Here is a 68033-nt window from a genome sequence, read left to right on the forward strand (position 1 = left end):
CTCTCTCATGAGACTAATTCTGCTAGACCCCAAACAACTCTGAGTGACACTAACTTAAATGTTGATAGGACATAACACATTTTTGGCGCAATGCAGGGAGCTATGGAAGACAGGAAGGAGAGCCCTTGAGTAGAATAAAGGGCATTTCCTTTAAAAATAAAATTAAGGGGTTTGGAGCCAGGGGTTCAGTGGTACAGCTCTTGCCTAGCAAACTCAAGATCCTGGGTTCAATCCCCAGTGCCACAAAAAAATCAGCCAATCAATCAATCAATCAATTAATTTAATTAAATAAAAGGGTGTCTTTCTTTGCAATCAATGGGTAGAGTTTAAAGAGAAGCCTTGGTTCTGGATCCACAGAGCATGAAGGAGGGAAGTTCCAGAAACACAGAGAGACAGGGCCATGTTCTAACCTCTCACCTGGCTTCCAAACAGTTGTCTGTCCCAGAGGACAAAATGAAGAGGAAAAGCAAAAGCAGGGTAAGAACCAGCTCTTGAAATGAGCACGAGAAAAGAAGGAAAAGAAAGAAGTTCCCAGGAAGCATCTCAGGGTTGGGCTGGTGGGCTGCATTTCTCCGAGCAGAGCGATGAGACAGTAGCTGAAGGGCTCCGTCGTGGGAGGGTGATCATGTCGTACCAAGTGCAAACCTTACCCGGCTGTAGCAGACTAAGCTAGAATAATGTGTCCAGTTACAGACCAGTGACTCCGTTTTACACTTCTCCTTTTGTTTTCAGAATGAACACCTGTCCTGGGCAAAAGAGACACCAGACTATCCCCCAGTCCACCATTGGCTTAAAAAAGTGTGCCACAGCTTAACAGAATCTCATAAGCAGTTTCTATCCATTGCTGTAGGGACCCAGGAAGAAAGGGCCCAAAACAAATTCTTTGCCAAAATGGGGGTGAATGCAGCCATATTATTTTCCAATTTGCTGTTAAAATTCTGTACTAAGCCTTTCAAAAGAGACAAACAAATGTCCTATAGAGCAGGGTGTTTGGCTTCAATTGAGAAAATTATATGACTCACTCCTATAAACTGATTAAAATATTTTCTTTCTTTCATAATTTAGCCACAAGCACTAATTAAAGCATCAAAGAATATGTATTTGGACCTATAAAATCTTTATAATGAGCCAAAGCAAAAGGAGCAACTATTGAGCATTTGGAACTTTAAAAATGCATTTTTTTAAAAAATAGATTGGAGTTGAGCATTTTTATTTAGCAAAGTTAAATTCAAAAAAGGAAAACAAAAACTAAGACATAAACCAAATTGCTTTTAAGAATTATCCTGTGGCAAAATTATTTATTTTACTTGGAAGAACCAACCTAGGCTTTATTTGTGCTGACAGATCCAGATTTATATACGGTAGAGATAGTCCTCTATTTTTAAAAAAATTGGAAAAGCTCATTTTGAGTTGGTGTTCAAATGAAGAATTCATTTTTCTCATAAACACACACACACACACACACATCTTCCCAGTCTGTGAATGAGTTGAATATTGGGGAAAAGGGTGCTCACCTGAGTAGAGGATCCTGGGTCTTATGAACAGGAGTCTGTGGCGGGGGGAAGGAGGTCCCCATTCCCCCTACACACTCTATGCCCTTTCCTGGTTTCCTGAGTGTTGGAAATAGGTTGTTTTATTTTTTCCAATGGCCACATTCCATTATCTATGTGCCAAACATCATGCTGTGTCTAGGAATATAATGAATGAGACTGAAAGGTCTTATTAGCTCCCTCAGAGAGCTAATGTTTCAATGGAAAGGACAGACACTTTAATACACTTTAATACAGAATTACCAGCCAGGTATGGTGGTGCATGCCTGTAATTCCAAAACTCAGGATGCTGAGGCAGGAGGATTGTGAGTTCAAGGCCAGCCTGGACTACATAACAAGACCCTGTTTCAAAACAAACAAGCAATTACAAATGGAAGCTTACGAGATTATGAGCACCTGGCTTGGATCTGTGGTAACAAGCAAGGCTTCCCTGAAGAAGGGACATCTAACCTAAGACCTAAAAGGTGAGTAACAGTAAGTTAACCAGGAGAAGGGTCCAGAGGGTCCAGGGGAAGAAGAGTGGTCTCTGAGCAGGGGATCTGCATGTTCGAAGTCCCAGGACATGAGGTATCAGGACAAGGGGTAAGGAAAGATGGGACAGGTTCCATTTTGGAGAAACATTTAAAGAAAAACATGGTCATTACAGAGAGTTTGGAAAACACAAAAAGGCCCCAAGATAAAAACAAAGTGTCCTGTCATCCTAATTCACAGAGCTAATCACTGAGATGGATTCAATACAGGTCATTTTAGTCTTATGTACACCTCCCAGTGCTCCCCCTCCCGCCAATCTTTCTCTCTCTCTCATTAGGGATTGTGTCCTCCATATAATTGTGTATCCTGTCCCTTTCACTGAACTAAATCAGGAAACATAAAAACAGCAACAGAACCTTTTTATTTCCACATTTTCTCCTTTATTTCTCTCTGCATCTTTCCTCCCTCCTTTGCCAGTATTCCTTTATTTTGGAGTATTTCCATTTTTATCAAAGTTCAATTCAAAACATAAAACAGTTTATGCTTTTCGAGTTCTATTTCCTCCCTACACTTGTTAAAATAGACCAGTAAAAGAAAAGCTTTCCAGATTATGACAGATCCACCTCCAACTATGTAACTGGTTCAATTTAGAGTCTTAGGATAATGGTCTGCCACCATATGTGGGTTATAACTTGAGGTTTTCATAAAAATGTCTTGGATGCATAGAGTATGCCACAGTGCCGAGTAGCTGGCTCGTCTCTAAGGGTTCCATGCCTGACATTTGCTCTGTGCAGTTACTTAGCTTTCTGAAGAAGCAAATGAGACAACGGATAAGGGATGTGATTTCAGGTGTGGGCCCTTCCCAAAGAGGTCCTGAAGCTTTCCTACAAAGTTGGCACAGTGTCTCAGAGAGCAGTTATCTTATTTAAGCCTACACTTGTCTGGGGAGCTGAGGTCAGCCACAAACCGTTGGAAAAAAAGATGCTGTCTGTCATAGAAAGCAGTTTCTTTGCAGATGGGATGAGGGATCAGTTTGAACAACTTGGCTTTTGAATTAAGTGACCTCCTAAGACTAGAGGCCTGGAAAGAATGAACACAGAGCAAACCTCAGGACACATCTGCCCCCTCTCTTCCAATCACTCCCATTTCAAAACAGAAACAAAAAGCAGAAATACTTTAAACTTAGCTTTTCAAGCCGATGTCCTCCCCTCCCAACTGTCTGTTACCGCTTCTGCTTGGATTATTTTCATTTGGGTTGTGTTTTTCTGACCGAGGGCCAGGCCCTTGTCTTTGTGTGTTTGTAAAGTGCCATGTCTGCTCCCTGGTCTTTAGAAATTACAGACAATAACAGGAATGCAAAGAACTGGCAGCTCAAACCTCGCAGCTTTTCTGCACTGAAGCTCTGCCCGACAACCAGAATGGAATATTTTTATAAGGCAATATTGAAACATTCTAATCCCAAGAAACTAAATGAAGTCTCCATTAGCTGTATATAAACCAGCGTGCTGTGTTGGCACGGGGTCTCTGCCACTTGCATGGTTCGCTGGATGCCACGCTAACGAGTCGCTGCTCTGCGGTCAGGACAAAAGGCAGCCTGTCCTCTCCAGGGAGCCAGCCTCACGACAATTTCATGACAGGGATGGGGGGTGGGGGTTAGACTTCACGCCGCCCTCTGTCCTTTCCATGCCAACCTCCTGGGGATCCAGAAGTTTCTTGGCCATGATGGTTTTCATCTTGTGACACGAATCTGGCCGCACTCAACTTGCAGAATTGAGGAGCCATAGAAAAAGAGCTCTGCATTGGAGAGGCACAGAAATGTGAATGTTTGGATTCAGCTGAGAGGCAGCATGAGGCCAGGCCAGCACAGCAAAACCGAAGCAAGGTGGACAAAGCAGAAATGTCTCTTCCTCCCTCCCTCCCTGCCTCCCTTCCTTCCTTCCTTCCTTTTTCTATTCCTTCCTCCCTTCCTTTCCTTCCTGCCTTCCTTCCTCCATTCCTTTTTTCCTTCCTCCTTCCCTCTCCCTCTTTCCCTTCCTCCTCCTCCTCTTTCTCCCCCCTCCCTCCCTTCCTATCTTCCTTCCATCCTACCCTACTTCTTAATTTCTCCTCCTTCCTTCCTTCTTTCCCTGTCTCTCCCTTCCTTCCTTCCTCTCAACTAAATTCTATAGTATATTGTCTCTTTGTTTTGACCATAGGCATGACTTCAAAAAGACAGAGATGACTTTAATGTTGAGAAGGCAATTCCTGTATGAGGTATGGGCTAGACAACAAAGCAGACCTGGAAGACATCTGTGTCAAATGTCCTCTCTCCCAGAAGACAGTGCTGGCACCAAAGCTACTGGAAAAGCAGAGCAGAGCAGCCTAACAAGAGCTTGCATGCTAAGGGTGGGTGAAGGGCTCCAGTGCAAGTTCAATGACACCCCATGGGACGTGCTCCTTCCTCCCATTACCACCACACACCCTTTGAAAGAGGCTGTAACTGTTTTAAGCCTAACTGGCAGTTTCTGGGGAGTTGCTGTCACCAAGGTGTTAGGCCAGGCCCAGCTATGACATCACGAGGCCAGGGAAGTTTCAGGTGGATGCAGAAATGTGTTGAATTTAGTGACATAGGTAGCAGCAGAGGCCATTGTCACAGAACTCCAAAACTAAACCATCTTGCATGGAACACTGATGTCTTTCTCCTTAAAGCAACTCTGGAAAATCATAGGCAGAGATCAGTCCAAATATAAACTTTTAAATTTCATTTTTCAGTTTAGGGATTCATGACCAGTATACTTAACCAAATGCAAACCTCACAAAAAAAAAAGATTTGGAAACTTACAGTTAAGATTTCATCATAGATTTGTTTCCAAATGTACATTGTTGAGGAAAAGCAGTTAAAATATAAGCTTTAAAACAATTGTTACTATTATAAGAGGATTTTTTATGAGAACATTGTTCAATGTAGTCACATTTTACTTCTAAAAATAGACAAATAAAATTATTCACAGATGTTGATTTACAAGAAAAATAGTAAAGTATATAAACTAAAACGTATTTGAGGGAAGGATAGAGCCCTTGTTAGAAACCATTCCACAGAAAGTACCTCCTTCTCCCTGACCTGCCAGGAAATTCCAAGGCCTGGCTGGACTTGTGGTACAGAGATGAGAAAGTACACATGGGCTGCTCACACCTGATGACCAGGGCTGCACACAGTACTGAAAACACGAGTGCCAACAGAATACACTGTGGCAGGAGTGAGCCCTGTGAAGGGCAGATTTTCTGAGGTGGCAGTTCTCAATAGTTGGTCTCTATCAGAGTCACCTGGAATGTTTGTTAAATGCAGACCCCTGCCCCTGTATCCCAATTCAGCATCTCCAGGGTTGGGCTGGGGATGTAGCTCAGTGGTAGAGTGATTGCCGGCATACACCAGGCCCTGGGTTCCAAGCCTAGCACCACAAGTCTATCTAGAGTAGAGCCCAGATAACTTCGTGTTCAACCTACATTTCAGGTCATTCTGCTACAGGTGGAACACAAACTACACTTTGAGAAGCACTCCTCTGAGGGAAACCATCTTCAAAATCCTGCCTGCACTTGCCATTTGGGGTTCATCAGGACCATCAAATTTTTTTGTTGTTTTTCAGTGGTACTGGAGTTTGAACCCAGGGCCACCACTTGAGCCATGCCTCCAGTCCTTTTGCTTTCATTTGTTTTTCAGATAGGGTCTCCCACTTTTGCCCAGGGCAGCCTCAGACTGCGTTTCTCCTACCCGACTAACTAGGATTACAGTCATATGCCACCATGCCCAGCCTACCAGTGGTTTCAACTAATACCCAAGGAATCTCAAATACCTAAGTTTTTGAGAGCCACAAAAGGAATTGCTAGAAATAAGAATCCACATTTTGGGCTGACACTGCAAACTTTTGCTTATAATTAGCTTACATAATTAATCAATGTGCTATATTGAAACTGCATGAAGATTAGACTGCCATTAATAGAAGGTGTGGTCCTAGAAACAATTTTACCTCTGTCCTGTTATATTATTATCAAAATACTCCTGCCCCTCTTGACCCGTGCTAGGCATCTGTGCCTGGGAAATTGAACTCTCTGCTTGGCCACGTGACTTGTTTTGGTCAATGAAATGGGAACAGGAAGTGGGGATGCTGTTGTGAGCCGAACCGTAAGAGCATTCTTTGTCTAAGCCCTTCCTGTGCCCTCTGTCATGAGAACAGCATGTCTCAGACAGAAACTGTTCCTGAGTAGGGAGGATGAATGGTGGCCTGGGAGGGCAGAACTACTGCAGAATCCAAAGCAGCCAGGCGTAAAATAGACCTTGGTTGCTGCGAGTCCCTAAGTCACACAGTTAGCTGATACTGCAGCACAGCATACAAAGCCAGATGGGTGTTACCACTTCTCATTAGTGTTGATGAAATACTATGTGGGCATGGCTCAGGGAAATGTCTTAGTCCTGGTTCTGTCTGGAATTTTCTTTTGTCATCTGAATTCTTTGTGTTCCACACCACAGTGTGCTTCCTTTTAATAGCATATTTCATATTAAATTCACAAAATTGTGAGTCATCTTGTAAATGTTCAAAGTTCAGTGTTGAAATACCAACATGTCATCATATGCATCTCAATAAGCTAATTCTTAATAACAAAAAATGTAGAGCATTCCCTCTACTTGTGACATGCTTCACAGAGAGACCTGCCACCAATGACTGAGCAGCAGGGGCACAATCTTTCTGTGTCACCTTGCAGCTTTCTTGCCCCATTTTCTGTGCCATCCACACTGTGATCTGTCTTATGAGTCTCCATAGAACAATGGGGGGTGTGAAAGGAAATTTATGTGCCTTCACTATGTGGTGGCAAAATAAAAAATAATTCCATGTGAAACCATGCTTTTAGGGATCTAATTTGGGCTCCTGTACAATACTATCAAATATCTCCACGAAAAATGGGGCTTTATTGCTTAACCATGCCATGCCCCGCGCTGTGCTAAGCTAGTGACCACAGGTCACTGTCAGAACATACTGGTGAGTTCAGGCAAGTAGAAGAGAAAGACTGAATTGCTTACTGTAGATTTCCCATGGGGAGAAAAGCCCATCTTAGTTCCAGGGCTGATGGTGTTGAATGGCCCCCTTTCCTGCTAATCACACCTAGCATTTTACCATGTCCACTCCCAGGTTTTCTGTTTTACCTTGGATTGACACTCTGGAGCCAGTTTAATCACAGAAAAAGGAATTGATTCAAAGATAAAGATGTCTACAGCTTGGTATGGGAAAGGCATATGAGAGAGTTAGTAGGAGTCAGTCTTCTCTCCAGAGCTCTGTCTCTCCACTTCGCTTCTGCAATAGTCAGGATATCGAATTCCCTCAATATCCATGTGGTAAGGCTTGGTCCCCAGAAAGTCATTACTGGAAGGTAACAGCACTTTAAGTGGTAGGGCCTAGTGGGAGGTCTTTAGTTCATTGGGGGGTGCCTTTGAAGGAGATTGTGGGACACCAGCCCTTTCTTCTTTCTCTCTGATCATGAGGTGAGTAGTTTTGCTCCACCAGGTGCTTCCTCCATGATATGCTGCCTTGCCACAGGCCCAAAGCAATGGGGCCAACTGATCATGGACTGATCAGTCCATGAGCCAAAACAGCCCTTTTCTCATTCTGAGCTGATTGTCTCTGGCATTTGTTACAGGATGGAAGGCTGACTGATACACCTGAACCATGGTCTCCATGATGGGATGAGGCTGCCCACAACTCTGGAGTTCACGTTAGGTCTCCAGCCTCGAGCACAGGAGGAATCTCTCCATTAGTCTCAATTCCCAATAGCATAAATCCAACACATATTTATTCAACACTCAGAACATTCCAAGCACTCTGGTAAGTGTTTGGGATGCATTAAGGAATAAAGAGGGACTGTGTAGTGTAGGAGACTGGGTCAGAATTATGTGCCAAGAACCCAACCCTTTAGCTCACCTCAAGAGAGCTAAACATTGTCACCAAGAGCCCAATCCTTTAGATTCTCCTTAAGAAGGGTCAATTGTCAGCTAGGAGCTTACACAAAAGGTGACACTCATACAACCAAAAAGAAAAGCCAAAAGGGACTATTCTGCCTAGTTAGTTCACCCACATCGGTGGTCTCACATACTTTTCATTCAAGTTTCACTGCTGCATGATGAACCCAATGTCACTCCTCCTCATTAATTCTCTTTACTCAGAGACAGGTCAGCAGTTCATGCTATTAACATCATTTCACAGAAAACACAAAAATGAAAAACGGGCAATACAGGGGGAGTTAGATGAAGTCAGTGTGGCTTGGGCAGCATTCCTTACAGTTCTTTCAAAACTGATGATTCTCAAAATATAATCAAATGACCACCAGAGTTCACTTCTGGAATGAATTAGTAGTTTTATTGTAGCATTTCTAAAAACTGTCTCATCCAAAGCTATGCTATTCTTATGACACATTCTATTCAGAATTCTATTCTATTCTATTCTATTCTGTTTGGGAAGAGAAGTGGAAATAGCAAGTGTCTTAGTCCATTTTCTTTTGCTGTAACAGAATACCTGAAACTGGGTAATATGTAAAGAGAAGAGTTTGATTTGGGCTCATGGTTCTAGAGGTTGGGAAGTCTATGATCAGTTTGCTACATCTGGTCAGCTCTGGTAAAGGTCCTATGCTGCTTCAACTCATGGCGGAAAAACAGAAGGGCAAGGGGGCTCATGCAAAGGAGAGAAAAGGGGGCAGAACTCCCATGATCTCTAACTCATTCCTGTGAGAAAGACATTAACCCATTCATGAGGACTCCAACCCCATAACTCAAACACCTCCCACTAGGTCCTACCTTCCAATGTAGGTGCATTGAGGAATTATAGTTCCAACATGTGAAATTTGGGGGAGCACATTTAAACCATAACTACGATATTGTTCAAGAGGGCCCTAGACCAATGTTCTAAAACTTACTTCTGCTCCCTCCAAGTGCTCCATAGGCCTCAGATAGAAATTTATAAAGCTAAGATAGGAATGGGATTTTGTAAGTGGAAGTACTTATGTGACTGACTTTGGTATAGTGAAAATAATCAGACACAGAACAAAGCCAGCCCTGAATGGAGCTGTTCCAACCCTGCTAGGGACACAGCACAGCTGAGAAGAAAAGTAGAACCAGGTGTGAGAATAGAAATTAGGTCTTTATCCAACCCTGCCATGGAAGTTGGTAAGAAAACTTATGGAGACTCAGTTCACTGAAATGGGTGGTGCGTTCACCACCTACAGGGCAGTTCCTTTTAAGGAAAGAAGAAACAGTTGCAAGTGGTAAATATTAGTCCAATAAAAAGTAAGGATTTCTGGATTCATGTCTCCAGAGAAAAACAAATCCAGCAACTCCCAGAATGCATGTGAACCCCTAAAGGCAACATCACAAGGTATTAAATGAATGATTTTCAAGAAAAGAACAGGGGAATTCAGGCAAAGAAGATAGTACAAGCAAAGACTTTGAGGCCAGAATGACCAGAGACTGTTTGAGAAGTTCAAGTTATTTCAAGTTTATGTTGTGAGGAGGGACAGTGAGCAAGGAGGTTGTCAGAGAGGGCTGTGCCACTGTGAGGAGGCTGGCTTTGTTCTGTAGCTATTGGGAGCCATTAACTGGCCTGCTCTGGATTTAGGAGCTAATTCTCCCTGGGTTTCTCACTTTTTTGCCTGTCTTGGGAATGAGATACTAATTGCCCTTTTGTTCTGGATTGTTTTTTCTAAGACATTTGTGCAGTAAACACTCTTGGAAGATAGAGTGACTCTCTGGAGCAAAGAACCTGCAGCTTTGCTCACATTCTGTCATAAAAGATTTGGGTTTCCCAAGCTTGGGGTTTCCCAGATGAGGCAGAACTCTGCTACATGTGTGGGATCCACCAGGGCTACTCCACATTGCCTCTGTTGATCTCAGAGATCAAGGGTAACTGACAAGAAGGTAAAATTTGTGCAGCTTGCTATGCTAGGACTTATAGAATCATTTGTTTCTCACTCAGGACTCATATATTCTGTCAGCAGCCATGAAGCTGATAGCATCCAAGCTAACTTGTTAGTTTGCAAATAGGGCAAAATCCTAGATCCTTCATAGTCCTCAGATCCAAGATAGCTATGTGTTGGTCCAATAACTTGGAGGCTGTTGCCATAGTCCAAGTGGGTATTGATAAATTTTATAACCAAGGCTATAAGTATAAGCACAGAAAAGAGACAATAGGGACTAGCGGAATGGCTCAAGTAGTAGAGCACCTGCCTAGCAAGCATGAGGCCTTGAGTTCAAACCCCTAGTACTGAAAAAAAAGAAAAAGTAGTACATTCCAAAAATATTTAGTAAAAAATTAAAGAGTTATCCAATATGAAGAGAAACTAGAGTATCCAGAAATATTTAGAAGGGAAAATTGATAGGACTTGTGGTGGTTTGAATGGGAGACTAGCTGATCACAGGATCTAGCTCAGCTGTTTGTCATTTGTAGGGCTTCTAACTAATATAGTATTAGAGAAATAATCTGGTTTGGGAATGGAGCAAGGAGATCAATTTCAGACCAATTGCCTTTGAGGTGCTTATGAGATCTCCAAGAAGGGATGACCAGAAGATATATGAACTCTGTCTGATGCTCAGAGGCAGAGGTCAGGACTGCAGCCAACACTGGAAGGCTTCAGCATAGATGTGGTATGGTGGCCACCCTCCAAGATGGCCCATCAAGATCTCTATCTCCTGGTACTCATTCCTTGTGTAGACCCTCCCACATTGTATTGAAGTTGGTCTGTATGATCACAGTGGAAGTAATGGTAGATAAACGACAAGTTCAGGTCATGAAGGACATTGTAGTGTATCCTTGGTTTCTCTCATGGATCACTTGCTGTGGGGGAAACTAGCTGCCACATTGAAGGCCCTCAAACAACCTTACAGAGAGCACCATGCAAATGTACCATAGTGGAAGCAGATCCTCCAACCCAGGTCAAATCATCAGGGGACTGGAGCCCTCCGCAAAACCTGAAACACCCCTCATCAAGATGCTGAGCTAAAACCACTCTGTACAGCCCTCCCTGATCCTGAGCACTAGAAATGAATCATGTAACTAATAATCAAGTGACTAAATGCTACTTCATTCTGCTGATATTTGGGGTAATTCGTCATGCTATGATAGATAATGTCGGTGGTAACTGAAATGTGACCGCATTCTCCCTCTTCATTCTCAGCAGATTATTTGTGCCCCACCTTCATAGAAGAAAATGCTACCTCCCACCCCATTCCTCCCCATCTGTATATAAACATATTGACACTCTACACTTATCTTCCCTCAGTCTTAAAAGACTCCTCTGTTTGTCTTTGCAATGAAATGATGACTCTTGAACTTTCCTGTAGTGTCCTAGGGCTGCTATCACAAACACCACAAACTGGGTGGCTTAAGACAACAGAAAGTGATGAAGGTGTCAGTACAGCCATGCTTTCTCCAACAGATCTAGAGAAGACTGTGCCATCCCTTTCTCCTCACTCAGTGTTTGCCAGTGATCCTGCTGTTTTCTGGCTCACAGCTGCCAACTCCAACCTCTAGCTCCATCTACCGTGCCATTCGTCCCTCTGTATCTGACTCTTCTCTTATGAGGATAAAGAGCCACCCTACTCCAGTGTGACCTTATCTTAATTTACATCTTAATCTAATGACATCTGTAATGACTATAATGACCTTTCAAAACAAAAAGGTCACACTGTTAGTTTCCAGGAGTCAGGACTTAACATTTGGGAGAGAGGCGCGATTCGATTCCACCTGTCACACTCTACAGTGGAGAGATGACAATCCCTTTCCCATTCTCATCTCACTGACTTTCCTACAGAGGTACTTGATACTGTTGGCCACAGTCCCTCAGAGTCCTCCCATCCTGGCACATTCAGAGAACCACTCTTTCAATTCTTCTACTGTCTAACTATCCCTCAGTCTGCTCTACTGCCTCCTCTTCTTCTATGACAGGGTGATGTCAATCATCCTGGCTTTAGAATGTACCTAAACACCTCTCCAACCTCCATGCTTGGTCCAGGCAATGACTCTAGAGTCCCAGATCCAGGTATACAATTGCCACCACACAGAGGAACCTCAGAAGCTGCCGGTCCCACACTGACTGAACTCTTAATTTCCCTTCAATATCTACTCCCTTCTCGTAATTCTCTTTCTCCATGAATTTCTCCCCACTCCTGTGTTCTCGAAGTCCAATGTCTAAGCCTTCTTTTATGCCTTCCAAACAGATGAGTCATGTCAGTTCTGCCTCCTAGAAAACTTCCAGATCTGGTCCCACTGCACTTCTACTTGCAGCCTTGGACTGTCAGCATCTCTCACTGGACCAAGACCACACTCCTTTTCCTCACTATCTTTCCTACTGGCACTTTCTGTCCTGTACTCACCTACACACACACCCGCTTCCAGAATCCTCTTCCTGTAATAGAGCTAATCTGGTCTCTCCCTTGCTTGAAATTCCTCTTCAGGAACAAATCCAAATTTTTCACTATACCCACAAAGACCTTCCGCAGATCCTGGCCCTGGCTCTAAGCCTAAACACACCAATGCCTTGGCCCTGCTGTCATTTAGCCCAATCTCCCACCCACATATTTACTTGAGTTCTTTCACATCTCTGGGACCTTTTCCCCCACTCTCCCCACTTCAAGGCCTGGCATGGAAGACATGAAATGCACCTCTCAGACCTCCCACTTAGGGCACATAACCAACCAAAAGCCCCACCTCTTCCTTTTCTCTAAGATCATGTTCCCCAGGGACACAGAGATACTCCCAGCTACTGACAGAGCCTGGCAGGCCTTTTCCTAGGAGACACAGAACTTTCTGACAGCTTGAAGACTCCCTAGCTCCCTTGCTGAATCTTCCTTAGACTGAGCCCAGCCTTTCCTCCCTCTCTTCTTTATTCCAGGGCAAACTTGCAATGTGGTATGATGGTTTCTTCCACCTCTTTGGGCTCCTTTCCAGTCTCCTCTCACAGATGTTTCCCTAGTAACAATGTTTCACTCCATCTGCTTCTCAGAGGGTCCAGACTAGCACACCAGCTTATGTGTCTCAAAGGCTCTCCTTTTAGGAAATTAAAGAAAGAAGAACAAAGGCTCTAGGTGTGGCTCACATGGTAGAGCGCTTGCTTAGCAAGTACAAAGCCCTGAGTTCAAATGCAGGTACCATTAAAAAAAAAGAAAAAGAGTAAGAAGAGCAATTTCAGCCTAAATCAAGGAGAAGAAGAGAAATAAAAATTAGAGCAGTGTCAAAATTCAAAACAGACAACAAAACTGAAGGACAGTTCTGTTTTAAAAAAAAAATCAATAAAATTAACAAACTCCATCAGGCTGACCAAAGACAAAACAGAAGACACAAATTACCAATATTAAAAATAAAAGAGGAATGATCACTATGGATCCCATGGACATCTAAAAGATAACCAAGGAATGCTACAAACAACTCCACAAATTTGATAACTGATGAAAAGGACCGATTCTTAAAATATCCAAACTACCAACAACCACACAGGAGAAACAGGTAATCTGTATAGACCTATACCTATTAAACACACTGAAATCAGTAATTAATAATGTTCCAAAAAGGAGCAGGCCCAGCTGGTTTTCACTAGTGAGTTGTACCCAACAATTAAGGAACAAATGACAGCAGTTTACCGCAATCTCCTTCAGAAGATAGAAGCAGAGGAAATACTTCCTAACGCACCCTTGTGAGACTAACATGATCCTAATGCCAAAACCAAGTAAGGACCTTACAATAAAGGAAAAACTACACACCAGTATCTTTTATGAACATGGACAAAATTCTCAATAAAATATTATCAAACCAGGGCTGGGGATATATATATATATAGCTCAGCAGTAGAATGCTTGTCCAACATATACAAGGACATAGGTTCAATCCTTAGCATTGGAAAAAAAATCCAACAGTGTTTGGAAAGAACTATCCACTCTGGTTGGGTAACATTTATTCCAGGTATTCAAAGCTTATTTGATATACAAAAATCAATCAATATATTCAACCACGTCTACAAGCTAAAGAAAAAAAAATCACATGACCATGTCAACAGCATAAAAAGAATTTGACAAAACAAACACCCACTCATGATAAGAACTCATCAATCTAAGAATAGAGGGAAACTTCTTCAACTTGATAAAGAACATTTACAAAAATCCTACAGCTAACATCAGATATAATGGTAGACACTAAAACCTTTTCTCCTAAGATCAGGATGAAGGCAAAGATGTCCCCTCTCACCACTCATTCTACTAGAAGTTGTAACTAACACAATATGACAAGAAAAATAAAAGACACCTAGATTAGAAAGGAAGAAAAAACTGAATTTGTGTATACTTGACGTGATTGTGTATTTAGAAAAAACTTCTGAAAGTATAAGCTGGTGTCACAGGGTCACAGGGCTCAAGGTTAAAAACCTCATCTTTCATTATTCCTTGTTCATTCTCAGGCAGCCAAGGCTGAGACTCTCCAGTGTATCTGTACACATCTGTCCAGCACTTTCTTAGGCTGCACTGTGAGGTCATGTCTTGATGACTTGCCAGTCACCCCCTCTGGTCTTCCAGGTCCTTGAAATCAGGAACATGCAGACTTAGACCTCTCTCTGTCCAAGGGCATGACACCTACCCTGGCACATCCAAACTCAATGTGTTCATTCAGTATGTGTGCTCAAGAACAGAGAGTGGGTTACTTCTCCAAAAAGCCTTCTAATGACAATCTAATGTCACCTGCTGTTTCCCAACAAAAGCCCTTCTGGCTAAAGAAAATAAGAAGAGTGTATCATATTCTCACTTGGGTCACTTCTCTTTTGAAAAACATTATTTTACTTCAATATTCAGAAATGTTCAAAATCTGTAAAGATGAGACTTGCTAATTTTCTCTACCTAATTATCTTAGGGAATGCAAGAAAATCAGTAGAATTTAGTACCCAAATTTTATATATGGCATAATATTGCATCTAGATTCCAACATTGTCTCAGTCCTTATGTCAAGAAAATGGTGTTTTAGATTCTTTGTGCTGTGTGATAAATTGTTGCTGAACTCCTTTCCAGATGAACAGTCACATTGATCTGCAGGACAGCAACCTGCTGATGAAAATGACAGAAATAGTAACATGTGATGACATGGAGGGCCTCTCAAAAGGAGGCAGAGAGATGCAGCAGTGATGCCTATGAGGACAAATGGGACAACAAGAATGGAAACTGTGCACCAACCCCTGTCCTGGTAGGGGCTCTGAGTAGGCAACCCTGTCTGTTATCTTCACATGAGGATTTACCTTCGAAATTCAAGACCATATTGCTGAAGAGGGAAGAGAATTCCTGCAAAAGTATTGTTCTTTTGAGAGTAAAGCCCTTAATAACAATGTTGTCATTTCCTCTCCATGGTATTTCAGATCAAAAGTAGAATGAGGACTGTGCATGGTGGTTCACACCTATAATCTCAGCTACTTGGGAGGCAGAGACCAAAAGGATCACGATTGGAGGCCAGCCTGGGCAAAAAGTTAGCAAAATTCTATCTCAACAAACAAGTCAGGCATGGTGATGCATGCCTGCTGTCCCAAGTACACAGGAGGCATAGAGAGGAGGCTCACAGTCCAAGGTTGGCCCAGGCAAAAGCATCAGACCCTATTTGAAAAATAAAGTGAAAAAGGGGTTGGAGGTATGGTTCAAGTGGTAAGTGTGAGGCCCTGAATTCAAACTCCAGTACCACATGCACAAAAAAAGTAGAACAAGTTTGTTTTCTTTACTCCTTCTTAACTTAGTTTCACTTTTGTCCTTTTTACTTAGAATCACTTTTTAAAATACTTCTCTGCAATCCTTATTAAGCCTGGAGGGAAATGAGTTTATCACTAGATGAATGGCTAATTTCATAATATAATTGCCTGACACGTTACTGTAAGACATAATACATTGCCCTGTGTCCTCGCTCCCTGCAGCTAACTCAGTGTGTCCCTGTGAAGAAAGCAAGGGTGCCTTACTCTCTCTAGAAACTACATTGTAGCAATGTATTGCATTACCTGGCAGAAAGTTTCACTCACTAGGATGAATCAGTGTTACTCACTTTTGCCTTATCTGCGACAGACTCCTCCATTGGTCAACTAGACCACATTCTAGATTCTTCCCTGAAACAGCAGAAGTCTGTGAATACCCAGAGAATTGAAATTAATTTTCTTAACACTTTTAACAAGGATGATAAACCAACTGAACAAAATCTTCTCCCCACCCAAATATGAACATTCAGCCTCAACAATCCCTCCCATCTAACATGGGTGGTTTCTCAATTTCTCTTGGTTGAATTATTTGTGACCTACTGCTTGTCCTAATAGTCTGCATGGGACTAGAAAGGTATTATTCTAGATCTTGGACAAGATTTGGCCCAATTAAAAAAAAAGATTGTAATAAATGAGTTGGTTTTAAGAGGTTTTTTTGGTGGGGATAGATACTGGATTGAACCTAGGGCTTTGTGCATACTAAGCACACACTCCACCATTGAGCTATACCCCCAGCCCAACAAATGATTTTCTAGACAGCTCACTCTGTCTTAAAACCCAAATCTACTGCCTGAGTGTGTAAAAAGGACCTCACATCAAGAAGTCACAGAGGTTCCTTAGCATCCCATTTAAGCTTTCTGTTAGCATCAATTAGGAGGGATGGCTAATGGGTCTGTACAACACTGATTTATTTAGAGAGTGTCATATGTTTGAGAGCTGCCTTGGCAAGAAACTGTGCTAAACATAGAGATACACACTGCATGCCTACTGGGCTCACATTAAAGGGAAAATACGCAATAGGGGTTTACCTCAGTGGGTGAGGCTTGATGTTTTCCAGATGGTGACACCACAAGTGAGTTCAATAGAAATGTCTTCAGAAGAAGATGCTCAAATATTAAATAAGCAATGAATATACATCAAGCCATGATTTGCTACATTTCTTTACATCTGGGCTGGGAGTGTCTTTTGTCCCTAGCTGCAGATGGGGTGGTCTTCTCTGTCCGTGGGAGGCCCCATTAGATTTCCCATTAGGAAGATTATTCTGGCAGGGTAAGTTCTAGAACCTGAACATTGTCCATAAATAGATTCAGCCCTTCTCTTGGGGAGAGGAAAGGGGAAGGAGAAGAGAACAGCAAAAGAGATTTTTTTTTTAATTCAGGAGTCAAACTGTGTGCATTGCATGTAAAAGACCAGGCATTTCCTTCTGAAGCTTGGGAAAAGTCAGTAAATACAATAGTTGGAAAGCAGTAAGTAGTGTTGATCCCATGAGGATCATGAAATCCCAATAATCCTGACATCGAATGCAAAATATGGATACAAAATGGGTATGTGAGGAGTGGGCCAAGACTGGACTTGATGTTTTGTTTATTCATTCAGAAAATATTTTTTGATCACCTTTAATGCCAGACACTAAATTCTGAGTTACAACAGTGAACAGGACAGAATTTCTGCTTCCACACTTAAAAAGTGATTGTGATTGTCCCAATAAGTTATGGAAAGGCCAAAAAGGACCAACAGCTGTGGGATAGAACAGGAGTGGGTGGATGGGAGAGAGATTGTGGATATCCCAATTAGGATAAATTTGGAGATAAATAATCCATATACGATACTTTAATCTAGATAGAATACTTTGAAAAAAGGAAAATTCTGTGGACAACTTGTACCATAGGATTGCATGTGGGAGACACACACACTCCAACTAGTCTGCCTCTTTCTAATCCCTTCCTTCTCCAAGCTCTTTCCCACGAGGGCCTCGATCAACCCATTTCCTCTGTGGCTCTTTCTCATCCTCAAAGGAGTCTTTTCTGAGAACCCATCTTGGCAGGATCCTCATTCAGCCCTATCATCACAATCTGTTCTCCAGGTCCATCCTAATTATTCTCTTGGGAGTGTTTATCACGACTGTCCCTGCCCAAGATGCAAGGCCATGCAAGTGAGATATTTTCTGTTTAGCTCACTGCTATATCCCCAGAATCTTGCAGTGCCTATTCATAGTAGGCAGTCAACAAATACTTCTCAAATGAGTGAACTTTGAATTCAGGCAATGTGAGAAAGTTCTGCCTATCATGAGAAGAGGACAGTGACTTACTGGATGACTGTCACTGATGGCTTGGCTGTGACCTTATTGAAGGAACTGACCTACAGCTTTCATGTGAAAAAGACTTAACAGGAAATGCTATCTGAAAATATCAACCTGGGAGTTGGGCACTCATAAACCATAACACTTGGAAATGTTTCTTATTTATTTTCTCTATCCTGCCTTTCCCTGAATTTACCTCTATGAACCTCTGAAGTCTTGAGGGTATGCTGAATGGTGGAGAATGGTGGGGAACTATTTTGTAGCCTGTACTTGACATTTGGTATGTAGAGTTGTTAGTCTGGAATTGGTTGGATTGTGAGGGAAACCTACTTAGGAAGCTTAATAAAATAAATAACAAGCAATCACAGGCATCCAGGGCCAGAAAACCACTTCATGTGGCTCTGAACTGGGAAAAAAGAACTGGGGCTCCTCCCTCCTTTCCTCATGCCCTCGGTTTCTCTGTGCTTTGGCTCTGTTCCCCATTTCTCTCCACAAAGCAGCTTCTACTGCTTCCTGTGGTCTACCGGTCACGAAGTCTCATGACTCCGACTTGCACATGGAGTGACTCCAACTCTGACCCCGTATAACCTTTAGTCTACCACCATCCTTCAGCAGGCTGGTTGAGTGTCTCTTTCTCCAAAGGAAAATGCACTCTGAGGGAGAATTAACTCAGCTGGTATAGAAATTGACTCCCCATTGGTCAATCATCTCAGGCTGAATGACTGTCATAGGGAAGGTTACAGAGGGAGAGAGGGAAATGAACCAAACAAAACAAAATGAATGTAACTCTTGCACCAACCCACTTCTAGTCTCCATGATGTGAAAGATAGAAAGTCATAATAACATTGCTATCATTTAATAACAGCTCCTAATATTACCCAGCTCTTAATAAGGCCTATCAAGACTTAGTTAAAAACAGAGTTATGAGGTGATGTGATCACTTATCTAGGAAAAATTTAAACCAGATTCTTCAGCTTAGTCTAGGGGGTATAAATATACCTGGGACAAGGATCACCATTTAAAATTTACTAAAAGTTTACTAAAGTAATATATTCTTTGTCATTTGAGCAGGTCTCATTCTAACTTTCTAGTACTTTAAGATTATTTATCCTAAAATATCTTTAAATTCCTGGAATGACTCAAATGGAAACAGAACAAATAGCACTTCATTTGACTTAAATATTAAATGAACCCAAAGTGATTTTTATGCTTGGGGTTTTTTAGTTAAATACATTGTATTTTATATGCATTTGTTCAATATGCATACAAATTGTGTGGTTTTGTATAGTTAACCAAAATCCTAATGGTTAATTCTAGTGCTGAGGCTTTATGTCTATTTCTTAAAAATTCCATGAAGTCATGCATCAAATTAAATCATAAAGACAACATAGTGTTCAGTCAAGAAGTAAAGCTTAGGCATGTCATATTGTCTTCTTCCTTAACAAGACATTCAGAAGAAAAAATAAAGAAATTATTATTAAGAAGGAAGTTTTGGTGTGAAGAACTAGTTGTTAAAATGGCAGTCTAGTTTGCCTGGCCTAAAGTGAAATATCCAGAGTCTACAGAGAGGTACCCATTTCAGTTTTCGTGTACTTCAATGAGCATTATGGAATACCCTCCACCCCTTTATTTTTGGAAGGCTGGCAAAGATTTATTTAGCAAAGCAGGACAAAGTAGAGAAAAATAGAAAGAGAAGAGTATGTAGGAGGTGGGAGTGAAAAGGCTCAAAATGGTGATCTTTGTCCCAGATATACTTATACCCTCTGTACTAAGCTGGAGAATCTAGTTTAAACTTTTTCCAGATAAGGAATCACATCACCTGGTGGCTCTTAATCATTTTGCTAAATTCTCAAACATAGAGACAATGAATTTAGGGTGGGTTTATTATTACCCAAAACATGGAGACAATGGATATAACCTTTAAGATAATCCTTTCTGGTCAAAGAATTAATCTACCAGGTGTGCCTTCTATCTTTTTGGATCACACCACTCATTCATTGTAACTCACTTAACATCTAAAACAGGGAAGTATAATAGAAGGTACACAAGTACTCTCCCAAAAAGATCAATTTAGCTTTGTTCCTCTACTGATTTTTTTATTCTTACCTCATGATTTTGTCTTAGTTCCTGAATCTGGCATATTTTAAATATTTTTTTCTAGTTTCTCTGTTACCTTATCTGAAATGGGTTTCAGAGGATCAAAAAATCCATCTTCTTATGGTTGCTTCTTGGTGAGATGGTCTCTGCCTACCAAGATACCAAGAAGCCATTTCCCTATATGAACCAAGAGGCAAGATGGGAAATTCAGTTGGTGGGCTGCCAGGATCAGGATCAGAAGATATCAGAAGTATTTTGGTGATTTTTTTTACTAAAAGAGAAATTAGTGAAAATCATCTTCCAAAAGTAAAACTAGTGTTCTCTGTACATGAATAAAGTTAACATTTCTAAGAAGAATCATAAAGCCTTAAGGAAATATAAAAACTATGAAATTAACATATTGAAAACACCTGCTGTCCACAGAAACATCACAATAGATTGATAACCTTTATAATGATGAAAAACCATAATAAGCAGCTCCTAGTAATAGAATATCCCAGAACCTAGCCCTCCAAATCAGCCAGACCTGTCTTCTTTTCCTCCGTCAGCTTTTATCTGGTCAATGATCTCAGATATATATATTTTTTTTTGCGAGATTTTCTACTTGACTGCAGCATTCTTTCCTGGCAACTTTATGAATTTCACTCCAGTGTGCAGGTAGAGAATCAAGTACATGCCTGTTTGCAACGGAGAAACCTCACAGTTCTGAGGCTTCCTGCAGGAGTAACAATAAGGCTTTTACTATCTGATTTGCCAGCCTTCAAAGCCTGCTTGCAATAGCATTTTGATTTTCATATCTAGGGAAGTCATGATGGAATGTTCTGAATAGCAAATGGCAGTGCACTGTCATCGCTAATCACTGTCAGTCACCATCTCACCATCTAGTAATGGACCTGTTAAGCAACTAATGCTCCAGGAAGGAGGAAATAAATGAAACAGAGAACAGCATGGTTTGTGTCACACAGGGTTTAGATACCAGTTTTGCTGCTTGCTGGCCACATTTTTGGATAAGTCACTTAACCTCTAAGTTTCTTACCTGCAAAGTGGGGATAACAATACACACCCTGTGGTCTGTGAAGATTGCTGAAATTATACATATGTGAAAAGCACTGATAAATAGGAGGTGTTCGATAAATGGTAGTTATTACTCCTATAAAAAGGACAAATAACGAAGGTAGGTCCGTCAAGACCCTAAGCCTTTAGGAGAATGCCTTGGGTCAGGCCCCAGGTGGTTGTATGTCTGTGCCAATCCTCTTTTAATACTATCCCACCTCCTCTAAGCACAGCACATGAGCTCCTGCCTCCCATCGTCACTTCATCCTGCAAGCCCCTTCATCCAAACACCTTTCTACCTGCCCCTGCCCCCATCAACTCCTGGGAGCCCAGATTCGTAGAGTTTCCATGATGCAAACTCCCCCACCTTGGCTGACTTTAGCTACCAACATTTAACAACTGGCTAACAAAATTCTTGATTATTTTCCTTAAGTGTGGGCTGTGCCTAATAACTTCCTTCCAAAAAGTACAGTGGGAAAAATAAGTAACACTGCAGAAGAAACCTGACAAACACCACCACTGTCAGGTGGTCAAGGGCAACATGAACAATGATAAGTCACCTTGGTCCATGTACTCTGGACACAGATGATGACAGTGACACTTCACTTTTGGACTTTCTGCCCCAAAACATATAACTCGAGTCTAATCGTGAGAAAAACATAAATCTCCATTGAAGGAAAGTCTGCAAAATACTGGCCAGTACTCTTTAACATCATTTAGGTTATCAAAACCAAGTAAAGGCTTTTGCAACCTAAGGAAAAATAGTAATAAAATGTAATGTTCCATGGATGCAATCCTGGACCAGAAAAAAGGGCATTTTATGTAAAAACTAAGAAAATCTGGCCGAGTGTGGTAGCTCCCAGCTACTCAGGCAAAGATGAGGAGGATCATGGTTCAAGGCCAGCCCTGGCAAAAAGTTAGCAACACATATCTCAACAAAAAAGCTGGACATGGTGGTGCAGCTGTAATCCCAGCTACGTGGAAGGTATAGGTAGGAGTATGGAGGTCAAGTATTGCCTAGCAAGAGCAATGTCCTAAGTTGAAACCCCAGTATCACCAAAAACAAAACAAAATAAAAAATCCTAAGAAAGTCTCAATAAAATATGGACTTTCATTAATAGCAGTGTATCAGATGGGTTTATTAATTGTAACAAATAAGCCACATTAATGTGAAATGGTGACATTAGAGAACACTGAATGCAGAACACGTGAGAACTGTTTGCATTATCTTTGCAATCTTTCTACAAACCTAAAACTGTTCTAAAATGAAGATTAAAATATTCCCAAATATATAACAGTTGGCCAGCACAGGCCAGTGTGGTGGGATCCAGCACTCCCTCTGATCCTCTGCATTCAACTGAGCCTGTCCATCTCATCAGAGGCATAAGCTTTACTCAGCTGTGTGGCCCAGAGCTCCCATAGCTGAGGGCAGAGTGTAGGCCTGAAGTGTGGAATTCCTGCTCTGAACAGAAAGTCACTTGGGAATAACTCATCAAGAGCATCCTCTTCCCATCTGGTTTCTGATCAAGTATTTGTCACTACAGCATAGGAACTTAGAGTGTGCTTCTAGCTACTATGCCTGGTCAGAGACCACCTCTGCTGCTTCCTAGCTGTGTGTTCTGAGAAAATGCGGTAATCTCTCTGAGCCTCAGTTTCTTAGACTGTAAAATGGGAGTGCTGAATGGTGGAATAATGAATGAATCCATGTAAAGTGCTCAGAATAGCACTTGACACATGGTTCAGCCTGGAGAGTGGGGTGAGCTCTTGTTTTTCCCCTACCTGGGCAGCGTGGGCTCATGTTGGCTCCAGCTAGCCCTTGTTAGCCTCTCTTAGAAATCAATTTATAGATTCTGGGCATGCTCTTTTAGTCATCTTTGAACATTCACACGGCCACCTTCTCTTTTATTTTGGTTTAAAATCACCACTAGGCATGAATTGGTGAGAACTGTCACACAAACATGTCTCCGTTTACTTATGAACTCAAATATTTAGATTTGGAAAGGAAGTGCAACTTTTTCTTTGCTGTCTCTCTCTTTAACCACCTTGGAGGAGTGGGTGGAGGGGTGATAAAGAAACCCCACAGAAGACTGGAATCCCAAAGAAAGAGCTTCAGGAACTGAGGCAAGCCAGAAATTCAATATATTTAGGGATCCCTTGTGAAAACACAAAAACAAAAATAAAAATGCCTCCTGCTGCTTAGACAACTCTACTCCACTGATGCCCCCACCGCTCTCTTTAAAAACAAATGGAAAAGGCCAAGTGTTGATGACAATCGCTGCAGGCTCAGGGTATGTCTCTGGTGTAGAAGAGGTGTGCTCGCTCACAAAAGAGGAGCCTGAGCCCTGCCTTGACTGACAAGCCCTTAAAAACAAAAACCACAAGTAAACACTGTGGGGGGCGGTGTGTGCGCTCCACACGCTGGTGGGTGAATCGGAGGTGGGGCTGAACAAAAGTCTGGATTTGATTTGCAGGATTATGAACTGTCTTGAATTTTTTTTGAGGAAAGTTTGGAGGTTATTTGAGAATTAAAATTTTTATTTGAGAGACATTTAAGGATTAAGAGTTGGTTATTTGGGAAACGTCGAGGGTCCGACTTCATCTTTATCTACTTTCATGAGTCTTCTTTGTTCCCGGGAAATTTGAAGTTCTTTATAAGAGAAATTTGCCCAAGATTCAAGAAGTAAGGGCTTAACTGTGAGGGAAAGAAAGACAGGTGAAGAATCTCACATTGCTCTGTGTTTTTACACTCGGTGGCCATACGTTCCTCTCTCAAATGTAAGATTCTACATGTTGTAGAAGTTCTTCTTAAAACATCATACTAATTTCTGGGCCATGTGGGCCAATGGTTTTTTTTTTTTTCCTTAATCTTATTAACTTAATAGAAATGATTGGTGTTCTGTTTTAATCTTAACTTCTTTGATTGCTATACACCTTTTTGTGTGTTTTTCTTTCTTATGAACCATTTGTGTGGTTTTCACATACATATTTTGGAGTTTTAGAGTTTTTTCCTTAGTAATTCATAAGTACTCTTTTTGTGTGTAGAACAGAATATCTCAGACAAACAGAAAAGTTATGTACTTAAAGTTCCTTTGTAACCTTCCTGGACCCCACTTGTTTACCCACTCTGGAATTCCTAAGGTAACTACTTAGTCTCTATAGCTCTTTCCCTCCCACACATTCATACTTTTTTTTTAATTTTTATTTTATTCATATGTGCATATAATGTTCGGGTCATTTCTCCCCCTTTCCCCCTGCCTTATCACTCCACCACCCCCCATCCCCTCCCTCTTCCCCCCTCACTACCCCTCACTACCAGGCACAAACTATTCTGCCCTTATCTCTAATTTTGTTGAAGAGAGAGTATACGCAATAATAGGAAGGACCAAGGGTTTTTGCTGGTTGAGATAAGGATAGCTATACAGGGAGTTGACTCACATTGATTTCCTGTGCGTGGGTGTTACCTTCTAGGTTAATTCTTTTTGATCTAACCTTTTCTCTAGTTCCTGGTCCCCTTCTCCTATTGGCCTCAGTCACTTTAATGTATCTGCGTTAGTTTCTCTGCATTGAGGGCAACAAATGCTATCTGGTTTTTTGGGTGTCTTGCCTATCTTCACACCTCCCTTGTGTGCTCTCACTTTATCATGTGATCAAAGTCCAATCCCCTTGTTGTGTTTACCCTTGATCTAATGTCACATATGAGGAAGAACATATGATTTTTGGTCTTTTGGGCCAGGCTAACCTCACTCAGAATGATGTTCTCCAATTCCATCCATTTACCTGCGAATGATAACATTTCATTCTTCTTCATGGCTGCATAAAATTCCATTGTGTATAGATACCACATTTTCTTAATCCATTCATCAGTGGTGGGGCATCTTGGCTGTTTCCATAACTTGGCTATTGTGAATAGTGCTGCAATAAACATGGGTGTGCAGGTGCCTCTGGAGTAACCTGTGTCACATTCTTTTGAGTATATCCCCAAGAGTGGTATTGCTGGATCAAATGGTAGATCAACGTTTAGATTTTTAAGTAGCCTCCAAATTTTTTTCCAGAGTGGTTGTACTAGTTTACATTCCCACCAGCAGTGTAAGAGGGTTCCTTTTTCCCCGCATCCTCGCCAACACCTGTTGTTGGTGGTGTTGCTAATGATGGCTATTCTAGCAGGGGTGAGGTAGAATCTTAGTGTGGTTTTAATTTGCATTTCCTTTATTGCTAGAAATGGTGAGCATTTTTTCATGTGTTTTTTGGTCATTTGAATTTCTTCTTTTGAGAAAGTTCTGTTTAGTTCACTTGCCCATTTCTTTATTGGTTCATTAGTTTTGGGAGAATTTAGTTTTTTGAGTTCCCTGTATATTCTGGTTATCAGTCCTTTGTCTGATGTGTAGCTGGCAAACATTTTCTCCCACTCTGAGGGTGTTCTCTTCAGTTTAGAGACCATTTCTTTTGTTGAGCAGAAGCTTTTTAGTTTTATGAAGTCCCATTTATCAATGCTATCTCTTAGTTGCTGTGCTCCTGTGGTTCTGTTGAGAAAGTTCTTACCTATACCTACTAACTCCAGAGTATTTCCTACTCTTTCTTGTATCAACTTTAGGGTTTGGGGTCTGATATTAAGATCCTTGATCCATTTTGAGTTAATATTGGTATAGGGTGATATACATGGATCTAGTTTCAGTTTTTTGCTGACTGCTAACCAGTTTTCCCAGCAGTTTTTGTTGAAGAGGCTGCGATTTCTACATCGTATATTTTTAGCTCCTTTGTCAAAGACAAGTTGGTTATAGTTGTGTGGCTTCATATGTGGGTCCTCTATTCTGTTCCACTGGTCTTCATGTCTGTTTTTGTGCCAGCACCATGCTGTTTTTATTGTTATTTCTTTGTAATATAGTTTGAATTCAGGTACCGAGATACCCCAGCATTGTTCTTTTGACTGAGTATTGCCTTGGCTATTCGTGGCCTCTTGTGTTTCCAAATAAATTTAATAGTAGATTTTTCAATCTTGTTAATGAATGTCATTGGGATTTTGATGGGAATTGCATTAAACATGTAGGTTACTTTTAGGAGTATAGACATTTTTACTATGTTGATTCTACCAATCCATGAGCATGGGAGATCGCTCCACTTTCTATAGTCTTCCTCAATCTCTTTCTTCAGAAGCTTATAGTTTTCCTTGTAGAGGTCATTCACATCCTTTGTTAGGTTTACACCTAGGTATTTGATTTTTTTTGAGGCTATTGTAAATGGAATTGTTTTCATATATTCTTTTTCAGTTTGTTCATTATTAGTGTATAGAAATGCTAATGATTTTTATGTTGATTTTATATCCTGCTACCTTGCTATAGGTATTGATGGTGTCTAGGAGCTTTTGAGTAGAGTTTTTTTTGGTCTTGAAGGTATTATACTTTTAATCCTGGGTCTCCACACACATGCACAGGTGCACACACACACACAGGTGGCACACACACACATACACACAACTACAGTTTAGACTCTTAAAACTACCCTTTTAGACTCAGTATTATATATTTGACAAATATAATACCAGTTCATTCACATTAATAACGAAGTTGCATTCCACTGTATGAATGTACCGCAAGGTATGTTTCCACTGCAAGTGAGCTCTTCATGTGATTCTATGTATTAACGTGTTCCCGGTTGGGAGATGAGTGTGCATGCTCACATACAAATGTGTTCCACAAAATATCTTTTTATCTTAATTATTTTTACACAAAACTGTAAACTTTTTAGAAGGCTTAAATCTGTTTATTTGGAATATGTTTACTTTTACAAAGAGCTAAGAAGTATTCATTTCTGCTTTCTTTTTTTTTTTTTCCTGTGAATTTTCTTTCTTTTTAGTGTAATTCTTTGGTTACACTTAACATGGTAGTGTGTAGAGTGGGGACACATACATAAATTCCCCCTACTGCATGATAATCAGTTATCCCACCAGGGGGTATTCAATTATACTACTCTTGGTTATAACTTCATTATCACTCACATATTACATTCTGTTATACAGTAAGATTTATTTCTAGGATTTCTATTCTACTTAATTGATACCTATATTTATTGTTACTTCAATATTTGGATCCAATTTTAATTATTGTTTTTTCAACAATGTATTTCCAAAGCTGAGAGAACTCATAAGCTCTTTTTTTTAAAGATATTATTTACATTCCTGCACATTTATAGTCTTATAAAATTTATTAAAATTTTGCTGGGCACCAGTGGCTCACACCTGTAATCCTAGCTACTCAGGAGGCAGAGATCAGGAGGATTGCGGTTCAAAGCCAACCCGGGCAAATAGTTCGCAAGACCATCTCAAAACTACCCATCACAAAAAAGGGCTGGTAGAGTGGCTCAAGGAGTAGGCTTGGAATTCAAGTCCTAGTACCATAAAAAAAACCATAGTGTTTAAGAGAAAATGCAGCTGGATTTTTAGCTGGATTGTGCTAAAGCAACAAATTTTGGGGAAAATCGATGTTTACTCTTTACTTAAAAGCAGCTTCTAGTTATTTCCTTTGTATTTTTTTCTCCTGGTGATCTGGAACTGGTATCTTGAACTCAGGGCCTCACACTTGCTAGGCAGGTACTCTATCACTTCAGCCACTCTGCCAATTCTCCTTTGTCTTTTCTTGATGCACAATCACCTAGCAAAAATGATATTATTTGTAGTATTTATTTATCCCATTTAAATTTCTGATCTTGTATGCCCAAAAATTTTTAAATGATGTCAACATTATTTAGGTCATTGTTGTTCTGGATTCCCAAGTGAATGTGCTGAATGTGTCTTTATAGAATTTAGGATACTGGATAAGGAAGTATCCTTTTATGTTATCCTTTAATGTTTTTGTCTGAATAGCTATTAAAATTGTCACATTCTCTCTTAATGACTTCTGCTAATATACAATTATAGGAACTGGGGATGTGGCTCAGTGGTAAAGTGTGTGCCCAGCATACACAAGGCTCTTGGGCTTAATCCCAGCACCAAAACCAAAACAAAACAGAAAACCTATACCTATTCATATATATCTATGCCATTATATTTAATCTTTCTCTCTAAGTTATATTATCATTGAATTTTGTGATAAGTGTATCTTATATAATTATTTTTATATTCAATATGTAATGTTCAATTCTGTTTCCCCAGTTGTTACAGTGTTGAGGATAGAACCCAGGGTATCATATATGCTAGGCAAGTACTCTACCACTAAGCTACACCCTCAGGCCTACATTTTTCCTTTTCAAAATGTCTATAGTTTATTTTTATTTACATTTATTGGTTGTAGTATCAGTATTGTGCTTGTGTCATGAAATAGGTATCTCTGCATGAGTGTGGACAGACACCAATCCGTGAAAAGCTGTGGCTCTGTCTGCCAGAGTGACTCACCTTGTTGTAAGTGAATTGGGATAGAACAGACTTGGGCTTCCACCCCACTCCCGGGAGCCAGCCTGTCACAGAGAGCTTCTTTCTGGTTGATAACTCCCAGCCATACATTTCACAGGGGCAACCTCCATGTGGGGAGCATGTGGTAATCCCGTGCTGCCTGTGCCAGAGGGTGTAGATAATTTTACTAGGGTTTAGTTTTGAAAGATCCAGGGTTACCACACATCTAAGCCACATCCTCAAATCCAACATTTATTACCAATAAAACTGTTCTTTTATTTCCATCTGTCTAATTTTCTTGCCTCTCAATTAATTTTGACTTTCAGTGGGGGGAAAGAGTATTATGTTAGGCTCCCTAAAATTCCAGTAGTCTAACATATGTTTAAGAGGAATGCCAGAAAGAAAGAATAAAATGGATGGTAGAAAACTATTCAAAAGATAATGTAACTCTGTGGACATCCTAAAATCATTGGAATGAATACTTTAAATGGGTGAACCTTTTGTATGTGAAATCTATTTCAGTAAAAAAGGTTTTCTTATAAAAAAAAATCAAAAACCTTTCAGAAGTAATGAGCTCACTAATTGTTTCAGGTATTACAATATAAGTACAAATGAAGGCATCTTCAGGTAAATCACAGTGCAAGAGGAAAATGCTTGAGACATGGAAAAGGTCTTAAAAGCCACTAAAGAAGAAATATAGATCATCTATAAAAGAGTGGCAATTATGTCAGCCAACTTCTCCCAGCGTAATAGAAGCTGGAAGACAATGGAACAGTCTCTGCAATATTTTGACAACAAAAATCTCACACCCAGCTAAACTATCAGGTCCAAAATAAGGATGAAATAAAGACCTTCTCAAAGCCTGAGACAATTTACCATTATTACCATTCAGTGAATAAATTCAAAGAAAGTAGAACACTAAGACAAAAGCAAAAAGAGAAGAAAGAAATACATTGAGAGTCAAAGACAGTCATCAAAATCAAAAATAACTTCTTTGAAGAAAACTTATAAAATAGACAAAATTCTTTCAAGGTTGGTCAAAGAGAGAAAATGCACAAATACAGAAATTGAGAATAAAAATGGGGCCAACATAAAAATAAAAGGTTTTTGAGGGTTGAGGATGTTGTTCAAGTGGCACAGCACTTGCCTAGCAGACAAAGAATCCTGAGTTCAATCCCCAGTACTGGAAAAAGAGAGTGAGAAAAATACTTTTGAATTTATAGGACAAATTTTATCAAGTTATAAAAACTACAAGATGGTCATTAATCCCAGAAAAATATAAATTATCCAAACTACAGATGAAATTTTAAAATGTGAAGTTTGTTAATTATTAAAAAATGAAATCATTCATTTAGAAACTTCCAATTATTGAAGGAACTGGTAATCCAAATACTACACAAACTGCTCCAAAGAAAAGAAGGCAAGTCCCATGTTGTTTTATCTTTTGGATCCTGGGTCCTCACTCTCATTGCTTGACTATTTTAGCTCCTGACTTTCTATCATTCTTTCCATTATTACTCCTCTCATAAGCCTCAGTGATTCCAAAACATGTTGGTGACCATCCCTAAACTCTCTGTTCCTTGAGCTCCTCTCCTCGATGATCTTGTCTTCCACTCTCTTGGGCTCCTCTCCCCTAACTGGAACCCTCCACATTCTCCATTTCATGCACCTGCTCACTACCCAGCACCTCCTCTTATCTTCCAGCTCATTCTATCTAGTACTCTCAGTTCAATAAATCCAGAACCCCCCATTCCTTTCATCCTACTATTTCTCCACTGTCCTTCATGCCTAGGGGTCTCCTCTGTTCTCACCACATCCAGTTGAAATTTTTCAAAATCCTTGTTGCTTTTCCCCTAGTCATTCTCTTGGTCAAATCATGATCCTATTTCAGTCTAACTTTCCAACCACTCTGAATCTGCAGAAGAAAAAATCATAATCAGTCTAACTGGCCCAGTTAAATTCAGGACCAGAAAAGTCTCAAGTGAGCCCTGAATGCTACCTGGCAGGCACACTGTATTTCTGCTCCGGTTATGTCCTCCTCTCCTACTTGACTATTTCATAACTTTTCATTTATTCTCAAATTTCCAATACCTCCCCCACATCCTCACTCACTGAAAGCCTCACTTTTCACCAAACTGAGAAAATTGGAGCAATGAGAAGGGATTTTCACAGACTCCTCTCTCCCTCTGTCCTCTTTCTAACCCATAGGGCCACACATTGCCTTACTGGCAGGTATCATAAATGAATGTGTGAATGTACTGCCCATGTTCCCATCAGTGAGCGATCTCTCCATATCAGACCTCTTATTCATCCAAGAGCTGATAAAAGACATCCCTCCAGCAATTTCTCTCTCTCCCTCTCCCCCCTCCTTCCCTCTCTACCATTGGCTTTCCCATTCTACTAGATAATTTCCATTAGCATATAAACATATGATTATTTCTTGCACCTTAAGAGATATTTTCTCTTTTTCATGATTTATTTTTATTTTTAAAATTTTTGATTCACAGCTAACAATGGTACATATTTATAGGTACACTGTTATGTGATGCTTCAACACATATATACAATGCTAAGAACAATGCATACTCATCAGATCAGGTGAGTGGTATAACCGTCACATAAACATTTTTCATTTTTCTGGGATTGGAAATATTCAAAATCCTCTCTATTTGGCTATTTTTAATAGTCTTATTATATTTTTGAATTAGCATACATTAATATGAGGGGGATCACTAACTACTTTTAAATATACAATTAATTGTTATCAACCTTCATTATCCTGCAGTGCTATAAAACATTAGAGGTAATTTCTCCTATCCACCTGCACTCCTGTGCCCGATAACCATTCTCTCTCCGTCCCCCACCTTCCCAACTCCCCAACCCTTCTCAGCTCTGGTAACCACTATTCCACTCTCTATTTCTATGAGATCAACTCTTTAGTTCCATGTGTCAATGAGAACATGTAGTATTTGTCTCTACCTGACTTACTTCATTCATTGGCCATACTTCTCACCAGATTCACCCTATACCTCTGCCAATTTTTTTTTTCAGAGTTCAACTTTGGACTGTCTCTTTTGTTTGTTTGTTTTTTATTATTTTATTATTCAAATGTGCATATAATGCTTGGGTCATTTCTCCCCCCTACCCCCACCCCCTCCCTTACCACCCACTCCACCCCCTCCCTCTCCCCCCACCACCCCCCTAATACCCAGAAGAAACTATTTTGTCCTTATCTCTAATTTTGTTGAAGAGAGAGTATAAGCAATAATAGGAAGGAACAAGGGTTTTTGCTGGTTGAGATAAGGATAGCTATACAGGGAGTTGACTCACATTAATTTCCTGTGCGTGTGTGTTACCTTCTAGGTTAATTCTTTTTGATCTAACCTTTTCTCTAGTTCCTGGTCCCCTTTTCCTATTGGCCTCAGTTGCTTTTAAGGTATCTGCTTTAGTTTCTCTGCATTAAGGGTAACAAATGCTAGCTAGTTTTTTGGGTGTCTTACCTATCCTCACACCTTCCTTGTGTGCTCTCGCTTTTATCATGTGCTCAAAGTCCAATCCCCTTGTTATGTTTGCCCTTGATCTAATGTCCACCTATGAGGAAGAACATATGATTTTTGGTCTTTTGGGCCAGACTAACCTCACTCAGAATGATGTTCTCCAATTCCATCCATTTACCAGTGAGTGATAACATTTCGTTCTTCTTCATGGCTGCATAAAATTCCATTGTGTATAAATACCACATTTTCTTGATCAATTCTTCAGTAGTGGGGCATCTTGGCTGTTTCCATAACTTGGCTATTGTGAATAGTGCTGCAATAAACATGGGTGTGCAGGTGCCTCTGGAGTAACCTGTGTCACAGTTTTTTGGGTATATCCCCAAGAGAGGTATTACTGGATCAAATGGTAGATCAATGTTTATATTTTTAAGTAGCCTCCAAATTTTTTTCCAGAGTGGTTGTACTAGTTTACATTCCCACCAGCAGTGTAAGAGGGTTCCTTTTTCCCCGGCATCCTCGCCAACACCTGTTGTTGGTGGTGTTGCTGATGATGGCTATTCTAACAGGGGTGAGGTGGAATCTTAGTGTGGTTCTAATTTGCATTTCCTTTATTGCTAGAGATGGTGAGCATTTTTTCATGTGTTTTTTGGCCATTTGAATTTCTTCTTTTGAGAAAGTTCTGTTTAGTTCACTTGCCCATTTCTTTATTGGTTCATTAGTTTTGGGAGAATTTAGTTTTTTAAGTTCCCTATATATTCTGGTTATCAGTCCTCTGTCTGATGTGTAGCTGGCAAATATTTTCCCCCACTCTGTAGGTGTTCTCTTCAGTTTAGAGACCATTTCTTTTGATGAACAGAAGCTTTTTAGTTTTATGAAGTCCCATTTATTTATGCTATCTTTTAGTTGCTGTGCTCCTGTGGTTCTGTTGAGAAAGTTCTTACCTATACCTACTAACTCCAGAATATTTCCTACTCTTTCTTGTATCAACTTTAGGGTTTGGGGTCTGATATTAAGATCCTTGATCCATTTTGAGTTAATATTGGTATAGGGTGATATACATGGATCTAGTTTCAGTTTTTTGCTGACTGCTAACCAGTTTTCCCAGCAGTTTTTGTTGAAGAGGCTGCGATTTCTACATCGTATATTTTTAGCTCCTTTGTCAAAGACAAGTTGGTTATAGTTGTGTGGCTTCATATGTGGGTCCTCTATTCTGTTCCACTGGTCTTCATGTCTGTTTTTGTGCCAGCACCATGCTGTTTTTATTGTTATTGCTTTGTAATATAGTTTGAATTCAGGTACCGAGATACCCCAGCATTGTTCTTTTGACTGAGTATTGCCTTGGCTATTCGTGGCCTCTTGTGTTTCCATAAAAATTAAACAGTAGATTTTTCAATCTCTTTAATGAATGTGATTGGAATTTTGATGGGAATTGCATTAAACATGTAGATTACTTTTGGAAGTGTAGACATTTTTACTATGTTGAGTCTACCAATCCATGAGCATGGGAGATCTCTCCACTTTCTAGAGTCTTCCTCAATCTCTTTCTTCAGAAGTTTATAGTTTTCCTTGTAGAGGTCATTCACATCTTTTGTTAGGTTTATACCTAGGTATTTTTTTTTTGAGGTTATTGTAAATGGAATTGTTTTCATATATTCTTTTTCAGTTTGTTCATTATTAGTATATAGAAATGCTAATGATTTTTCTATGTTGATTTTATATCCTGCTACCTTGCTGTAGCTATTGATGGTGTCTAGAAGCTTCTGAGTAGAGTTTTTTGGGTATTCAAGGTATAGGATCATGTCGTCTGCAAATAGGGATATTTTGACAGTTTCTTTACCTGTTTGTATTCCTTTTATTTCTTCTTCTTGCCTAATTGCTCTGGCTAGGAATTCCAGTACTGTGTTGAATAGGAGTGGAGATAGTGGGCATCCTTGTCTGGTTCCTGATTTTAGAGGGAATGGTTTCACTTTTTCTCTGTTAAGTATAATGGTGGCTGTAGGTTTGTCATATATAGCTTTTATAATGTTGAGGTACTTTCCTTCTATTCCTAGTTTTCTTAGAGCTTTTATCATGAAATGGTGTTGGATCTTATCAAAGGCTTTTTCTGCATCTATTGAGATGATCAAGTGGTTTTTGTCTTTGCTTCTGTTAATGTGGTTTATTACGTTTATTGATTTTCACATGTTGAACCACCCCTGCAATCCTGGGATGAAGCCTACTTGGTCGAGGTGAATAATCTTTTTGATGTGTTGTTGAATTCGGTTTGCCATTATTTTGTTGAGGATTTTTGCATCAATGTTCATTAAGGAGATTTGCCTATAGTTCTCCTTTTTGGAGGTGTCTTTGCCTGGTTTTGGGATAAGTATAATACTGGCTTCATAAAATGTGTTAGGCAGTTTTTCTTCCCTTTCTATTTCATGGAACAGTTTAAGGAGGGTTTGTATCAGTTCTTCTTTAAAGGTCTGATAGAATTCAGCAGAGAATCCATCAGGTCCTGGACTTTTCTTTTTGGGGAGACTCTTGATTGCTGCTTCAATTTCATTTTGTGTTATAGATCTATTCAGGTGATTAATTTCCTCTTGGTTCAGTTTTGGATGATCATATGTATCTAGAAATCTGTCCATTTCTTTAAGATTTTCAAATTTATTTGAATATAGGTTCTTGAAGTAGTTTCTGATGATTTCCTGGACTTCCATGGTGTTTGTTGTTATCTCCCCTTTTGCTTTCCTGATTCTACTAATTTGGGTTTTTTCTCCCCTCATTTTAGTCAGGTTTGCCAGGGGTCTATCAATCTTGTTTATTTTTTCAAAGAACCAACTTTTTGTTTCATTAATTCTTTGTATGGTTTTTTTGGTTTCTATTTCATTGATTCCAGCTCTTATTTTTATTATTTCTGTCCTTCTATTTGTTTTGGGATTTTCTTGTTCTTGTTTTTTCTAGGAGTTTGAGATGTATCACTAGGTCATTGATTTGGGATCTTTCAGTCTTTTTAATATATGCACTCATGGCTATAAACTTTCCTCTCAGGATTTCCTTTGCTGTGTCCCATAGGTTCCGGTAGGTTGTGTTTTCATTTTCATTGACTTCCAGGAACTTTTTAATTTCCTCTTTTATTTCATCAATGATCCATTGTTCATTAAGTAACGAGTTAGTTTCCAGCTGTTTGCATATTTTTTGTCTTTACTTTTGTTGTTGAGTTCTACTTTTACGCATTGTGATCAGATAGTATGCATGGTATAATTTCTATTTTCTTATATTTGCTGAGGCTTGCTTTGTGCCCTAGGATATGATCTATTTTGGAGAAGTTTCCATGGGCTGCTGAGAAGAATGTATATTGTTGTAGAAGTTGGATGAAATGTTCTGTAGACATCAAGTAGGTCCATTTGATCTATTGTATATTTTAGATCTTGGATTTCTTTATTGATTTTTTGTTTGGATGACCTATCTATTGATGATAATGGGGTGTTAAAGTCTCCCACAACCACTGTGTTGGCGTTAATATATGCTTTTAGGTCTTTCAGGGTATGTTTGATGAAATTGGGTGCATTGACATTGGGTGCATACAGGTTGATAATTATTATTTCCTTTTGGTCTATTTCCCCTTTTATTAGTATGGTATGTCCTTCTTTATCTCGTTTGATCAATGTAGGTTTGAAGTCTACTTTGTCAAAGATAAGTATTGCTACTCCTGCCTGTTTTCGGGGGCCATTGGCTTGGTAAATCTTCTTCCAGCCTTTCATCCTAAGCCTATGCTTATTTCTGTCGGTGAGATGGGTCTCCTATAAGCAATAAATTGTTGGATCTTCCTTTTTAATCCATTTTGTCAAGCAGTGCCTTTCGATGGGTGAATTAAGTCCATTAACATTAAATGTTAGTACTGATAGGTATGTGATGATTCCTGTCATTAAGTTGTCTTAGTTGTTTGAAGGTTTGATTGTGTGTACCTAAGTTGAGGTTATTCTCTACTGTCTTGCTTTTTCTTTTCCTGTAGTTTTGGTGCTGCCTGTCCTTTCATGGTTAAGTTGGGTTTCACTTTCTGTGTGCAGAATTCCTTGAAGAATCTTTGTAGTGGTGGCTTTGTGGTCACATATTGTTTTAGTTTCTGCTTATCATCGAAGACTTGTATTGCTCCATCTATTTTGAGTGATAGTTTTGCTGGGTAGAATATCCTGAGGTTGAAGTTATTTTCATTCGTTGCCTGGAAGATCTCACCCCACGCTCTTCTGATTTTAATGTTTCTGTTGAGAAATCTGCTGTGATTTTGATGGGTTTACCTTTGTATGTTATTTGTTTTTTCTCTCTTACAGCCTTCAATATTCTTTCCCTAGTTTCTGTACTTGTTGTTTTAATGATGATATGTTGTGGGGTAGTTCTATTTTGATCTGGTCTGTTTGGTGTCCTGGAGGCCTCTTGCATCTGTATGGGAATATCTTTCTCTAGATTTGGGAAATTTTCTGTTATCATTTTGTTGAGTATATTACGCATTCTCTTTGCTTGTACCTCTTCTCCTTCTTCAATGCTCATGATTCTCAAGTTTGGTCTTTTGATGGAGTCGGTGAGTTCTTGCATTTTCTTTTCACAGGTCTTGAGTTGTTTAATTAATAGTTCTTTGGGTTTTCCTTTAATTTCATCTTCAAGTTCTGAGATTCCGTCTTCTGTTTGTTCTATTCTGCTGGATTGGCCTTCAATTTTGTTTTGCAGTTCTGTTTTGTTCTTTTTTCTGAGGTTTTCTGTATCCTAGGTAGTTTCCTCTTTAATGTTGTCTATTTTTGTCCTGAGTTCATTTATCTGTTTATTAATCATGTTCTCTGTTTCACTTTGGTGTTTATACGGTGTTTCTATGGTTTCCTTTATTTCTTCTTTTGCTTTTTCAAATTCTCTATTTTTGTTGTCTTGGAATTTCTTGAGTGTCTCCTGTACATTTTAGTTGACCATATCCAGTATCAACTCTATAAAATTCTCATTGAGTACCTGTAGTATGTCTTCTTTTAAATTATTCTTGTGGGCTTCATTGGGTTCTTTGGCATAGTTTATCTTCATTTTGTTGGAGTCTGGATCTGAGTATCTGTTTTCTTCATTTCCCTCTGGTTCCTGTACTAATTTTTTGCTGTGGGGAAACTGGTTTCCCTGTTTTTTCTGTCTTCTTATCATTGTCCTTGGTGTTGTTATTGTCCCTGTACTGTGTGCAATTAGGTATCTTCTTTCTTATAATAATAGCACTAGTGATATTTAGAATGGAAGGGTGAGAGGGGATGGAAAGCAAAGAAGTTAAAGGAAAAGGGAAAAACAAATAATCAAGTAGAAAGAAAAAAACAAAACAAAGAAACAAACAAAAAAAGTTTCAAAGATATAAATAGGGAGAGACAGTGTACTAATCAGCCGTAAGCTGAAAAGGCATTAGAGAGACAGAGAGAGGATTGAAAATAAAAAATAAAGAGAGTAAAGATAAGAATAAAAATACAAAATAAGTAAATGAAAGAAAATATATATATATAAATAAAATAAAACAAAATTAAAAATAGGAAAAAAAAACCTCCAAGTTCAAATGCAATGAAGTTTCGGTCTTAATAATTTTGGTGTCTGTCTCAGCCTCCAATCCTAGAGATGGTGTCTCAGATGTTGTTCTATGTTGTCTTATCAAAGGGGAAGCATAAAGTAGAGCAAAACTGCACACACACAAAAAAAGCCCACAAAGTGTCCCAAGTTCAAATGCAATACAGTTTCAGTAAGCTTTTCAGGATGCAGGTGTAGTTCAGTTGTTTTCTCATCAAAGGTAGGGAGAGAGAAAGAAAAAGAGTCTGGAGACAGTTCTGTGAATGGCTATCTGCGGCTGTGGCTTGCCTGCCCGCTGCTGTCAGCCTCCTGTTGCTGGAGGCGTTATTTATGCACATCTCAGGGGTGAGCTTAACACTCACCTGGCCCTGCGGGCTTTCTTTTCTCAGAGTTCTCCTGTGTGCGAGCCACTGCTACAAGCTTTCCCCTTTCCAAGCACACTGGGGAAGGTGACACTGCACCCGCTTTCTCTGGCCTGCGTGTTTATTTATAGTTCATGTGGGAAGTGGGTCTTCCCCCCTCTCCTGTGGAGTTTTCCTCCCACTGCCACTTTCACAAGCTTTCCTGCTCCTGATTACTGGGCGGTGCTGCTGCTCCTGCCAGCCAGTGTGTTTGTTTACAGCTCACATGGGAGGTGGTCTTCCCCCCTCTCCTGTGGAGTTTTCCTCCCTCCGCCACTCTCACAAGCTTTCCCACTCCTGGTTGCTGGGCATGCGCCCCTGCTCCCGCTGGAGCCTCTCTGGCCAGGCCCGGCTTACTTACAGTTCCAGGAAGGATTTCCCTCCCCCTCTCTTCAGAGCTCAGGGCACACCCCCCCCCTTCAGAGCTCAGGGCACCCAACCCTCTTTGCCACATGTCTTTATTGTTCTTATTGCTTATTACTCAGTTTCTCTTTTTTCCCCAGGTGAGGGTCGGTCTGTCCAGGGGGCTATGCTGATCTGGCCCAGGGTTGTCTGTGGGAGTACCGCGTACTGCTTAGCTCACTTTGTCTGCGTCTTCCCAAGCCGTCTGGGCCCAGGGGTCTGGCAGCCCAGGGGCCTTCCTGGTTTCTCCGTTTAACGTGAAGTGGAGATTCTCTGAGCCAGCTGGAGGTGTGGAGGGGTCAAAGTTTTACCTCTTCTCAGTGGTTTTGCCTGCAAGGTGTGTCTCCAGTGTCTCTCCAAGAGTTCACTATTGGAGGCACACTTTCTGCTTCCTCCCTCTGGCCACCATCTTGGAATTCCTCCTCTCTGCCAATTTTTATGGCAAAAGTCCTTGAAGAATTGACTACCGTCCTCCCAGTTCCTTCCCTCTGATTCTGTTTGAAACAAAGAATTCCTTAGGTTTTCACCTGCACCACTACTCTCACCCCTCCTCACCAAGTGCTCCAAATGGCTCATTTCAATGGACTTGTACTTGCTCTCCCTTCAACATTTAAACATAAGCAACCACTCCCTCCTTCTTGGCACCCTTTCCTCAGTTGGCATTCAGAACACCTCATCCTTGTGCTTTCCTCCCGCATCACCTCAGTCACTTTAGCAGGTTGGAGACCACCAGCTCTCCACTCTTCATCTGCTTCTTTATTTATTTTCATTCCTCCCTATTCTCAGTTAGTGACAAATGTTTTTACATGCTCCCAATATGCAACAATTGCCAGCTTTCCAATTCCAGCCCATCGCTCCCTGTGCCCTAGACATGGATCCAACTGTCCATAGGTCATCCACTTGGATAGCCAATAGAAACCTGCAATTTAACATGCCCGAAACAGGACTCCCAGCCTTTTCCCACATATTTTACCCCAGGTTTTCCCATTCAGATTATAGCAATAGCATCCTTTTAGTAACTCAGTCTCTAAGCGTCAATCTTCTCTCCTATACTCCACAGCCTGCCCATCAGGAAATTCTGTTGGCTGTACTCTCAAAATGTATTTAAAATCTGACCGCTTATCACTAGTTCCACTACTACTGTCCTGCTCTATGCTTCTGTCTCCTCCCTGGATCCTGGTAATAGCCTCATGACTGGTCTACCTGTTTCACTTGCCCTTCTGCAGTCTAGAGAGCATTTAAAGTAAGTTGAAGTATGCCTTTCCTTTATTCCACCCTCCACAGGCCGGCAGGCAGAAGGCTCATAGCACCTCACTCTTTCCCCCTCCCTACCTCCATTCCATCTCTGGCCTCATCTCCTACTTCTCCATCACTCCACCCTAGCCACCCCAGCCTACTCTGCACCTCCAACACCCAGAGCTATGGCTCCTCTGTCTGTGGTTTCCTTCTGCAGTTATCTGCAAATGTCCTCTTCTCTTGTAAAACTTGTGAGTATTCCCCCTGCCACCACCACACTGCTAATCACCAAACCCTGCTTTTATTTATCCATGCTATGGTTTGAGTGTAGCCCCCCACACACATTCGTGTATCGGAACCTAATCCACAAATTCATATATTAATGCTATTTGGGAACTGGAGTCTTTGAGAGGTAATTAGGATTAGATGAGGTTACAAGGGTGAGACCCTCATGAAGGCATTAGTGGCCTTGTAGGAACAGGAAGAGACCTGAGCTAGCACACACTGCTCTGTCTTGCCATGTAAGGCCCTCTGTCGTGTTATAATGCAACCAGAAGCCTTACCAGATGCCTGCACCATGTTCCTGGCTTTCCCAACCTTCAGAACTGTGAACCCAATAAACTTCAATAAATTGTCTGGTCTCAGGTATTTTGTTATAACAACACAAAGACTAAGACAATTCATATGACATTCATATCCCTTTAACATCTACAATTCAGTGGGTTTTTCATGTATCCATTGAGTTGTACAGTTATCACTACAATACGATGTTTATACGATGTTTTATTGTTTTTAGAACACTTTATTATTCTAAAAAGAAACCCCATTTTAACCAATCACTCCCCATTTCTCTCATACACTCCTCTCCCAACCCTAGGCAAACATTTCAGTTATTTTCATTCCAAATAATGCCACAATGACTGTGAGAGTACAGACTTCTCTTTGATATACTAGTTTCAATTCTTTTAAGTGTATACCCAGAAATGGGGCTGCTGGGTCTTATGGTAATTGTATTGCTGGGTTTTTGAGGATCCTCCATATTGCTTCCTACAGTGTCTGTATTAATTTACAAAATGCAGAGTATACAAGGGTTCCCTTCTTGCCACATCCCATCACACTCTCTTTCACCTCTTTTTTATTTGTTTGTTTGAGACAGAGTCATACTCTGTAGCACAAGCTGATCTTGAACTTTTTTTTTCCAAAACATTTTATTCCATACAAATATCATATGGTACAAAGGTATTACGTTCTTGAGCCTATTTTCCAAATAGAAGGTTCTTTCAGTTCTTCAGGCTAACCTCCCTTCAGAGGTAAATAAGATGCAAGTCATACTATATAGTACATGAATACAATTATACAATCTTTGTTTTTTTGCAGTACTGGGGTTTGAACTCAGGGCCTCATGCTTCCTGGACAGGTTCTACCATTTAGGCCACTCTGCCAGCCCTAGAAACTTTTCTTTTACAAGAACAAAAACTTTGTTTTAGCTTAGCAATCCAGGTTATGTAAAGAAATTTACTTCATTGTTAGGAGGCACCCTTTACACATACAAAAGATCCCAATGGCAGATATTTTAACCCTTAATAAATGGATGATTTATTTTTTCTTATATTTTTTGAAGGAGATATTCTATTTGTAAATTCAAGTTTGATTGACCTTTTTTAGTCTTTTTGCTCAATATTTTGAACACTTCCATTTTTTTCTTTTTGTTAGAACCTTTGAGTTTCTTCTCCCTCATTTCCTCCTCTTAAATTCTTGTTTCTTGGCAGTGTGCTTAGTTTAGCTTGTACCTGGTCATATTCTTCGTGTGCTTTTTGATTTGATTTGATTTGATTCCCTTTTTTATTTTTCTTTGGAATAGTCATGAATTTACTCTCTTGCTACATTGTTCTTCTGACTGAGGCTGGTGAATAGCACACTGGTCTTCAGACAAAGTCTGTTTCATGCTACACTGTTCTTCAGGCAAAGGATGGTCAACTTGGATTAGTTGCTTCCTGAGTCTTTCTCCTTCAACTAAATTGAGATGTTTCAGGTAATCTGTGAAGTTAGATTACTGTGATGTTTGAACCTTCTTTTTTTCCACTGTAATTTCTTGTAGTTTTCTACAAAATTCAAAGCCTTGTCCCTTGCCAGGGCTCCCCACTGAAGGCTTGCAAATGGTAAGGCCACCAGGTCCTCTGTCTCACATTCCTATTCCTAAATCCAAAGGAAAAACCCCTTACAACCATCCTAACCTCCCATGCATGGCCTCCCTGCCACCTTCACTGCTGCCATTGTGAACCTAGTCTCCAACTCTTGATTCTCTGGCCTCACCTTCTGGAGTGCTGGAATTACAGGTGTGTACCATTATGACTGGCTTCTTTCATCTTTTTGATAATACTCAATCTAACTATGATAACATGATATCTCATTGTGGTTTTAACTTTCATTTCTCTGATGATTAAAGATGTTAAGCACTTTTTTATATATCTGTTGGCCATTCACTTGTATGTCATCTTTGGTAGTCTGCATATGTCTACTCAGGTCTTTGCTTATTTTTAATTAGTGTATCTTCCTTCTTAGCATTGAATACTTTGCATTCATTGTATATTTTCACAGTTCATGGGCTATCTCTTCACTGTATCACTTGTTTTCTTTGCTGTGCAGAAGCTTTCAGTTTGATGTAATTCCACTTCTATGTTTTTGTTTTCGTTGTCTGTGACATTCAAAAATTTAAATAAATAGATCAAGATTACAAAAGCCCTGTGCCCCTTAGTGATAATATAAGGTTAAAAAAAGAAAAATGCAAAACTACATATTAGCCAGCTACTAGAAGACTCAGGGCCAAAGATTTCCTAGCAGTGTAAAACAAAAAGCCATAGCTGATTGCTTCCTACAGGGCCCATCAGAGCTCATTAACTACAAAAGAAGCAGAAAAATCAATCAAGGAACCTGTTTACCCTTCCAGAAGCCAGCAAACAAAATGGACTGCCAACTTGGCACCACGTTTTGTTATAACTTGGGCAGGTTCATGGGCAGTCATACTGGGTTTTAGAGTGGCTAGAGCCCAAAGGAAAAAATAAACAGGGAGGGGATGGAGGGGCACTAACAGCCTAGAGGCTTGATGTCCTGTTGTATTTCAGTGAACCCAGAAGCAGATGGTTGGTCCAAGGGCCCAATCCTGTATGGAGAGTGGCTATCAAGTGAGACATTTAGATCTCTCCATAGCCAGTCATTGCCAGCAGAATCATGGCCATTGGCCAGAGTAACTTCCCGCCTCTGCACTGCTCCCAGAGGAATGACCAAAACCAAGCAAGATGTCAGAGCAGGCAAATGTGCAAAGGCTGGGTACCAGTCCAGGGGGTGGGGAGGGAGGATGAAGGTGATGGCTAAGAAGTCTAGCTGTGGAAATTGACCCTGATATAGTGTAGTGTAAGTTACATGGGGGTGGGGGGGGAGAGAAGTTGACAGAGACAACACTGTTATCAGTTTCACATATGTGGCTTTTTAAAAATGCTTTTTCCCCCCAAGGGGGGATGACTACGTAGTCCCTTCAGTACTTTTTGAGCCTCTATAAGGTGTTTGTCGCCTCTGTCCAAATTTTGCATTTCCCACTGCACAGGACCCTCCAGAGTCCCCAATAATCCTTTGCAATTTTTAATTGGACCCAATTCCCTAAATCAAGAAGACCTTTCCCAGTGCACACAGTCTTCCTACATCTGATTAAGCAAGCACAAGCCTCCCAACACTTGCTTTCTGTCATTTGAGCGGCCCCTGGCCATGCCCAGGGCAAAACCGTAAGATCCAGGAAACAGCTGAACTCTGCCCATAGCATTTTTAACACTGTGGCTTTCCCTCTGACTCCTCTGACATTTGGGGGGTGGGGGCGCAAGAAAAATCATTCTTCTTTTTTCCTTGTTATCCCACCCTGTCACCTCCGTTTTCTACAAAGCACATGTACGTTTAGGGGGAAAAAGTCATCTGCGGTATGTTTTCTCGACCAAAGCTTTTTTTGGGGGGTAGGGGGGTCTAGGAAGGGGTACCAGCAGCAGGAGCACCTACAAAAACAATCCTCACCAGGTACTGAAGAGGAGTATCTTAGCAAAGAAAGCGATCTGCAGCTCTGGGGAGGCCAAGCCTCTCACTGTGGGCAGTCCTGAGCGTGATGGGGTGGAGGGATGAAGGGAGAAGAGATGAAGATGGGGGCAGGGCAGGAGGAGGGGGAGGAGGGGTCCCGAGCAATTCAATGGCGCTTTGATTTAACAACTCCAAACCCTTTGAAAACATTTTGCCAAGAAAAGCTTGCCATCAACACGTATAATCTCTTATCAGAGGCCCCTGAAAGCCCGGGCCTCGGGGTTAATTCCCCCATCGCAATGAGTTTGAATCAGCTCTAAACCCGCGGTGACATGAAAGCGCGGGAGCCTCGGGCCGCACACAACCCACTGAGATCCGCCGACCAGGGAGGATTACGGGGCCTGTTCCGCGGCGGGCTCGCCGGCGGGACGGGCAGGCTCAAAAGAAAAAGAATAATTAGGGATAATTGCTTGTGTCCAAACACAAGCATTAAGGCCCCCTGTTCCCCTTTGGGACTTTGTGAGCCAGAATGAAAGAGACACCCCCTGTTTTGACAGCTGGACCAGCGGCCTGGATCCGTGACCGAGGGAGGAAGCGCTCCCGGTTGCTGGGAACGAGGCCGAGCCTGGCCGCGGGTGGGCAGGGGACCCGCCGGGCCCCACGCGGGCGGAGCCACGCGCAGAACCCGCTTCCGCGATCAGCCCTCCCCGCGCTGGGGAAAGTGCGGCGGTGTCCGCGCGCAGCGCCTGCGACCTGGAAAGCCACCTGCAGACCCGGCCCTGGTGCCGGCATTGGGTAGCCAGGCCAGTGCCCCGCGCGACGCAGCCTGACCGCCGAAGGTGGCACAGAAACCTGGACCTCCCCACCCATGAGCTGCCTAAAGGGGCGGGGGGCACCGCAGAGCCGGGGACATTGCACTACTCAAGTTTACGCACCCAGCCGCCTACGGGCTACAGTTTCACCAAATGGGACTATCTGATCCCACCTCGCTTGGCGTGGGGAGGCCTGCGCCACATTTGGAGACACCCAGTCCCGGGGTGGTCTCAGCCACATCCGGCTGCGCCCTTAAAGCTGAGGCCCAGTAGGAGGCCTCCCTCCCTTAGACGCTGGGTCTAATGGGAGCATTGAACGCAAATAGAGAACCCAGTTAACTGACCACACCCACTGGATCAGGGTTCTGCAGCACCGCCCGAAATCCCGAAGCAAGGTCGTTGTTGGGTTCCGGGCCAGGGCAGTCTGTACAGGCCAAGGCCTCCGATCCCCGGGGAGTGAGCTGTCAGTCTGGCTAGTTTGCCCTTTAAGATGTCAGAGTGCCCGAGGAGGTGAAGCCAGGCCTGGAGAGATCCTTGAAGGAGGACCGGGGTGATGGGGAGGGGGCAAAGGTGGCTAGTGTCGCGGGATGCCAGGTCCTAAGGAGGAGAGGTGAAGAAAGGAGGAAACCTGAAGACGATACAGTCTGCGAGACCACCCTGAACCCCTGGACCACACAGGCCGCAGCTGGGAACTATGGAGTCTGAGGCCAGTGTGGCCAACGGGCCAGATAGTCTGGAAGTGCGGAGTGGATCTTCCAGAAGGCTGACCTGGCAGGACATGGCTGACCACGTCGGCCGCTGGCGGCCGGCAGCCCCGGGCCGGCCGGCAGAGTCCACGTCCCGCACCCCACCCCCCTCCAGCTCAGATGCTCCGCCAGCGCTCCAAACACAGATCAGATGCCGGGCTGGAGGATGAGTGGGGAAGCGGCGCGGCGGACACGCGGACATGAGTGATTAATTAACGGGAAACCACATCCGACAAGAAAAGAGTTTTCTGAAAGGAGCCGAGTCCGAGAGGAGCTCCCGATGCTGCAGCTGCGGCCCAGACGGATCCGCCAGCTGACGCCGGGTCCTCCCCGCGCATCCAGGAAGCGCACTGCGGCCTGCTGGCCTGCCTGAGGGACCTGACTTTTCGGATTTAAATAAAGCTCCAGGTTGAGAGTTCTCCTAGCCCCGCTTGGCAATGGGCTGATAGGTGGCTAGGAACTTCTCTGGAGCTCGCAGTGGTCCGCTGGCTGTAGCTACCTGGGTCCTGCCCACCGCACCACTCCGCCACGCAGTGACATTGCTTGGTGGTGGTGTGGGGGGAGGGAGGGTTGTCATTTAAACTCAGCTGAGTTTCTGAAACTATCCTGCGCAGAAATCCGAGTTAGTGAGTCAAGTAAAGCCAAGTTGGTCTAGCCAGACATGAGTATGGTAGAGACAAAGTTGTTTTGTTTGTGGGGTGTGTGTTTGTGTGTGTGTGTGTGTATGTAGGTACTGGGGATTAAACTCAGGACCTACACTTTGAGCCACTCCACTAAGCCCTTTTTTGTGATGGATTTTTTAGAGCTAGGGTCTCGCGAACTATTTGCCCTGACTGGCTTCGAACCGCGATCCTTCTGATCTTTGCCTCCTCAGTAGCTAGGAAACTGCGCCCAGCTGAAACAAAGTTTTAAGGTTCATAGTTTCAGATTCAGACGAATGCACCGCATGCCCACATTTTTCTCTCCTTGGTCCCCTCAGGAAGGTTCGGGGAAGGCAGCACTGTCTTCAAGTAGAGAGTGATATTTACCAAAGATCTCTCTCTTTTCGTTTTTCTTTTAGTTGCCAGTGTTTATTAAAATACCCTAGACCTCTCCAGGGTTAAAATTCAAAAGATATATAACTGTAGATTTTTAATTTGTTTTGGTTTTTGTTTGTTTTTTAAATTATAGGCTTCTACTAATTTTCTTGAGAAGAGTTAGGAAGATTCTAAATAAGAACAAATATTGTTTCTAAATTAAAAACGGTATTGTTTGTCTGTCATATAAGGATGATCCGTTCCACCTCCCTCCAGGGAGTATAGAATTCAGGAAATTATGAATTGTGTGTTTTCAAAGTATGGAGCTGTTTCCTTGCAGAAGAATGGGTGGTGCCATCTGAATCTTGTGACTGCATCACGCTTCTCAGGTTGGGCTGAGGTTTAGAAGCAATCAAGTCTTTATTTATTTGTTCTGGAAGGCAGGGGGTGGGAAGGAGAATATTCTGATGACAGCCAAGGGGACCCTCTTGCCCCTTTCTCCTCATTCCGCAACCCTCCCTCTTCTCTCTCCAACCGCCTTAATCAGGCTGCCCTAAAGACAGAGCTTTGGTTTGGGGTTTGGGTTTTGTTTTGTTTCTGAGATTTAATACTGCATATATTTCATCACGCCACACTGGTTTCTACAACATATAAAAGCCATGAAATTTAACATTCAATTTCAGAGTTTTGGCCAAGACATGAAATTATTATGCGGGGGAGGAGAGGTGCTTAAGTGAGAATTTCCATAGAATCTATACCACATAAGGATCATAGTATTTTTGCTGAAGCTGCTATGTGGGCCTATTCTCATGATAGGCTCAATCTAGGGGAGAGAATCCCAAAAAGGAGGTGTGAAAATGATGCAAGAAGTCTGAATCCGTGCCCTGCAAAAGTCAGTTTGGAGTCCCGGGGCTCCATAATTACGCCTTCAGGCCGCACCCCAAACAGACTGGTCTCCAAAGAGCGCCCTGCAGTGGGGCGCTGGCGAGGCAGCGGGCGCGTGGGATGTGGGTCTGAGCACAGACAATGCGCGGGGTGGGGTGTGTGATGCTCTTTCAAATAGAGATCACTCAATTCGGAATCCAAAATTGCTAGCTTCCCCTTAGGGCCTTGGCAAAAGTAGTGTATGTGAAGCTTAGCTTCGTGAGTTTCATGATAGATTCGCTTGGGGTTGTAAAAATAGATCAAATTGTGGGGGTCTTTTTGTTTGTTTTTTGAGACAATTCTCGCGATGTAGCTCAGCCTGGCCTCCGACCTGCGTCCTCCTGCCTCAGCCTCCTGAGTGCTGGGATTACACAAGTGCACCACCATGCCTGGCTTAGAAATTACATCGATTTTGCCCTGTAAATCTGTGCTACGGCAGCCATTAGACTGCTCTGGCGGGCGGTAGGAGCCGGGTATTTATACGAGGCGTGGAGTCCGCGAGGACGCGGCACTTCTGTGTCCAGGAGCGCTCGGTGTAATTACTGACAATCCGGAGGCGTTCGTGGCTTTCTGAGGAGCTGCCCTTCTGGGTCTGGTGAGGAGACCCAGGCGTGAGTTCCTCCAGCCAGGAGTCTGGCTGCGGCCGGATCCCGGCCTCTCCCGCCTCTGCGCTCTGCCCCGCAGCCCGGGAGATCTGGGCCCACCTACCCAGCCCCAGGACTGTGGCTGCGCCCAGCTCGGGTCCCGCCCCAAGTGGTGGCGCTGGTGTCCTCACGAGTTCTGGCACCACCAACTCCAGATCCTCCCGCGGTAGCGTTCCCCCTCCAGGACGCCTGTCTCTGGGCTCCTGTGGCAGGGCTGGCCCGAGGTTTGGGAACAAAGCAGCAAATAGGATCTCCCCCCTTCCAGCAGACCCCTAACGCAAACCCTCCTAGGAGCTGGGCTGGCAGGGAGGTCGCAGGCAGTTGCCTGGCCTGACCAAAAGGAGTGACTTCACATTTTTGAGCAAATTTCAAGTTCCTCGGCTTCCCCAAAAAACTCAACTTTGACTATAAGGAGCAGTTCAAAGTTCGGATGGAAAAAGCTGAAAGATGTCTTCTGCTCCGGGGTCTCCCTCTTTCTCCCCATCCTTTTCTGTTGTTTGCACTCCTGTGGCAGGAACATTTGGAATATGTTATAATAAATGACAATAAAATCTGTAATACAAAAGAAATGCAGATATTTTTTACCAGCGTCCCTGTGCAGTGCGTATGCATATATAGGTATTGATGTATATCTACATCAATACATGTTATCTATGTGGATAGAGATAGATATGTATTTATGGAGTATATTCTGTAAACTTACATTCCAAAACTCTGCAAAAATACATCTTTATATCGTGACCACAAATGCTTACCTTGAGCATGCATGGTCTTCTTTGGTTGGCTGGTTGATTAGTTTTGCTATTTTCTTTTCATTTTTATTTAGCGGCTCCAAAACAAGAGCGAACACTTGTTTGAACTCGGGACCTCAAGCTTGATAGGCAGGTACTCTACCACTGGACCTGTGCCCACCCCTCAACCACCACCTTTTTGGTTTAGTTAGTTTTTGCATAGGCTCTCAGGATTTTTTGCCCTGGCAGGCCTGGGCTGGGATCTTCCCACCTATGCCTCTCCCATAACAGGGATCATAGATACATGTTTACCACCACACCCAGAGTATTGCTTGAGATGAGGTCTTGATGATAACTTTTTTGCCCAGGCTGGCCTGGAACTACAATCCTCCTGATCTCCATCTCCCCACAGGTGGTCTCTTAAAACACCAACTAAAATGCTGTTTTTATTTTTATTTAGGATGTCCAACACAAAAGCAAAACTTTCCTTGTAGAAAGAAGCCACTCTACAAGTGAAAAGATGACCTGCAGAAATTGTATTTACAAGGGACTGTTTAAAATTCATTCCTGCCTCTAATGGAACCTCAGGGCATGGGAGTTTCCGCTTCTCCAAGGGGCCTCTAGGCAGAGCCAGCTCTTGGCACCAACAACATTGCCTGATGCCGTAAAACACTAATTCTGGACAGATTTACACAGAACAGAAGCTCTCATTTCACCCTTTGGATTCCAGCCAAGCAGCTTTGGGGAACTTTCTATGTTCCAGACCCCCTGAGTGTTTTTCCAGGTTGTGTGATAGAGCCCCAGCCTAGAGCAGCTCAGCCAAAAAGTCACGACATTATCAGACACAGAATGAGACCGTGTCAACAGGGGTGTTTCTCAGTGTGTCCACATTGCGGGGCAAAGACGTTTTATATTAAACATGCGACTGCCCTGACACTGATGAAGCTGTGGCTTTCTATATGATAAAGTAACAATTTGGAGAGGAGTTTTACATGTCAGAAAGATAGATTGTTTTCTTTGTAGTCCTTTACTTGAAAATGAGTTCATGGTTGTTTTACTTTTTTCTACACAATATTTTTGTAAGGATGAAAGTTAATAAAGAAGATATTGGGGACCACCTGCCCATATACCATTTGAATGAAACTAACTTTTTTCCATTGAAATAGGCATGGGTTTTTCTCTAGTTTAAAATAAATGGTTACTACTTACATGGGTGGATTTCTCTACTTCTAAAATAAAGTAAGTTGTGTTTTCCCCCAAATGAAACTTGAGAATTTTTTTAACTGGACTGTCAGCAATATCTCCTGGCATTTAAATACTGATTTGAATGTGGGGGTGGCTTTCTTCCACTAGGTCTTGGATGTACTGGTCACAGTTATATGGTCACGATACTCATAATTATTATCAGTAAATTCAGGGTATGCATTGTGAGAAAAGTTGCTAGTGTAGGGCTGGAGCTGTGGCTCAAGCATTGGAACTCCTGCTTAGCAAGCACAAAGACCTGAGTAGCATTAAAAAAAAAAAAAAGATGCAATTCCAATACATACTCACATTGTGCATAAAAGCAAAGGCATTTTGTATTATCCATTAGGACTAGTCTGAGCACCATTCTTCCTAGTGCTAACCTATTCATAGCTAGTAAGATAATCAAGGGCATTTTTCCACATTTTTGATGTCTATGTCATGATGCAACCATGGCCTGTAGCAATACTTTTGCAGTGTCCTCCAAAGCATCTCAAAAGCATGAAAGTGAAGGTGCCCCGATAGCTCTTTTCCCCCTGTAGGCCCTTCTTGTGGAGAATAGTGAGCAGACAATGTACTGAATTAAACAAATATTTAACTTGTTCCATGTCCAAGGCAAATCAGCTTTCAGGCCAACATGTGGGCTCCAGTTCAAGGTCAGAATACATGACTAAGGTCAGGTCAGAGAATGAATGAGGTGTATGGTCACTGTGGAAGGCTCTGGCTGGGCCAGGCAGACTCTGGGTCACCTACCTTCCCAAGGATTGTGGAAGGACTGATTTCACTTTATTCCAGAACTCATCTCAGGTTAGAACTCTCCAAGGTGAGCCCAACATGGCTTCTCTAGACTCCAAAGATAACTTCTCACTTGGAGAAATTATTACCAGAGTTCAAGGTCAAAGACCTGACTCTGGGGGTCCCAATAGACCAGATTTGGCCACCTGCCACTTCGAGAATCCAATCAGAGAGAGACAAGTGGGAGTGAAATAAGAAAGGAATTTATTCAGTGTGGCATGCTGGGAAGGACCAGGGGGACCAGCGTCCTCAGCCCTGACTTAGAAACGATGACAAGATCTTTGGGGTTACACAGAAAAGGAGCAAGAGCTGGAACAAGAAGTAAGCATAATCAAGCAGTCTTGAGGAAACTGTGGCCTGGTTGATCCTTGTCCCAGGTCTGGTTCTGCAGGGTGTTACTGGCTCTGGGGAAATACTGCTTGAGGGGGGTAATTCTGTTCTCATATTGAAAGATTGCTTGCTTCCTGTCACAGGATGTAGGCCTGCAAGGCTCAGTTTCTGGAATTTGAGATAATCTGAAAAGGCTGAGAGAGAACAGGACAGAGAAGCAAAGTGGAGTCAGTCAGGACAGTGACCAGGTCCCCTCAGGGGGAGCAAAGGACAATTTCAAAGGAGTGTCTGTTATACTATGACTTATTGATTTTGTGTTCTCTTTTATCTGATAAGCTCTCAATGTGTCTCATAAACCACCTAAATTATTTAGGTTCCTGAGAAGAAGTTCCCTTGGCTAGGGTCTTTGGGTCTTCGAATGACTGAACTATCTGCATGTGTGCTGTGATGCAGTGCTTAGAACAGGGCTAGCCCAAGTTCACATGTGTTGTAAATATAAACTACATGCTGGAATTTGAAGCCTGTCTTAGTCTTTTGGACTGCTATAACAAATTACCATAGACGGCTGCCTTAAGCAACAAACATTTATTTCTCACAGTTCTGGAAGATGGAAGTCTAAGGTTAGAGTGCCCACATGACCAAGGTATTAGTTATGCCTGTTTATGTTCTCCTCCCATGGCCATTCCCTGGGTAAGCAGGGAAGAGAAAGAGAGAGAAAAAGAGAGAGATCCCAAGTCTCCTCCTCCTCTTATAAGGGCTCCATCCTTCTGACTCTACCAAAACCTAATTGCCTTCAAAGGCCTCACTTCCAAATACCATCACATTGGAGACTGGGACTCAGCATATACATTTGAGGTAGAAGGACCCAAACACACAGTTTGTAGCAAACAGTATGAGTCATTTTGTATTGATTATATTATTATTTAATAAATAATACTGTGGAGTTGGATGCCAGTGACTCACACCTATAATCCTAGCAATTTGGGAGGCTAAGATTGGGAGGATCATGGTTTGAGGCCAGCCATGGCAATAGTTTGAGAAACCCATTTCCAAAATAATCAGAGCAAAGTGGATGTGTGGCTCAAGCAGTAGGGTGCCTGCTTTGCACCCTGAATTCAAACTCCAGTCCCATCACCAAAAAAAAAAAAAAAAAAATACTGTAGATACATTAGGTTAGTTAAAATATATTTGTAGTAGGAAGCCTCCAAGATAACCTCAATCTCCAGGCATTCATGCCACATGTAATTCTCTTCCCTAGAATGTAGGCTACACTTAGTAGCTCAATTTTAACAAATAGAATGTGGCAGAAGAGCTCAGATTGTAAAAAGACTGCAGCTTCCACCTTAAGTGTTCCCTCTTTCACTTAGCTCCACCCCCACCCCCCAAACCCTGACTGTCCAGCTTAGCCCCTTGTGTGCTGCTAAACCACAGGCACCTGTGAAATAACAAATGTGACGTAAGCCAGATTTGGGGCTAATTTGTTACACAGCAACAAATAACAAATGCATTATTTCTAAAATTAATTTCACCTGTTTCTTTTTAGTTTTTAAAATATGGCTACAAGAAAATCCTGAATGTCATGTATGGTTTACAGACTCTTTCCACTGGGCAGCACTGCTCTCTGCTCTCAGATGGAACCACAGCAATGAGGTTTAATTTGGGACTCTAGGGAGGTGGACACAAATTTATGATATAAAAAATGAAATATTTAGATATGAATCTTACAAAATATGTTGAAATCTATAATCTCTTGGTTAAACCAGCCTCTGGTATTTACATATTCAACAGTCGTGGATTGAGAGTTGAGAGTTACTGGATTCTCACGGTAGCCTCAGCTTGCTGGAAACTTCACCCAGAGAGAGCACTTTTGCTTTCAGGGTTGGAGATCAAACCCAGGACCTTGCACATGCTAGCAAGCGCTCTACCACTGTGCTACATTCCCAGCCCCAGACACTTCTGTTAATGTTTCGTTCTAATGTTTTATTATCCACAATGGCATGTGTCAGAGTCACTCACTACAGCAGAAGGATAGAGGCGTTGGTAACCACTGGTTCAGAGTTTCTTTTAATAATGAACTCAGTGTTTGCAGCTCTACTTCTCCAGAGTGGTCCTTTACCAACAGCAACCCAAGATGAAGACGCATTCTCCAGCACACTCCAACTGCTCCCTGCATCTCCCGGGGGTCCCCACAGCCCTCCCTGGAGCTGTGGCAGCACTGTCTTTCACCAGGCTGACATCTCAGAACTCCAGAGAACTGTGTTTTCACTTAGAAGTGTCTGCAACTACGTTTGAAGCTGGGAAGAAATGAAGGACTTAGCTTTCTATTTATTTGCATTTGCAGAACCACAGAGAAACAAGGTGATAATTAGAAAAGTCTTTTAGAAAACCATATTTTCTATTCAATTTTATTTGTCTAGTACACTGACAAGTTCTCATAAGTTTTCAATGTTAAACACATCAGTCTATAAGGTTTGACCAGAAAGCTGGGTCTCTTTTGCACTGGTTATTTATAGATTATCATGGAAGAGGACTCTATCACAAAAACGAACATTGTCTTGTGTACGTTTTTCCTGCATTTAATTAAGGAATTCTCTTCCTTACATGTCTTAAAAGCATTTCATTTTGACAATATAATTGCAGATGGAATGCACACAGCTTTGAAGGGGGATGACTTCTGTAGTAATATTTAAGAAAGAGCACACAGTCCACTAAAAGGCTACCATTTATACTTTAAGTCCCTTAAAAATGACCCTTGAAAAATGTTGCACAAAGCATTGAACATATCGGGTGACTGAGACAGGGGCAGAGACTATCACACAGGCTATCATTTCGTAAACGTTAATGGTTAGTGGCTGCTCTGAAATTTTGTATAAATTAAACATACTAACAGAAATTAGCATTATTTGGGCAGGTGCTATTTATTGTTTCATTCTATTTATTTCTATGAAGTCTTTAATTTTTCAAACCATGGTAACAGTATTTCAGTAGGTTTCAGATTTTCTTTGAGAGATGACATTTAGAAAACTATGAAACGAGAATGATCAGCCATGTCACTGACATTGAGATATCCATTACAAATCAGGGCTTGGTAGTAAGTGTCAATTGTCAAAATTGAGGATTTGATTTTCAGTGTTCTAAGTCAACACACTTTTTTTTCCTGAATCAAATCATTAGGACTCATTCAAGTACACAAAATAAATTGGTCAGTCATTTCAGATGATAGCTTTTCCAAGATTTGAAAACGATGGATTAAAGTGATGTGTGCATTCTTCTGTTTTCCAGACTGCTTCACAGAACTAAGCAAGCTGGCATTTAAAACAGGCTCATCTCATGCTTCTAATAACTTTAAGTCAAGTTATGAACAGCAAAGTATGTCAAAACATGCTTATTTAAATTAGTGGACAAGAAGTAAAAGATTAGAACTTCTAAAACCACACTAAACCCAGTTTTGTATGTTTAAAAAAAGATTAAAACTTCTAAATTTTTACTTTCATTTTACAACCAGTTTTCTTCGCATTTGCCTTTAATATTAAGCAATATTCACTTAAATCTTGGGCGCTCCCCCAAACACACATGTTTGCAGATACAACATAGAAATTTTTTAAAATAAAGAAAGTCATCATTTTGTCAGTGAAATCTATTGCTTTCTTCAGGGAATGATGATTTATATTACAAAGGTTTGGAGCATGGAATTTTTTATCTTCAGCTATTGGAATTCAAGCAAACTATTTCCAGGCCTCTTCCTCCTTCCTCCTTCTCCCCATTTCTTATCCATCTCATACCCTTCCCCAGACATACGCACTTTTATTTTTCTTCCCTAAAGTCATCATCCATAGTGCTCCCTTGTATATGGACCCTCAAAATTCAGGGATCTCTGAGCATCAGCAGACCTCTTCTGATTCCTCAGCTTTAGAGGAATCCAGCCACCTGGAAATAATTCTGCTCCTCTCACTCCATCGTCCCCCACAACTGCACACACACACACACACACACACACACACACACACACACCTCTTCTCCCTGTTGTCCACCAGGACTCCCCCAAAAGCCTACCAGCTGGACCCAGCTTCTGACAAGGAGCTCAAAGGACAAGGAGAGGAAAAGTGAGGACTTATCAGGACTTTATTAGCAGTAAAACCAATTTTTTCCCATCCCTCAGGCACACCCACATAATCCACTCATACCATCTATGCAAATATTTTTCTAATTCACAACCCCAACTCCTCCTCACAAACAGGTGCCTTTTTCGTGCCATCAGGATAAACTTATTTTGTGGCTTTGAAAAGGTGATGAGGGGCATAAGGGACCAGCAGGTCAGGCCCTCTTTGGTCATTTGCCTTGAGCCTCTGTGTGGACCCAGACCCTTCCTTTGTTTGCCATCCAGCATGTGACTCCTGTGGATGACAGACAAGGGTAGACTTGGAACAACATTATTTCAGAAGAATAATAACCAGGCATCATAAATTCCTTTTTTAATAGTTTATTGCAGGTTGTAGGCTATTGACAATGACTTTGTTTTATAGCAGGAGGGAAAATAGTTCCTTTTTGCTGCTAGTCTCTAAAACCACTTTAGAAGATTTTAGTACCCTCAGAGAAAAACCTAGCCTTTCATGAAATGAATCATAAATAGTTGTGTTAAAGTCACTGTTAAGTCGGAAGAGAGAGGAAAGGAAGAGAAAAAGAAACGTCTTTTTCAGATACAAAAGACATGCCCCTGGAGTCCCATTTGTGCAAATGACATTTTAAAGAAACTCTCAGGACTCTCCTTTCTTTCCTGTGTAATAAATGAGATTGAAGAAACAGCTAAAAAGCCTTTATATAAACATGTAGAGATGTGAAAATGAAATTGGAACGAAGAAAAGTGAGTTTCATTTCTTGTTCTGCACATCATTACCAATTTCTTTCTGTGAAAAACAGACATTAAATTTTCATTGAAAATCTAATATTTGGTTATAGTTTTGTAGCTTGACTTCAAATTATGAAGAATTTTTTTTTGCCATTGTCAGTTTTTGTGATTTTATACAACACACCAGTTCCTATGCTCAAGAAGGCCATCATGAAACAGAAAATGATTTTAGGAATGTTTCATGAAAAGGGGAGAGCTCATGAGACTATTTGCAAATTTTTCCTTTCCTTTATATATGTGTTGTTTTTCACTAGAAAAATATATAGCCCCTGAAAAAAAATTCTTAAAAAGTAGTTCTTATGAAACCCAGGGTTAGAACACTGTGAGTCAGGTACATATGTGGCTAATCATATTTTTGATATATCTCTCTGCTAATCATTAACTTTAAGTGCCATATAAGAATTTGTAATCCACCATAAATTATTTCACAGAAATAATTTAAGAGGAGTGCTGACTAATATGAAACACTCTAGTTTCCACCAGCGGTTGGCTGCCAAACATTGTAGGGGAAAAAAAAGTCCCAGATCTAAATTGACATAAATTATAGTGAATATAAATCTCCAGTGATCAAATGGTGGTAAGAGATTATTGCATTTAGAAGATAGGGAACAAACATATTAAACACCATGGAGTCTTTCCAGCTTTCTTTCTACAGATTAGGAAGCTGGATCTTTTTTAAAAAATCCCCTCAAAGCTTCTTAACTTCTTTGTTCAATGTCCCACTGTCAAATGTGCCACATCTCAAAGTATATTGTAATAGTTGGAGTTTATGAGCATAGAAAATAGAGGGGAAATGATTATGAGAGACTGCCTAAGCTCTATTTTTAAAATCCAAATTAGCGAATTAGCTTTTAAACTAAGACTTCTAACTTTTTTTCCAAATGTTCTTCTCAGTGTATACTTTTGCAAAAAAAAAAAAAAGAAGAAGAAGAAGAAGAAGTCAGAGTAATGCCAAGTGATAATTATCCAAATAATAGTTAGGAAGATTCCCCAGATTTTGTGCAAAGCTGGAAACATTTGAGTGGAAATAATGTTCACATTTATAAAAAAACAGCATCCCATGAGTGAAATCAGGCAGAATTGACCTGACAGGGGGTCAGAAACCAAAGACAGTGACATGTAGCCACTCAAACAGCAGAATTATTCAGGTAGGAATCCATAATTAGCTGAATTTTTGTTTTATTTTAAAGGATTACAATAAAGTGCAAAGGAAAAAAATAAGTCTGGTTTGAGAAAATTAATTCCCTTTTCAAATCTTCATCTTTTCCTTCAAGATGTATCAACAAAGAAAGACAATTACGTCAAAGAAAGTTTGGGGCCTCATTCTGAACACTGCCTTCTAAACATATTCTAGTGGCCTATTCGACATCCTGTAAGCCACAGACTGCAGCGTTCCTGCCACCCCAATCCTCAACATCTGCACACCAGCTTCTTGGGAGCAGAATGCAGACATGTGCATTTTAACATATTCCAAGAATGAAGTCTCAAGGGCAAACCTACCTTTCACCATATATGGTCACGGTGCAATTCTACCCAAGAACTCCATGCAGATATTTATGTAATCTTGCCATTCCCCGGCCCACCTCCAGGCTGGCAGAGCTTAAGGGAATGCTCTAGGGAGGCCTCTCCGACGTCAGGATTCTGCAGTGAGAGCGGTGCTGATGGACAAAGCTGAAAGGTTTTTTTGAGCAGGGATTAGACTATCAACATATGCGTTACATCAGAGGATTTTTTAAATCAATCTCTCTAAAAATATCAGTGGATAGAATGATTTGGAGTTATTAGACACACTAAGTGTTTTATTTGTGCTTAGGGTTTTTGTTTGGGGAGCAGTGATCTTGACTCATTTCTTTGAGGAATATTCCAGTCTCCTCTTGGATTCTAGGAACAGAAACGAAAATCTGTGGAATAAAGTGACTATGGGGTGGTATTTCATATGTGACTTTAAGTGACTTTGGACAACTGTCCAATGCAGTTAAACTAAAGAGGGGAAATACAGTTAGCAAGTAGAATTACAACAGTGGAATTCCAAAGGAAATACAGCGTTTAAGTGGCACTTAATATTTTTCTCATGAGTCTGATTTGCATAATTAAACCAGTATAAAATCAGCTTACTTGAATGCAGTGGCCATTTGAAGAACATAGAGCAGGCATAGCAATTAAGTCGAATAAGAAACCATAGTGTGGAGTAACAGAATGCTCACGGCTAGGAAGGAGAGGGTCGGAGGGCCAGGATTCTAATTCGGCTCTGTTTCTACTAGCTTTCTGACAGGTGAGGTCTCCTCCTCAACAAGAAAGCTGAGAATATTTGTCCTGCATACCTCAATGTTACTATGAAAATCAAGTAAGAGAACAAATATAAAATTGCTTTGAAAACTATTAAATACTACAGAAGTACACAATACAGTCACCATCACATTCTCAGCCATCACAGGGTGCTGTTTGCAGCCAGTGCTAAGGCTGCTCTCCCATAGGAAGAAAACTGTCAAAACAAGGCCACTGTGGCTCCTCGCTCAAGCTCTCTGGAAGGAGTCCTCTGGGCACTGAGAAAGGGCCTTCCTCCCTGACTCTATTGCCACTGCTCACATGGACGCTCCGGGATCAGAGTGTTCTCCAGGGATGGACTCAGCACACTTCAGGTTGTCACACAATGGCTGTCACTCTACAACTGGCTCTGCCTGGGCCCTTCCCAACACCTCCAGAAGCAGAATGTGCTTTGGAGAGCAGAGAAGCTGCAAGTGTCCACATTGCCCAGTGAATCCTGCCTCATCTGCTTGCTTACTCAGCTGCCCCTCCTGCAAAATATTCAAATGTACTCAATGAATTGTTACCTAGGTGTGGTTATAGCCCCAGGAGAGGAAAAGATCTTTAAAATGTTAATTGTCTAGCGTCTGGAGCTTAACATTCTGGACTCTAAGATAGTATTTAAGCCTATTTAGATTCTCTGTAAATTCTTTAAGGCTAATGCAGCATCTGAATGTGATTAATAACCTCTAATTATTTGTGGAAATGGTAGATGTGAGACCAGATTAAATCCACAGATAATCCCAAAATCTCATTTTTGCCAGCAATGCAGTTCTTTTCCCACCAGCTCTGGAAGTACCAACTACTAAGAAACCCAAAGCGGGCTCCAATTCCAAGCTTTTCTTTCTCCTGCCCACCCTCTGGTGGAGATGTTAATGAATTGCAGAATTTCCAAGGTGGGGGGGAAGCCAGTGGAAAGGAAAGTGGAAAGTTGGCAGCTGTGGCCAGTGCCCAGCTAGAAAAACAGACACTGAGTAACAGGAAGGCCAGAGTCCTGGAATAAAGGAGCCAACTGTATGCGCAGACTTTAGGAATCCTGGCGATAGTTTCTAGAGGAGCAGTGCCTTTCCATGCTTTCTTTGTTTGTTTAGGTGGTTGTTTTTTGTTTTGTTTGATGTTGGACTTAGCTTCTTCATGGAAAGGGTCCCTTTCTTCATGGAGCTGGAGCCTGGAGCCTACTCACCAGCCCCTAGCACAGACAGCATTCCAGCCTGGTTCACTTGCTCCCTTCCATTGAGACCTGGGATACTAACAGGATGAGGAAAGGAAGGGAAAGGCAAAGACTTTGCTTTCAGGACTACCCTGCAGATCCACTGGCCTTGCTGTAGTGTTGCCCCGTCTTAGGGCTTTTCATTTTTTCTGACTTGATAGTTTAGTAACATCGGAACAGCAGTTTCACAATTCTTTTGAGCCTAGGTCTAGTTTGAAGGAACATGAAACTTTTACATCATTTCTGAGGTTATTTGAAATTTCAAATGGAAATATCAGTGAAACAAATCAATGCATGTTATTTTAGAGCAAATGTTCTCCCCACCCCTCCCAAAAAAAACCCTGGAGAATATTTTGTTAAACAATTAAATGTCCATTCTTGGCAACAGCACACAAAGATGTTTACGGCCAGCCCTGTGGATTAGAACCTTTGGCGTCAGAATGATGTTAGGGTCAGAAAGAAGAAAGAGTAGGGATCTGGTGAAGAGTCCTCACTTCCTGGGGTGGAGTGACACACATGTGTGGAAGTCAGTTCCAAGAGGTGAAAATGCCTGTGTGCAAGCAACAGAAAAGGGAAGGTGTGCATCTAACAGAGAAAGTAGAACCTGCTCCTGCGTTCAAGCTTTGTGAACTGAGGAGTCAGCTCGGCACGTTTGATTTCTGTTCCAGCGATGTCCTTTCAGGCTCGCAGCCCCTGTGCGTCTCAGCATCTGCAAAATGGGGGTGCTGGCGGGCCCCTGGCTGCAGGACAGGTGTTCAGAGCCAGGGCAGGAGGGAAGGCCTGGGGAAAGCCGGGCTCCTCTCTTTCTAGGGCGGATGCCCTTCAGGGTTGGGGCTGCGTGTCCTCGGCGGCCCCTTCCAGGGCTCCGTTCGGGATCGCCGAGGGCGGCAGAGCCGGGGTGCCATCTGCGGGGCTGCTCCCCGGGATCTAGGGTTGCGGTCTCCCGGGCTGCAGGCGCCCGCAGCGCCCTCGGCTGCCCCGCGCACCACCAACAGCGGGGAGCGCGGCCTCAGTCCCTCTGCTGCCACCGTGCGGCCATCGCGGGAAACCGCGTGACCGCTCGCCCGCCTAGGTCACCCAGGGCCACCCCGCTGCCTCCTCCACGATGGGCATCTGAGTGAGCCCGGGGGCGCCACGCTTGGGCGGGACAGGAAAGGCGGCATTTTGAAGGGGACAGCGCTCATTCCGCTGGACGGGGACACCCTGGGATCTTCGAGAAGGTCCAGACAATCTGCAGCCCCTGCCAGGGTCCCTAATACCTGGTCATCTAGGGCCGCTTACCCTGAACGGTGAGGACCGCAACTGGAACCCCTCTTCCAGGCGTCCAGCCGGGCTTCGGGGACAATCCCGTGATTATCTGTTGTGAGTGGACCCTGGATCTGCAGTGTGGAGATGGGGACGGGGGCGGCTGGGGTTTAAGGCCATTGGCGTCACCAGCAGGCAGCCACTTTTGCAGCTCCACGTGTTTCTCCCTCTCGCTGCCTGTAGTGGCCCGCGGGGTGGCGGCGGGGGAGGGGAGGGGCGGGGGGTTACAAATGACTTCCATGAACATCCTGGTCGTACGTGGGTGCGTGGCCTTCCCTTAGCCAACCCAGCCCGCCAGAAAATGTGTTTCCTATCCGACATTTCTCACACAAGGACAAAATAGAATGTGTCTGAAAAGGATGAGCTTCCTGTCTGCCTCTAACCCCCCGCCACCCCCACCCCCCCACCCCGCGCTGTTCCCGGAGAAACAATGACCAGTTGGAGACCTATTTTCTTTCAGCTATCCCAGATTTCTGCTGGTTCAGTGCCCCGTGTCAGGTGAAAAATTATTCATGAGGCTCTGAGCAGAGAGCTGATAAGTTTTACTCCTTTTCCCTGGAAATTCCAACTGGTTTTAAATCACTCCCTGGTTGCCGGAGAGGGTCTGTGTTTTATGGGAGTGCTCCAGTGAGAGAGTATTTACTTTCCAAATCTGTTTCTCAGCTTCCAGCTCCTGAATAAATTATGCGCCCCTTCTCCTTACTGCCACTCCCCCTGCCCCCCTCAAGTGTGAACAGGGGAAAATATTTTTGGAAAATATGTTGGAACCAGCTCTGGGACTGATCAGTCACTTGCCACTCCTGGGACACCCATTTGCTACATGGTTAACTGAGAGATTTTAGATGTTTAATGAGATAAGCAGGGAACTGAACCCTTGACGTTTATTCTGGTCACAGACTTATCCTTCCATCACAGGATCACTTGACTAGTGTCACCATTTACTATCTTGAGTCTGGTTGTCTTCTCAGGAAAGAAGACATTAGAAGTCCCACTGAGAGAGCGGGTTAAAATACTCATGCTGAAAACATCTTGGAGTTTTTTAAGGATGGCCACTAGCCAGAGTTAGTGCTAACTGATGTCAGGCAGAGACCATAGACTTCTATTTGTTTTGTTCTTTGCAAAGAGGCTAGTGAGCAGAAAGGGGGAAATGGGCAGCTGAGAACCTCTGGTGAGCCAAGAGGCACTGTGTGTTACTGCCACGCTATGTCTGCAACACTGCTGGCCAGCCTTCCGTGTGAACAGGATGGGGCATGGTTGCATTGTCCATTTCCGTGCCTAACAGGAGGTGGCGTCCCCTTCTCTCCCCAGTCCCTAATATGCCACTAAAATCGCCATTTCCCGGGTTTATGCAATGTGTTGGAAGAGTTCGTTAAAGACTCCTCAGGGTGAGCTGGGTGTGGTGGTGCACATCTGTAATCCCAGCATTTGGGTGGCAGAGGCAGGAACATCACAAGTTTGAGGCCAGCCTTAATTACATGGTGAGATCCTGTCTCACCACTTTCAAAAGACTCAAAGGACTCAAGAGCAGTTTCTGGGGTCCTGACTTAGCACACTTCCATGACACTCTTCACAGGTACCTGAGCTGCAGGAGAATTCCTTGATTCTCCAGCTGGGCCTTCCCAGGCAAGGACAAGGACTCCATTACCCTTTCCTTATTTAAAGTTCTACTAAAACAACAACATTCACAGCAACAAAAAGTACAACAAACAAAAAACTTAAATCTATAAGAGCATAGACGTTTGGCATATGTACAAAGCACAGGCTCCTTACCCTAAAATAATGAAAGCCCATCACAGGTTTGGCAGATCCCGCTTCTGGTGGGACTTCTGACCTCAGAGTCCACATCACCACTGCTGCTGCATCAGAGGAAGGAGATCACACCACCCTGCTCCCTATTCTTCTTTATTGGGCATCCAGCTTGGCTGGACTCCCACTTTTGGGTGTCCCCCATCCCATGGCCTCTAAGCTGAGTAGTGGTCCTCTAGCAAAAAAAAACCTTTTTCCCAGGGGGTCTCCAGTTTCCTCCCTGGGCCTCCTGGCAGTGCCAGCTCTCCCCCAGCATCATGCAGGAAGGATCAGAGTCTCACCTGTCACTCTGTACTCACAGGCGCCCATGCTGGGCCCCATCCTCCCAGAAGCTTGCCTAGTCTGTATTTACCCCTCCCATTCCCTCACGCGCCAGCCAGCCAGCCCTGCTGAAAGCCACCTGTTTTGTGTTTTGAAAGCCTAGAAATATCCCATCCTCCACCCTCACAGACCTCCCACCGAGTTCATTTCTAGTCCAAACTCCACACTTTGAGTTCTTGACTCATTTGGAGAGTATAAAAAAGCCACATATCCTGAACTCACTTGTATATGCAAGTCTTTTCTTTCTGGCTGGGGAGATCCATGGTCCCCTTCTTAGGGAGGAGTGGCAAGGCACCACATAACCCATTAGTCCCTTAAAATGTGCAAAGAACAATGTTACAAGTAAAAAACTCTGACCCTGTTATGTCAAATACCATAAAATCACAACCACAAGTAAACAGGTTCACACATTCATACATGAATGAGGAAAACCACCAAATTCCCCAAGTGGCAGTGTCTGAATATTCCTTGTCATGATGCTTTCTGCTCAATGTTTTTTTTAGCCTTCTGCCATCATTTGTTACGGGGCAAGTGGGAGCAGGTGTCAAAGGTTAAAGAAAAACTTTTGGAAGATTAAAACATTTAAATCCTCTAAGCTCTTCCAATGCAGAATAACAACCTCCCCAAAAGATCCACTTCTGACTACAGGAGGCATGAGAAGAGATACGTTCTGTGGTGAGGAAGCCCTTGCAGCTGTGATTACGGTAAGGGTATTGAGGCAGGGAGATTTTCCTGAATTAACTGAGAGGACCCCAGATAATCACAAGGGTCTTTCTAAGCGCAGGAGGGAGACAGGACAGTCAGAGACAGAGAAGGATTTCAAGATGCCAAATTGCTGGCTTTGAAGATGAAGGGAGAGGCAGTGCACCAAGGAATGCAGGAAACTTCTAGAAGCTGTAGAAGTCAAGAGGATGGATTCTCTCGAGAATCTCCAGCAGGAGCACAGCCTTGCAAACATCTTGATTTGAATCAGTGAGACCCATTCAGGCTTCTGACCTGCAGCAGGGTGAGATATAAATTCACATTATTTTAAGCTATCCAGTTGTGGCAATTTATTATAACAAAAGGAAACCAACACTCTGCATTAACTTGTTTATGTGACTAGAGAAAAAATCTGATGCAACATGAAGACTACTCCCATTCTTTTTTTTTCAAGCTCTGTCATATTTATCACCTACTCCCTCTACTGTCCTCACTAACCCAGGACCTGGGCTAGTCACAGAGACCAGCAAGAACCTTTGGAGGGAGCATCATTGTAAACTTTTTTGGAGAAGGGTACCGAGACTCAGAGTTGTTAACTGTCTTCCGTAAAGCCACACATCTGCAGCAAGAGAAAGATACAAACCCAATTTCCGTGAATTGCAAAGCCCTCCATGCTTCCTGCACCATGTCTCTACGTCCTACTCAGAAAGCACAACATGTTCTTCACCTGCCCCCCAATCCGCCTGCACCCCAATTCGCCCACAGGAGCAGTGACTCATGGGGATTCGTCCACTGTAGGTGTCAAGCCTCTGTCAAAACTGCTGCTTGGAAAACTCCTTTTGGTTGCAAACAAAGTTTGTGTTGGAAGTTGCTGGAACAGGGGCATAACTGAACATTATTTACCAACTGGACTTGGGTTCACTTAGTGCCCAGGCCTATGAGCCCATTTCTAGGAGAAAATGTGCATTTCCGTGCCCAGAAGGGAGGAGATTCAGGGTTCCTGTGAGCTGGCAGGACTCTGCCCTATGCTGGCCCTCCTGAGGGGGAAGAAAGTCTCTAGGGAATGACCTGCTTGATGGACCCTTTGCCTGGACTCAGTGATTTCCACCCCTGGCCACACATCCCACCCACCTCAGAAGCTCAAGGTACCCATCAGGGACCAGGTCCTGCCCCAGCCAGTGAAAACCACCTCTGTGTAAGTGAGGCCTCCCCACAAAGTAGGTACCTGCTGCTGGGGCCGGACCGGAGCCAGGACCGGGTGACTGCTTGTCTGCCTGTGCCAAGGTAGCTGACCTAGTAACTGCTGAGACCTGTCACAGTCCCTAAGGGCCCCTTGGAGAGTGTGAGAACCTCACTTACACAGTGCTGCAAGGCTGACAAAGCTCATCAGGCCTCTCACTGGGAGGATGGATTTTAGGGTGACCAGTGTCCCAGTTTGTCCAGGACTTGGAGGAGGAGGAGGATTACCAGGATGTAAGACTTTGAAGGGCTAACATTGGGAAAGTCCCAGGCATTTTGACAGGGAACTGCAAGTCGAGAATAACTCTCGTGTTGGGTAGTAGCACTCCATGATCAGAGAACATGGTGTGTGAGAGAGTGTTTGTAAGGATACGTGAGTGTATGTTGCACAAATACGTGTGAGAGCACATGGTAAGTGCATGAGTTTTGATGGATGAGAGTGTGTACAAGTTGCACAAATGTGTGTTAGTTTGTGTTTCTGAGAGTGTGTGTTGAATAATGTGTGAGAGCTGAGCATTAGTGTGGGAGAGTGTGCACGTGACAGTCGTGAGTGTGTGTGTGTGACAGTCGTGAGTGTGTGTGTGTGTGAATGTGTGTGTTTGTGTGAGAGTAAAAGCATTCTTGCTGCCCAGAATCACTCCATTTAATGTTCTCTAAATAACTGTGTCCTGTGCCACTTGGGCTGGCCCTAGGTCCCGCCACAGAGCAGCCCAGAGGAAAGTTTACCCTGCTGCTCATTGAGCTCAGGGGCAGAAACTGTAAATTTATTTTGCTCTATGATGGTGTAATTAGCCTCCCCTCTTGTGAGGAATGAAAGGACAGCGTGCTTCTGACAGCTGTGGGAGCTGCCTTCCTGCCGGATAGAGCCAGCCTCCACCCATACTGCTACACCTGTTTAAACAAGGAACAGAATAGGTATTTATTTGAAGTTCAAGAGGCCATATGAACCATGGCCTCAATCTAGGCCTGGATATAATTATAAAGATACTTAATTCTTTGTTCTGAAAGGATTTGCAGCCCACGGTCCCTCAAAGGTTGGGCAGTTTGCCCCAACTCCCAGCCTGTGTACCTCCCCGTGTGAGTGAGGGTGGGGCGAGAGTGCCTCTTGAAGTACGGGAGGGCGGGATTGTGAACACAGAAGAGCCCCTGAGGTGTCCACTCCTGTACCTTGCTGATCATCACCACCACCAATGAGAAGAGATTAATAGAGGTGCAGAACCCAAAGCCCTCTCCTAGCAACTGTTGCTCGTCTGCACTTGGAATGGAGGCCATCTGTAGTTTTAAAAGCTCCCCTGTGGCTCTAATGATTAGCCATGGTTGGGGAGCCCTGACCTAGGCCCCAGGGGCAGGGGCAGGGGCATTTCTGGGACTAGGGCAGGACACTAATGTAATAAGTGCCATTTACTGGGCTCTCCTTACCTGCAGGTACCGTTCATTCCCTCTTTGCAATGAGACAGTTGGGCTCTTTCAGTCATTTCTCTACCATATCCTGGAGAGCCTCAGAGCAGGAGTTCACCATGTTTTTGAAGTCCCAGACCCTGCTCAGATTCTTAGGAAAGCTATAAACCCTTTCCTCATCAGACTGCACATGTGCAGGAGATTTTGCATAATTTCAGAGGGTTCACAGAGCACCCTGAAGCTCATAGAAGGACCCCAGATTAAGAATGGCCATCATCCTAGGGCAGGGCATGCCTCAGGTGGTATTGCATTTGCCTGGCGATCTCAAGGCCCCGAATTCAATCCCTAGTATCTCTTACAACGAAAAGCAAAAGGAGAAGGAGAAAGAGAAGAGCCATCCTTTGTGGAGAAAAGGAGCTATGTGGCAATGTAAAATAGTGCAGCCACTGTGGAATTCAGTATGGAGGCTCCTTAAAAGACTAAAAATTAACCTACTAAATGATCCAGCTGCACTACTCCAGGTATGTACCTGAAGGAATGTAAGCCAGGGTACAATAGACACACCTCCACACCCACGTTTATAGCAGCACTGTTCACAATAGCCACACTGTGGAATCAGCCTAGGTGCCTATCAACAAATAAAAGGATAAAGAAAATGTATACCCAATGGAGCCTTGTTCAGCCATAAAGAAGAATGACATTATGTCATTTGCAGGAAAATGGATGGAACAGGAAATAATCATGTCAAGCGAAATAAACCAGACTCAGAAAGACTATTTTTCTCTCATATGCAGAATCTAGATTTTTTTTTTAAGACATAAAAGCAAAAGGGGGACTCAGGGGAAGGGCATGGAACATGGGAGGAGAGAGGAGGATGAGAGAGGCATGGGGGTGAACATGACATATGACGGAAGTATATAGAGTGTGAGGATGCAAATATCATACTGAAACCCATTATTTTGTACAATTAATAAAAAAATCAAAATAAAATGAAAAGAATGGCTGTCATGAAGGACATGGCTTTGGCGGGGAAGGGGGCGGTTCACAAATGGGCAGAGCAAGCTGGATTTAGTAGCTTGAGTGGGAATTTATTGAGCACTTACTGTGTATAGAGCCTGAGTGGGGGTTTATTGAGCACCAACTGTGTGCAGAGCACTTGAGAGGTATGGATACAGGCGTGAGGATACCTACATTCAAGGTAGTTTATGCCAAGAACAGAACAACAGAGTGTGGCCAGATGTCACAGGCTGAGGTACTGGTAGGAGGCTGAGAGGTTGAAACATGAGGGCCCAGACTTGGAGGAGCAGCAGGAAGGGGAGAATTCTGGGCAGACAATCTGGGGGAGCCCCAACTCAAAGGAAGTGGTACTTTCAGAGACAGGGGAGAAACCACACCCAAGGCAGAGGCAAGGGAAAAAGCCTGGTTTTTGTTTTGTTGGTTTTTTAAAAATGACTCTTTATACTAAGAAACGGAGGGGGAAAGAAAAATAAGAAAAATGAATGTAATATGTTTACATTGAGTGACTGTCTTAACACAAAACATAACGCTATACAATTGTACTGATTTAAAATATGTGCAGTTTATTTAAAAGCATTAATTTCTAGCTCGGCAGAGTGTGGTCCAGTGATGGGACCTAAGATAAAGTTTCACAGGGATACCTGTCAGTTTCTCTGAGACTTAGCATAGCTTCGTTTGCAGATTACATCAGAAGTCTCAACTTGAAGCTCTTTGTGAAGTAGGGTTTGAGGGGAGCAGCCTTCCTGCACCCCCCCCATGACAGCTCTGCCTTAGGGTGTGTGGGTGTGGGTCCTAGGAGAGGGCTTCCTC

General features: G+C 42.4%; 1 pseudogene; it reads right to left on the bottom strand.

Moving 5' to 3' along the window:
* Positions 1-41292: 41292 nt before the first annotated feature.
* Positions 41293-41947, bottom strand: LOC141423959 (thyroid transcription factor 1-associated protein 26 pseudogene; annotated as a pseudogene).
* Positions 41948-68033: the final 26086 nt, after the last annotated feature.

This window comes from Castor canadensis, chromosome 6, assembly GCF_047511655.1.
Source record: "Castor canadensis chromosome 6, mCasCan1.hap1v2, whole genome shotgun sequence".
Taxonomy (NCBI): Eukaryota; Metazoa; Chordata; class Mammalia; order Rodentia; family Castoridae; genus Castor; species Castor canadensis.